Source organism: Helianthus annuus, chromosome 6, assembly GCF_002127325.2.
Source record: "Helianthus annuus cultivar XRQ/B chromosome 6, HanXRQr2.0-SUNRISE, whole genome shotgun sequence".
In the NCBI taxonomy this organism is placed as follows: domain Eukaryota; kingdom Viridiplantae; phylum Streptophyta; class Magnoliopsida; order Asterales; family Asteraceae; genus Helianthus; species Helianthus annuus.
The window spans coordinates 38,852,735-38,924,823 of NC_035438.2; the positions used below are offsets into that span (position 1 = coordinate 38,852,735).

A 72,089-nucleotide genomic window follows, 5' to 3' on the forward strand; every position below is an offset into this window, starting at 1 on the left:
TACTTGAAAAAGGCTTTATTCGCCCGAGCACCTCTCCTTGGGGCGCGCCAGTCCTTTTCGTTAAAAAGAAGGATGGGTCGTTCAGGATGTGTATCGACTACCGAGAATTGAATAAGCTAACCATCAAGAACCGTTATCCCCTACCTCGCATCGACGATTTATTTGACCAACTGCAAGGTGCTACGTGTTTCTCGAAGATCGATCTACGCTCAGGCTGTCACCAGCTACGCATTCAGGAAGAAGATATACCCAAAACCGCTTTTCGCACTTGCTACGGCCACTATGAGTTCGTTGTTATGCCTTTTGGTTTAACTAACGCACCCGCGGTTTTCATGGATCTGATGAATCGTGTGTGTAAGCCCTATCGGGACCGTTTCGTCATCGTGTTCATCGACGATGTCTTGATCTATTACAAGTCGAAGGTCGAACACGCGCAACATCTACGTTTGGTTCTCAAGTTACTCCAGGGGAACCGACTCTATGCCAAGTTCTCCAAGTGCAAATTCTGGTTAGAAGAGGTTCAGTTTCTGGGTCACATCGTGAATAGTCAAGGTATCCATGTCGATCCTACGAAGATTGAAGCAGTTAAGAGCTGGGTTACGCAAAAGAACCCGTCTGAAGTCCGTTCTTTTCTCGGATTAGCGGGCTATTATCGACGATTTATCAAAGGATTCTCCAAGATCGTTGTGTCGCTTACCGCTCTTACGCATAAAGACAGATCTTTTGTTTGAGGAACTGAGCAAGAGTCTGCTTTCCAAACCCTCAAGCATAAGCTTTGCAATGCTCCTGTTCTCACACTGCCCAATGGGAACGATGGTTTCATTGTCTATTGTGATGCTTCCAACCTTGGTCTTGGTTGTGTTCTCATGAAACGGGACAAGGTTATAGCTTACGTATCTCGTCAGCTCAAAATCCACGAGAAGAACTATACAACCCATGATCTCGAGCTAGGCGCGGTTGTTTTTGCATTAAAGATTTGGCGACACTACCTGTATGGTACCAAGTGTACGATCTTCACTGATCACAGGAGTTTACAACACATCTTTGATCAAAAAGAACTCAATATGCGTCAACGCCGATGGGTAGAACTCCTCAACGATTACGACTGTGAGATTCGTTATCACCCAAGCAAGGCAAATGACGTTGCCGACGCGCTCAGCAGGCGGAGTTATTTGCTCAGCATTCGTAATACCCAAGCCCAACACAATCTCGAAACCCTCATCCGCGAAGCCCAACATGCTTGCTTTAATGAACGCACTTTGAAGAAAGAGAGAATCTATCACGATGGAGCTCAGCTTGTAGGCAAATCGAATGGGATCTTCTATTTTCTGGACCGAATTTGGATCCCTAAGCGGACCGAATTGCGAAAGATTTTAATGGACGAAGCCCACAAATCCCGGTATTCTATCCATCCCGGTGCCGACAAAATGTACCAGGATCTTCGCTACAAGTATTGGTGGCCGAGCATGAAAAGGGATATCGCTCTTTATGTCGGAAGATGCCTGACTTGTGCAAGGGTCAAGGCTAAACATCAAAGACCCTCTAGCTTACTCGAATAACCACCAATTCCTATATGGAAATGGGAGAGTATAGCTATGGATTTCATAACAAAGCTTCCGCCCACGTCATCAGGTCACGACAGCATTTGGGTTGTCGTTGATCGTTTGACCAAATCAGCCCACTTTTTGCCAATACGGGAGGACTACAAGGTAGAACGATTAGCCCGAATCTACACCGACGAGATCATTTGTAATCATGGTATGCCTCGTGACATCATCTCTGACCGTGATGCTCGGTTTACCTCGCGATTGTGGGAAACGTTTCAAGCAGCTCTCGGGAAGTCACTTAACTTAAGTACCGCATTCCATCCTCAAACCGACGGACAGACTGAAAGAACAATCCGTACTCTTGAAGACATGCTCCGTGCGTGTGTCATAGACTTCGGTGGCAATTGGAATAAATACCTGCCGCTAGTCGAATTCTCGTACAATAACAGTTATCATACCAGCATCCAAATGGCACCATTTGAGGCCCTATATGGAAGGAGATGTCGATCGCCTATTGTGTGGCACGAGATCGGTCACTCGCAATTAACCAGTCCTGAGCTATTGCAAGAAACGACTGACAAAGTCCTACAAATTCGAGACAACTTGTTGAAACCTCGAAGTACACAGAATAGTTACGCCGATAGAAGACGCAAGCCCCTGGAATTTAACGTTGGCGACTACGTACTCCTAAAGGTATCACCTTGGAAGGGTGTGGTCAGATTCGGCAAGAAAGGGAAACTAGTGCCTCGATATGTTGGACCTTTTAAGATTCTGGAAAGGATCAGAAAAGTCGCCTACAGACTCGAACTACCGGAGGAACTTAGTAATGTCCACCCAACTTTCCATGTGTCAAACCTTCGAAAGAGCCTGGCTGAGCAAGATCTAATTGTACCTCTCGACGACCTTCAAATAAAAGAAACGCTACACTTCGTGGAGAAGCCTGTCGAAATCATGAATCGCCAGACCAAGCAACTCAGACGCTCGCGCATTCCTATTGTGAAAGTCCGATGGGAAGGCAAACGAGGCACAGAGTTCACTTGGGAACTCGAAAGCGACATGAAGGCGAAGTACCCGCAGTTGTTTAAATAAAAGTCTAGAGAGAGAAAGTAGCAAAAGGTGATTCACGGTGTTGTGCAGCTTTCAGCCTAATATCGGGACGAAATTCCCTAAACAAGGGGTCGTGTTACCGAAAGTCAAAGTCAAAGTCAAAGTCAAGACTGACACCTTTGACCGTAGTTAGTCTATTTTATGTTTATGTTTAGGTTAGTTGTATTATGTGGAGTAATTAAAGTGCAATCGAATTTATCGAAGTTTATTTATCGATGCGAACCGCTTTACGACTGTGAATAATAGGAAGTAACAATGCGATAAAGTCAATTAATCAGTAATCGAACTAATCTAATCATCATCGAACTCGAGACTCGAATTACGCGAATTTTGGTTGTTATTATACGTGTGTGTGCGCCTTATGTGTTACTTGTGCGTGTCTATTTTATGTTATGTGTGGTAATCAATCGAAACTCGACTCGAAATCGAAACTCAATCGAAATCGAATCATGATAATAGGTGGAGAAGAGATAGCGCGAGATATAAATGACTGTATGTTAGATATAGTGGTTGGGATTAAAAGTAATTTGAATAGGAAACTCTATCGTACTCGCATCGTCCTCAATCGAAATCGAAATATCAAAAATCGTCACACCGAACACTCGAATCGTGCAGCTGAACGATCAGGCTACCAGCCGATCGAACAGCCAGCCGATCAGACTGCTGTCCGATCAGACAGGCTGTCCGATCGTGCTGCATGACCGATCGGCCAGCACTTTCCTCTTAAGGCATCCTATAAATACCCCTTGTCACTCTCAAACTTTCTACTTTTGGAAACCTCTCTCCGACCAGCTCGTGCTCCCCTCTTTTTCTCAGATTTCTCTCGATTCTGGTAAGATTTCATCCTAAATCTTGTACTTTCTTGATCTACACGCACTCCTACACCTTTCTATCTTTCAAATCTTGACTTCTAACCGTGAAATCATCAAGATTCAAGTGTTCTAGGATGATGTCATCATGGTGTTCTTGAAGAACTTCATGTTTTGGCTTCAATCCACCAAGAACCACTTGGATCTAGCCGATTTCCACATAAACAAACAAGGATCTTTCATAGATCTAAACATTTATGCGGTGAAAAGGATTGAAAGATGGTTTTCCAACTTTCTTTCAACTCTTTTACACTCAATGCCTTCAAAACCGATAGAAACGGAGCTTGTGCCGACTTGCAAATCATTCCGGTGGTTACATGACTCAAGATCCGGATTCTATCCATGAGGTTCACCGATTTCGGGTTAAACGTTAAACTCCGTTTCGAACAGTTCACCGGCCGGATTTGGGTGATTCCTGTCCGAGCAGGAGAAACAAGTAAGAACGAGGGTTCTATAGTTCAACTTGTTGTCAAAACACCTCGATATAACAACAAACAATCAGAACAGCCAAGTGTTAGACGAACAGGCTGATCAGGTCAGGACGCTGACCGACCGGATTGCTATCCGAATGGACAGCCAGCCGATCGGACAGTCAGCCGATCGACCAGGCCAGCCGATCGGCTAGCACATGGTCCCACACTTGAGCAATTTATTGAAGTGTAGTATTGAACGAACTGCTGTTCGATCGGACTACTGTCCGACTGGATTACTCTTCGGATCATGAGATACTATGCTTCAACACTTAATCGATTTTCAACATGTTCAACGCGCTTGGAGTGCCACCCGATCGAACAGCCGTCCGATCAGGTGACACCCTGCTAAGGACTTGTCTGCTGAAGTACCTAACCGATCGGTTAGCCGGCCAATCGAACGACCGTCCGATTGACTGACCTGAAAGGTAAAGATACTTCAATGTTTTCAAATGCTACAATGAAAACTTCAAAAGTCAAACCATCATACACAAACACATCCTTCTCAAAGGAAGAAACAATCCACTCGAACAGCCATCCGACCGGCCTACCGACCGACCGGACAGCTGTCCGAACGGACTGCAAACTGAACGGTCAGCCGTCCGATCGGACTACCGTCCGATCGACCAGCCGTCCGACCCTCCAACAGTTGTTTTTCGTTTTACGAGTTACTTATCGTTATGCTATCGAACTATTTAGGCTAACACTACTCTCAAGTGCTCCCTTCAATCCATCAATCACTGTGAGTATACTCAAACCCTTTTTGCTTTAGCACTTTTGGGTGTTACATACGTTACTTATTCTAAATCACAATCGAACACACTACTCAATTACTTTAAACGCTAACCGTTACCGCATGTATTACGTGACTAAATGAATGCTTGTTGTTATGTTTACACGTGGAATGCTGTCTACCTGCCTTAGTGACGATAGTACTATAGTTTGGACTCAGCACCCGTTCACACGGGGGTTGTTAAGGACAATTACTTGCATGGATTACGGTGGTAATCATGTATTGCGAACTGCCACGGGTTGTCAACCATCAGTCATTGATATCGATAGATCCATATCGATAATTAACATGCTTCGTTTTCCTCTGTGTACGTGCTGGTTATGCTTAAACTATTTCGAACTCTATATGCTATTATCAAACTTATATGCTCACCTTTACATTTTATGTATTGACTTTATTTTAACGTATGTGACAGGTGTTTAAGATGTTTATCTGCTAGGAAAGCGAGGCTAGAATAAATCTCTTGAGCCCAACAAATAGTTGTCTGTAGTGGTCTAATTATGGGTCGCTAGAAGCAGATAAACAATTACTGTATTTATATTTAAATCTGAGTTGTCGGAACAGAATATTTGGCTAGATTCTATCTGTAATAATTTGTTTGCTATTTGAGGTACGGTATGGGACGTATTACATAAATTGAATAGTAATGAAAGTTGTTATGGAAACTTCTGGACAATCTGTTTCGCTCAGTGCCATGCCCCGATGATTCCGCCATTGGTTGGGGTGTGACAAGTGTGTTGATGGTTATGATCCTTCTTATAATTCCTAATCTCTATTACCCAAAGGTTATAATGTCTCTCCAAGTACAAGCATAATCAAATCAAAATCCAAGAAGATCCATAGAAGATTTAGAGAAGATTTAGTAGAATCTTGAGGTGTGGGGCCACTTAGGCCGTAAATAAGGAAGGGGGGAGGGGTTAAAATGTAACTTGATGGTAAAAGTAGGTAATTAGTGGGAAGTTAAATGTAAAGTTTAGTGTTTTAAGTGTTTCTTGCATTATGTAGTATGTTAGGGTGTTCGGGAACCATAACTAGCTCAGAAAAATAAAAACAATGCTTCTAGCAATATTTTGGTGTTCCGGGTAATGTCTGGTTGTTCGGTTAGATACTGATTCGTTAAAGTGTCAAGTTATTCCGTATAGTGTCCTTTATGTAACTTTTTGTGACACTTTTAATTCCCGACACTTAGGAAAGCATACAGGACTATTTTGCCATATTTTTGCATGTTACTAGCTTATTAAAAAGCTGATTTTTGCTGATTAATGCAGAATTCTGCACTTTAAGTAGGTTTTAGGCACTTTCTGGCACTTAAACTATCACCTACTGATGCAGTTTTATGGTCCTTACTTCCCTACACCACATATTAGTGTAGTACCTTGTCCCTGGCCCTTACGGGGTCTCAAAACACTGTCTGTCTATGTACTGGCACTGTCAGTATATTTCTGAGTTATCTGCTAACTGTGCTCTGTGCATCGTTTACGTCACTAAAGTTTGTATGTAATAAATGGTGTGACAGTATGAAATGTGATGCACATGTATGTATGATACAGAAATCATAAAGCAGTTTATATCATCAGTTGTAATTAAGCACAGTCATTAAGCACAAACTAATATTAATTAGTTGTACGGATACTTGTAATTATGAGGGTTGTCACACGGTAATCAATGCACATACGCATTGACCCGTCTTTCTTTTTGACGAATAGGATCGGTGCTCCCCATGGTGATGAACTTGGATGTATGAATCCTTTCTCCAAAAGTTCGTCCATTTGATTATTTAATTCTTGCATTTCTACTGGTGCCAAACGGTAAGGTGCTTTGGCAATTGGGGCTATCCCTGGTAGCAAATGAATTCTGAATTCAACTTCCCTGTCTGGTGGTAGTCCTGGTAATTCTTCTGGGAACACATCTGGAAACTGAGATACTATTGGAATATCTTTCAATTCCTTTCCTTTAGTGTTAATGATTATAGAAATCAAATACACTAATGATCCCTTTCTTGCATAACTGGTTGTTTTCATTACAGAGATGAATTTCGTGGATCTAGATGGCTTATCTCCTTTATTTTGATCTTTTCACCTTTTGGTGAATTTACTTGTATTAATTTTGATCACATAGAATACTGGCTTTATTGGCTATTAACCAATCCATTCCTAATACAACATCAAATCCTGCCAGATTCATTGGATAAAGATTTGCAATAAACTTTTGATATAAAAATTCTATTCTTGCTCCCTGCAAGATTTCGGAAATCTTAACAGATTCTCCATTTGTTGTCTCTACTAGACATTCTTGTGAGAGTTTAATTAATGGTTGATTGAGAAGTTTGCAAAATGAAGTATTAATAAAACTTTGGTTCGCACCAGAGTCAAATAATACTTTAGCAAAACCATCATTAACTAAAAACGTACCGACAATCACGTCCGGGATCATTTTGGCTTCTTATGCAGTCAGAACAAATGCTCTAGCATTTTTAGTAGTCTTATTGTTCATGGCTGGAGCTAGTTTCGGACAGTTTGGCTTGATATGCCCTTTTTCTCTACAGTTGAAGCACACTCCATTACTGGGTTTCTTCCTACAATCTTTTTCCTTGTGTCCTGGTATCTTGCAGTAACTACAGTAAGTGGAGCATCTTCCTGAATGCTTTTTCTTACAGGCTTTGCAGTAAGGTGCGGAGGTAGAACCTATATTTTTCCCACGGTTGGAATTCCATAACAAAATTCTTTGGTAAGCCTTTGAGCTAGGTTCCTCCTCTGGTTCTCTTCTTGTGTACGTACTAATTCATCAGTCAAGGTGTTTGCTAGTTCTACAGCTTCTTCTATAGTTTGTGGTCTAGCTGCCTTGACTTCATGTCTAATCTCACTGATTAATCTCCAGATGCAAGGGTTGGCACTATTCTAGCATATTCGAAGAATAAAGTAGTGTAACCCTTACTATCTACTCCAGTCATTCTTAGGTTTAAGAATTTATTTGCTATCTGTTCTTTTTCATTGGGAGGACAGAATTTCCTTTCAACCATATTCTTAAACTCATCCCATTCTATATTATAGACCCTGTCACTTCCCCTAGATTGGAGGATAGTGTTCCACCATTATAAAGCTGAGTTCTTAAACAGATTGGAGGCAAACATTATCTTGTCTTCTTCTGCATACTTGCTTATTTTTAAGACTTCCTCAGTCTTTTCTATCCAGCGTAGAGCTGCAATGGCTCCTTCGTTTCCCGAGAATTCCATTGGTTTACAAGACCAGAATTCTTTATAAGAACAACCATAAGACATGGTTCTTCTTCGTTTTGGAATGGGCACTTGAAGTATAGGTCCATTGTTTACGCTATGTTCTGGTTCAGTAGGTGGTCGTTTACTGCCATTATTACTTTTATTATCCGCTTCCTTAACTGTTTTGATAATATATGGCATTGTGTCTATAATCCCTTGTGCCACTATGTGTTGGATGGCACTATTATCTATCTGGTTTCCGTTATTATCATTATTCTGGTTTTCTTGATTCACTTCGTTGTCCATTTGGATTTTAAATGTTTACCAAGTATTAATATCACGAAACAATATTTAATGCGAGTAATCACACAACAACACATTGATCCAAAATCGTCATCATTGCGACCTTCACTCTATTTTATATATACATCTATATCTATTACAATTATAACTGGAATTTAAAATTACAATACTAGTATGCATCAGTAGATATAGATTTATCTATTTTATATATGTATATTTTTTTCAAACATACATACATATATTATTATTATTATTATTATTATTTTATTATGATTATTACTCTCCCTGATAGGGGTTCATCTAGTATTGCATGTTGCGCTGGTCATATTTCCAGACGAGTCTCTCCCCTATCTGTCTCATCCTCTCACTTCCTTCTAATATCTCCTCACCAAAGGTGCGGAGTTCTTGCACATTCTCAGTGCTCATGGGTGGTGCAGGTGCTGGTATCGGGTCTGGGTATTGTGGCATGGGTTCTTCGTAAGGGTATGGGTTCTCTAGAATCTCCCTGATATATTGGTCATTGTCCCAGTAGGGATCTAGAGGGTCAAGGTCTGGGTAGGGTGCTAGGTTTTGCATGGGTTCGTCTTGTGGGTGGAGTTCTGGGTAGCTCCTATGGTCGTCAAACCATGGGTCATAGTCTGGGGGATGGGGTGCTGGTACTCTAGGGATTTCAGCTGGGTCGAAAGAGGTGCTGGGATTTGGTTTTCTAGGTTGGCTTCGATGTCCATAGGTTATGTGGGAAACAATGGTAATGGCTGGGGTGCTATGAGTTATTCTAGGTTCGGGTCGGCGGCTGTGGTTGCTAGTATGTGGAAGTTTGCCAGTCTCCTATTGATTATATCCTGTGTTTGAGCATTCATTTCTCTATTAGCGGCTGCTAAAGCTCGCTGCTGCTGTAGTTTTCTCATCCTTTTTCTACGCTCGTGAGCTCCTCTGTTGAACCATCCTCTCTTCATGGGAGGGAATGGATGTTCAGATTGTGCTTTGAACACGAAAATCCCTTCTTCAGTATCAGCCGAATACCCTGAGGGGGTAGGCTGTGAAGAGGTTCCTTCATCCCTAGGAGAGTTGGACAACTGACGATAAGCGTCTGAAGGTCCTTGATCACTAATACTGTAAACTAACAAATTGTCAAATAACACAAATCAATAATATACAGATATGCACGTAACCACGTAGATTATTTCCTAACATAATGGATAAAATTTTGGTATCAGCAGAACACTTATGTGGCTGAATCAGTGGCTGTAGCTCTGATACCACCTTCTGTCGCAACCCCCGACCCCTGCCCCGGGAGGCGGGCGGTCGCGGCCTACTCAGAGATGGTGGTATCGGTGTTTATCATTATTTGGCAGCGGAAATTTTATCAGGAACATAGTTAGAAAATATTTTATTAGAGTCAAACACCACATTTTATAATAATAAACATATTAGGATAAAACCCAAGTTTTGTTACAAACAGATTTATAGGGATAAACCCTATTTTATTGAAATAAAACATCTTCTTTATTTAGGTAACTTTTATAACCACTTTTCCAAGCCTTCAGTGCTGTCCAGCTGGCTTCTAATTGGGCTTTCACATTTGTTACTTAAAACGCGTTTAAAAACATTTTGTCAGTGGGAAATATGGTGAGTGAATCCCAATTTAATCAAGACAGATTTTATCAGTTTACAGTTATTGAGGGCGATCTCGCAATTACATTTGTTTATTTTCTACTTTAATTACCACCCACGGTACTGTCAACCCGACTTGTGGTCATGTTACTACTCACAGTGTAGTAACAAATTTTGTATACAAAACCCCAACATACCGACAATAATTGTAGAATACAAATACTCAATCACTGTTAAATATAATGTAAAACATTTGAGGTTTTGTAAAAACAGTTTGCAAAAAGGTTCACAAAAAGGAGATTACTCACATTGCTACTTTAGGTAATTTCTTGTGGATTCCTGGCTATAATCTATAAATTTTAAATAATGCACACGCGTTAGTATAATAACCCAATATTTACATTAGTTATACCCTCCCGAGACAGAACTCCAACGACTACGTCGGGCAGAGCCTCGACAGTTATTACGGAGCACTAGATCAATTGGGCAGCGTATCTAATATGTAACCGGGGTTATGATACTTACAACAAGGCATAACTTCGTTAATTAGGGGGGTATAATGCCCGGGTATTACCTCTACACTTTAGAATTTGAGAGAGAAAGTTGTGTGATGAACAAAGGAAATGAACTGCCTGAACTCCCAATTTATAAGGTTGTTCGGCCAGTCTCTCGCGACCCGCGTAAGATGAAGGCTAAGCTTCCGCGGCCCGCGATCTAGGGTACCTAGGCTGTAGCCTTGACCAATCATCGACCTAGCTCTGACACGCCTATGACACATGGCACCTTAGGGTGCGACCTGATCTCCTAGCTGTCGCGCCTCGCGAACGAGACCTAAAGGGTCTTCGCGGCCCGCGAGCGACACCAAGATTTTGATTTTTATTTAATTTTTAATTATATAAAGGTATTTTAGGCCATTTTACGTATACGGGGTGTATTTTAGGGCGTATAGGGATGTTCTAAATATAATAGGGGTGTCGGAATATTTTAGGAGGGTTGTTATAGTAAGAGTTTAGCCAAGCATGGCCTTTGTTTGACAAGGACTCTTACGATCGATCTTGGATCCCGAGACTACACCACACTCTAAACGATGGAAGATGGATGATGGTGTTGTGGTGGTGGTGGAGTGGTGGCAAGTGAGAGAGAAGTGGTTTGCCAATGGATGGATTGGAATGGACCCAAGCACCTCTATTTATAGCTGAAGACAGACGTTCACCACGGCCCGTGCCCACCTTGCACGACCCCGTGGTCATCTCTCTCTCTTCCTCATTAACTGCAGTGTCAGGTCTTGTACTAACACGGCTTCGTGTGTCAACGGCACGACCAAGGCCAATGTACTTGCTGTACTATCTCAGATTTTACAAATCTTAGAGTTGACTACGCCTCGTGTTGCCTTAGCATGGCCCCGTGTTGGTTGTCTATTTTGTCCTTTGTTGTTGTCTTTTCTTCTACAGAGAATCCAGTCTTGGACACGGCCCATGCCTGGTGGGCACGGCCCCGTGTCAAGTCTTCTGATCTTGCCATTTTCTTGATTTGGATGTGGATTGGGGCTTGGCGAGTTGTGTCAATCCTCCTTTTTTGTTATGTTGGTTTTTGCTGTTATTTTGCTCCTTTTCCGATTTTAAGCTCTTTTAACCCTGTAGATTAAAAAGGAACAAAGCAACAAGCTTTTTCCAACATTAGTACCGAAAAAGGGTTGAGTTTACGCCGTATTTGATATAATTTATATGTTGTATTTTGCGCACATCATGAGCCTTATCATGTGTTATTGAGCTGTTATTTGTTAAATAAAGTCAAATTAGGTCATAAAATGTTAATTTAGTGTTCATGACATGTGTATGACGATTAATACATTCCTAGGCCTTGTTATGTGTTACTAAGTTAGTTTAGGTTATGCAAAGTCACCTTAGACCATAAAAGGTCATTTTAGGGTTAATTTAAATTTCCACATCCTACAAATGTATTCTGCATGCTTTACTATGTGTATTAAATTGCATATCCAGATCTTATAGATTGTGTCTTGCCACATGCATCTCATTTTCCATATCCTGACGTTGTGAGTATATGCGCATCATTGGTTTCCATATACACCATAATGCAATCCTAAAAGTGTGTAAACTCTATGACATATGTGGTATATTCCTAGCTTTATTTCACTTGGTGGCCTCTTTAACAACTTTGTAGCCTCGTTAACAGTCCAAAATGTCAAAAAGCATGTGACTTTCGAAACCATCACACATGTAGAAACCCATCTCACAAAGCATATGCACACATGTAAAAGTTTGGAGAAGCATACACGAGCCCATACAAAACTATTTTGGGTATTTGTAGACCACCAATTCCAAAAAAACTATTTACCACCATAGTAACTAAAAAGTTTGTATAATACACATTACAGGTGAAAACCAGATGGTTTGTTGGGACGAAGAATTAAACATAATTTACAAGTATCTAACGAAACATTCATTTATCGTTTATACCTATTTTTCCAATGGAACACTTGTCAAAAGATGATTCCCACTGACAAACCCCTGAAAGCTTCGTCGTGAATCTTTTTGAAATCTTGTCTTTAAATTTTGGAACGATTATCACTGAAATGTCTTTTGAAAAACACTTCCAACCTACAATGTGTCACGGCCCTCGACCCGGTTTGACCCGTTTCAGGGGCCGCGGGACAGGAAATCCCGTGGTATTTAATTTAGGCGATAGCGGAAGCCTTTTCTAAAACAGGATCTTTTAAATACTTAAATGCCCGTTAAGTTTATTACATAAACTTTAGGGATAAAACCCTGTAATTTACAGTAAGATGATTTCCCGGGGAAATCTTTATTTCTCAAAACATGTTTATTTATTCACATTGAGCCACTTTTCTAAGCTTGTAGTGCTTCACGGCACTTTTCTTGGATCACAACAGATCACCTGAAACATGTTTGAAAAAGGTTTTGTCAACAGGGAAATACTGAGTGAATCATTCAGTTTTACTAAAATGACACATTGTTATAATCTACAGTATTAAGAGCGATTAAAGTGTTTTCATATCAACCAACTACCCACAGTACTTGTCACTCGACCGGATCTGTGACTGTGGTCATATCACTGTTGGGTCCGTTCACCCACAAGTGACGTAAATCACTAATTAGGTCCGACTACCTAATAATGTATATCATGGTTTAGGCTCGCTCACCTAAAATGATACAAACAATAGTAATGTGCACAATACCCCACATACCGGCTGTAATTTGGTGATTACAAAGACTTAATCCCTGTAATTATAACTTTGGAAAATAATTTGGAGTATTGAAAAACAGTTGATAAAAAGAGAATGACTCACTTTGCAGATTTAATGAGCAGAGTATAAGCTTTACTGATTAGCCTTTTTTTAACCTAATTTAGATAATAATGCACACACAAACAGGATTAGTAACTAATTCAGCAGTTACGTCAATTCACGAGATTAAACCCTCACAACTATTATCAAGTGCGATACTTAACAATCCAATGGATTCACAACGAATGACAGAGCATAGTCCGAATTCGAACAGCACTCAAACATTCAAGTCGAAATCACAATGAATAACAAAGTATAAGCTCAATTTGAGCAGCACTCGGACAATCGTTGGATAGTTATAATCGATCGGACGTTGAATCGTAATAGCGATCGAGTTATTACCCTGATTGCGGCAGCGATTCGTGAATTGTGTGTGTTTGTGCAGTATTCAGATGATATCTCTGTGTGTATTTTGAGTTTTGAAGTCGAATGAACAGAAAACTTCAAGTGCCAACCCCGCCTATTTATACTGAAATTTTGTCTTTCTCGCGTGTCGCGACAGGGACATATGTACCTGTCGCGTGGCGCGACGGGTAGCAATTCTAGGGTAGGGTAGGTTCGTGTCCAGATAGCTTGGATGAGTTGACACTGAAACGAAATTTTACTTCTACAGCAAGAATTTAAGATAATTATCAGCTAGGGTTTACCCCCCCTGAGTTTTAGGGGCCCTGATCCTGATTCCGATTGTTATGAAAATTTTAGGGTATATGCAGAATTGCTTGGGTTTCTTAATTAGGGTTTCCTTAATAGTTAATTACCATACTAAATATTAATTTTAGTGAGAGTTGTTACATCCTCCCCACCTTAAGAAAAATCTCGTCCTCGAGATTTCACTGAAATAGATGAGGGTATTTCCGCTTCATTTCTGATTCCAGCTCCAAAGTGTATTTTGGTCCTCTCTTCGAATCCCATTTGACTTTGACTAACACTAGTCGCTTGTGTTTGAGAAACTTGACTTTCTTGTCCTCTATCTGCAGTGGTTTCTCTACGAATTTTAACTTTTCATTTACCTCCACATCTTGAAGAGGTACTACCAGGGATTCGTCTGATAAACATTTCTTGAGATTGGATACATGAAATACATCATGTACTCCAGCTAGTTCTTCTGGTAGTTGTAGGCGATAAGCAACTGGTCCGATTCGTTGCATTACTGAAAATGGTCCTACGTATCTTGGACTCAACTTTCCTTTCTTACCGAATCGTACTACTCCTTTCCAAGGAGAGACTTTCAAAAGTACTTTGTCTCCTATCTGAAATTCTAGTGGCTTGTGGCGATTGTCTGCATAGCTTTTCTGGCGATCTCTAGCCGTCTTCGATCTTTCCTTGATTTGGGTTATCTTGTCAGTAGTTTCTTGTACAATCTCTGGACCTGATAATTGACTTTCTCCTATTTCTGCCCAACAAACTGGGGTTCTGCACTTGCGTCCATACAGTGCTTCGAATGGAGCAGCTTCGATGCTTGAATAATAACTATTATTATAGGAGAATTCAATTAAGGGTAAGTGGTTATCCCAATTACCACCAAAATCAATGACACACGCTCGAAGCATGTCTTCCAGGGTTTGTATTGTCCTTTCACTTTGTCCGTCTGTTTGAGGATGATATGCAGTACTTAAATTTAGTCGGGTTCCCATTGCTTCCTGGAAACTAGTCCAGAAATGGGAAGTGAAACGACTATCTCTATCTGATACAATGGAGAGTGGGACTCCATGTAAAGATACTACTTCATCTACGTACAACTTGGCTAACCTTTCCATGCTAAAGGTTTCCTTTTTTGGTAGAAAATGGGCTGATTTGGTTAATCGATCCACAATTACCCAAATAGCATCGTTACCTTTTCTAGTTTTTGGTAACTTAGTAACAAAATCCATTGTTATGAGTTCCCATTTCCATAGTGGCATTTCTAACTGTTGTAGTAATCCTGAAGGTTTTTGGTGTTCTGCCTTAACTTGTGAACAAGTAAGACACTTGGATACATAACTGGCTATGTCCTTTTTCATTCCTATCCACCAGAAATTGTTTCTTAAATCTTGGTACATCTTATTGTTTCCTGGATGTATGGTATACCTAGACTTATGAGCTTCTTCTAAAATCTTATTTCTTAATTCTCCTTGCTTAGGTACCCAAATTCTCTTCTTGTGGAATCTCCAAATTCCATCATTTCCTTGCTCTAATTCCTTTAGGTAACCTTTTATTCCTTCAGAATCGTCCTTGATTGCCGTTTCCTGAACGTTCCTCAATTGCTTCATTAAATCTATTTGTAGATTTAATCTAAGAGCACGGACTCGCTTTTTCTTTTCATGATACTTACGACTTAAGGCGTCTGCGACTACATTCGCCTTACCTTCGTGATATTGAATATCACAGTCGTAATCATTTAGGATTTCCATCCATCTTCTTTGCCTCATATTTAACTCTTTTTGCCCAAATATATACCTTAAACTTTTATGATCTGTGTAGATAGTAAACTTACTTCCATACAGATAATGTCTCCAGATTTTAAGGGCAAAGATTATGGCTCCTAATTCTAGGTCGTGAGTCGTGTAATTTTCCTCATGCTTCTTCAATTGCCTAGAGGCATACGCAATTACCTTCTTGCGTTGCATTAATACACATCCAAATCCTAATTTTGAAGCATCACAATATACTTCAAAATCTTCTGTTCCTTCAGGTAAAGCTAAAATTGGAGCATTCGTCAATCGGTGCTTTAAAATCTTAAAAGCTTCTTCCTGTCTATGTCCCCATTCAAACTTAACTGTTTTACAAGTTAGCTTAGTTAAAGGCACAACTATCTTAGAGAAATCCTTAATAAATCGTCTATAGTATCCAGCTAAGCCTAGAAAACTTCTAATTTCCATAGCCGTTCGTGGGACCTTCCATTTGGTGATTGCTTCTATCTTGGAGGGATCTACGTGAATACCTTCGTGATTCACCATGTGACCTAAAAATTGCACTTCTTGTAGCCAGAATTCACACTTCGAGAATTTGGCGTAAAGTTTCTCTTTTCTTAACAAAGTTAAGAGTGTATGTAGATGCTCGCAATGTTCTTCCTAACTTTTGGAATAAATAAGTATATCGTCGATGAATACGATTACAAATTTATCCAAGTATGGTTTACAGACCCTATTCATCATGTCCATGAATGCTGCGGGTGCATTCGTTAATCCAAAGGGCATGACTGTAAACTCATAATGACCATACCTAGTTCTGAAAGCAGTTTTAGGTATGTCTTCTTCTTGTACTTTCAGCTGGTGATATCCAGATCTTAAGTCTATTTTAGAGAAATACCTAGCTCCTTGAAGTTGATCAAAAAGATCATCAATCCTAGGTAATGGGTATCGATTCGTAATTGTAATCTTATTTAATTCTCTATAATCGATATACATTCTCATCGATCCATCCTTCTTTTTCACAAACAACACTAGTGCTCCCCAAGGGGATGAACTAGGTTGTATAAATCCCTTGCTTAGTAATTCGTCTAATTGCTTTTTCAATTCTAGCATTTCGGTGGGTGCTAATCGATAAGGTGCTTTAGCTATTGGTGTAGTACCCGGAATTAGATGAATTCTAAATTCTACTTCTCTATCGGGTGGTAACCCAGGTAGTTCTTCTGGAAAAATGTCTGGGTATTTTGCGACTACAGGGATATCCTGAAGTTCCTTGCTTTTAGTGTTACTGATTACAGAAATCATATACACCATTTCTTGTTTTCTTGAATAACTGGCTAATTTCATTACTGAAATGAACTTTAGTGGCTTTCGAGGTCTATCTCCTGTAATTAAAATTACATCTCCTGTGGGAGTACGAATTTCTACGGAATTCTTATCACACAGGATCCGAGCATGGTTGGCTATTAACCAATCCATTCCTAACACTACATCGAATCCGGCTAATTTCATAGGTAACAGGTTTGCAGAAAATTTATGGCCTAAAAGTTCTATCTTTCCTTCTTGCAATACCTTATCTATGTTAACAGAATTTCCATCTGTCGTTTCGACTGTAAAGATCTGCCTAAGGGTGGTTAAGGGTAAGTTAAGAGCTTGGCAGAATGAAGTATTGATAAAACTTTGGTTTGCACCAGAGTCAAATAATACTTTTGCATAGACGTTATGAACTAAGAATATACCGGCTATCACGTCTGGAATGAGCTCCGCTTCCTGCGTAGTCAACTGGAAGGCTCGTGCATTCTTCTTGGTAGCTCCGTCGGCCGTCTTAGTTTTATTATCTGCTGGTTTTGCTAGCTTAGGGCATTTTGTTTGAAAATGTCCAGGTTCTCCACAGTTGTAGCAAATTATTGTTTTCCTTCTACATTCTTCTTCCTGGTGTCCTATAGCTTTGCAGAAGTTACAGGTCACATTACACCTTCCAAAGTGATTCTTTTTGCAATTTCTGCAAAAAGGCGGATTTGCAGCTTGCCTCGTTCCTTTCTTCTTGAATCTACTGCTATTATTACCCACACGAAATCCTTGGGTAATCTTTTGTGCCAATTCCTTCTTTCGATCTTCTTCTCTTGCACGTACCAGTTCATCAGTTAGGGTATTAGCTAATTCCACAACATCGTCAATAGTGCGAGGTCTCGCAGCTTTAACGATGTTACGGATTTCACTAATTAATCCCCAAATGTAGCGGGAAATGAGTACCGGTTCTGGCGAAGCCAGGGTAGGTACCACTCCCGCATATTCGAAGAATGTCGAAGTATATCCCCGACAATCTACGCCAATCATATGATGGCTCATGAACTTGTTGGCCATTTGTTCCTTTTCGTATTCGGGACAGAATTTTCTTTCTACAAGACTCTTAAATTCTTCCCAGGTCATCGCATAAGCCACTCTTCTTCCTTTTGCTTGTAGCACCGTGTTCCACCATTCTAGCGCCCCTTCTTTGAATAGATTCGAAGCATACATCACTTGATCTTCTTCAGTACATTTACTTATTGCAATTACTGCCTCGGTTTTCTCTAACCAACGCAGTGTTGCAGTTTCCCCTTCATTACCTGCAAATTCTGCGGGTTTACAGGCAAGAAATTCTTTGTAAGTGCAACCAGGTGTTGCAGCTTTCATTCTTTTTGGAAGTGGGGCCTGTTGCGGATCATGATTGTCATGATTGCCGCCTCCATTTATGCTGTTACTGCCGTTATCTTCCGGAGTACGTTTACTAGGAATTAATTGTTGTGGTTCGGCAGGTTTTTGAACAGCAGCCACAATTTCTGGAATAGCATTGGCTATCCCTTGAGCAATAAAGTGCTCAATATCTTGTCTAGTTATATATTGATCTTCCTGATTTTGCTTAGACTGATTAATTGGTTCACTATTAGCGTTTTCCATATGCTAATTAGTAGGAATTATTAGTGTCTAATTAAAAATCACAGATAAACACATAAATCATTATAACATGTAAGCATAGCCAAAATTGTCGATGCCTCGACTTTTGTTTTGTTTTATATATTATATCTGCTTCAATACACACTATTTATCTTACATTGTTTTATTGCCCATTTTACAAAGTCAGTTTTACTATATTAGTTATAATACAAACAAACTTCTCCAAACCCCTCCTATCTTTTGGTTCACTGGCAGTTTCAGTAACGACGCTCCCTCTCGTCGTACTTCCAGGAGATTTGTTCCCCCATTTCCCGGATCGTATTCCCGGTGCCTATCAGTTCTTCACCAAACTGACGCAGTTCAGCTAAATTTTCATAGCTCATTGGCGGATTAGGGATAGGTTCTGGATCAAATTGTGGGAGAAAACTATAGGGACTATTGACCATATTTTGGAATTGCCAGTCATTGGTCCACCATTCCTCCATTTGACCTAACGGTCGTGTGTGGACTAGTGGGTCTGGAATAGCTGGTTCTAGGTTTATTGGGAATTGGGTTGTAACGGGGTAAGAGAAGAGATTATCGTTGATAGGCTCTAGTATATCACAATTATCCAGTAGACGGTCTATTTCGTCCTGGAATGTGATTTCCTCAGGCTGTTAGGGCTCTCTCCGATCTCGATTCCCTTTTGCTTAATATCTTCCCTTATTTCTATTTCTGCTGGTTTGGAACTCTCTCCGGTTTCTATTTCTTTCCCTTTGCTCACCGAGTTTTCTATTTTACGGAGTTTCCTAGTGGCTGGCTTTCTTCTGCGCACTTTCCTCCATCCTACATATCTTCTTTTCTTTTTAGGTTTTGCTTTTTCGGCGGTGGAGCTTGGAATTCCAGAGGTTCCTCTATGTCAGCAATATATCCAGTAAAGTCGTGGGAGACTTCAATTGGTACTGGGTAGAGGTTGAGATTCTGAAATGCTTCCGATATTTCATTCATGCTGGATAGCATATATGCAAAATGCACAAAAATGCTTAAGTTAAAACTTTGGAACAAAGTTTAACAAATAAACATTGAAGTTTTATTGCACACTAATTTGTACAAAGGACAACAAGAAAACACATTTGAATTTATTTATTTACTGGGTAGGAATTTTCTACTAGACCAAGTTTATTAATAGTTTAGAGGTTTGCATTTTCTGCTACGGTAGCTAGCATATAAAGATTTGCCCATTTTTCATCTAATTGGTCTTCCCAAGGTGGATTATTGCCTAATTCCTGGATTTCTGGGTTAAATCTCACTTTCTTGGCTTGGGTTTTCTTTTTCTCCTGACCCTTCCTAAGAATTGAATTTCTTTTCTCTGGGGTAAGAGGATTTTCATAATTTGCCTTACGGACAAAAATCCCTTCTTCCCGGTCTGCTAGGTATTTGGAGGAAGAGGTTCCTTTTTCTGCGGGTGCAGTATCTAATTTGTGGTAGATAGCAGAAAGCTTTTGTTTACCCATACTGTAACTAGCAAATAATCAGTTAATAAAACACGTAATCACAGAATGGCAATTAGTAACTTTTAAGTATTTTGCTAAATACTTAATTTATTTAAATCAGTAGTAGGCTTAAATCAGTAAGCTTAAAACAGTGGCTCTGATACCACCTTTTCCTGTCACGGCCCTCGACCCGGTTTGACCCGTTTCAGGGGCCGCGGGACAGGAAATCCCGTGCTATTTAATTTAGGCGACAGCGGAAGTCTTTTCTAAAACAGGATCTTTTAAATACTTAAATGCCCGTTAAGTTTATTACATAAACTTTAGGGATAAAACCCTATAATTTACAGTAAGATGATTTCCCGGGGAAATCTTTATTTCTCAAAACATGTTTATTTATTCACATTGAGCCACTTTTCTAAGCTTGTAGTGCTTCACGGCACTTTTCTTGGATCACAACAGATCACCTGAAACATGTTTGAAAAAGGTTTTGTCAGCAGGGAAATACTGAGTGAATCATTCAGTTTTACTAAAATGACACATTGTTATAATCTACAGTATTAAGAGCGATTACAGTGTTTTCATATCACTGTTGGGTCCGTTCACCCACAAGTGACGTAAATCACTAATTAGGTCCGACTACCTAATAGTGTATATCATGGTTTAGGCTCGCTCACCTAAAATGATACAAACAATAGTAATGTGCACAATACCCCACATACCGGCTGTAATTTGGTGATTACAAAGACTTAATCCTTGTAATTATAACTTTGGAAAATAATTTGGAGTATTGAAAAACAGTTGATAAAAAGAGAATGACTCACTTTGCAGATTTAATGAGCAGAGTATAAGCTTTACTAATTAGCCTTTTTTTAACCTAATTTAGATAATAATGCACACACAAACAGGATTAGTAACTAATTCAGCAGTTACGTCAATTCACGAGATTAAACCCTCACAACTATTATCAAGTGCGATACTTAACAATCCAATGGATTCACAACGAATGACAGAGCATAGTCCGAATTCGAACAGCACTCAAACATTCAAGTCGAAATCACAATGAATAACAAAGTATAAGCTCAATTTGAGCAGCACTCGGACAATCGTTGGATAGTTATAATCGATCGGACGTTGAATCGTAATAGCGATCGAGTTATTACCCTGATTGCGGCAGCGATTCGTGAATTGTGTGTGTTTGTGCAGTATTCAGACGATATCTCTGTGTGTATTTTGAGTTTTGAAGTCGAATGAACAGAAAACTTCAAGTGCCAACCCCATCTATTTATACTGAAATTTTGTCTTTCTCGCGTGTCGCGACAGGGACATATGTACCTGTCGCGTGGCGCGACGGGTAGCAATTCTAGGGTAGGGTAGGTTCGTGTCCAGATAGCTTGGATGAGTTGACACTGAAACGAAATTTTACTTCTACAGCAAGAATTTAAGATAATTATCAGCTAGGGTTTACCCCCCCCTGAGTTTTAGGGGCCCTGATCCTGATTCCGATTGTTATGAAAATTTTAGGGTATATGCAGAATTGCTTGGGTTTCTTAATTAGGGTTTCCTTAATAATTAATTACTATACTAAATATTAATTTTAGTGAGAGTTGTTACACAATGCATGTATAGCATGGGTTAGAATCTTATCTAAAGTTCTATTTCAATTAGCATTAGAAACATACTACCGGAGGAATCTCCACGAGAAAATGATTCCCACTGACAATGATAGAGCAATCTGCCCAGAGAACCTAACCGCATTTGTGGTCCCTCGGTAATCAGTTGGTAAAGTACTATTATTCTTGTTTAGGTTGTCCATAGATAAATTGATTGGTCAAGGTGTTCAAAATTGGATTTCCGGGTCCGTATCCGAAAAATTCAGATATGGCCAATAAATAAGGGTGTTCAAAATTAGATATCAGAAAATTTTGGTCTGTATCCGAAAATCCAGATAAGGAACTGGATAATAAAACCGATGTCCGAAATTCTTCAAAAAAATGTTCCAAATAAAACTAAACTACAAATTCTTGTTGTTTTATAATAGAATAACCAAAATTTCATTTGCTTCAAACCTCACATAATACATATAACAAAATTTAAGCAATTCGTATGATTTCTTTGGAATCTATAAAATTTCAAAAGCAAATCATCATAAAATGAACTACCTAAGTTACTTTTTGATTTAAGCACAACGAATTGATTGAATCTTGATTTCTTGAACGAAGAATAGGCTTGAATTAAAGCAATGAAGAACTAGTTAAACAAACTAAACAGACTGAATCTTGTTTCTTGAACCAAGTGAAAAATATGTGTACTCACATACTTAATATTAGAGGCGTCGATGATGTTGTATTCCCGAGTTTAATAAACGAAAGAAAAGAAGAGAAAATGAATTAAGGAGAGAAAATAAAGAAAGTAAAAAGAAAATGTTTAATTAATTATCGTGTTCCTGAGTTCGAAGGAAATGAAAAGAAAAGTTAAAATTTTATGTATTAAAATACTTTCCTTCCCAATCTATCCAATTTGTAAGGACTTACAAAGAAGGAAATTAAGATAAGTTCTTCCTTAAAAAAACTCTGGAACATGGATTTTTTTTACATTTTTCCAAATATTTTCTTCTCCTTCGTAAATAAAACTTAGGAACATAGTGTAGGAGGGGGGTGAAGAAAGAAAAGGGGTTAGGGTTTTCAAGGATGCATTGGTATATGTATTTAATTTTTAGTAAAACTAAAAAAAGGTGTTATTTAATATTTTGAATTTCATATATTTAAAATATTCGTAAATTTCTAAAAATCGTTATCTGAATCCAAATTTTTAGATATCCGCAATTAATTTCGGATATCCGCATTTTTAGATACTTCTGATTCGGAATTTCGGATATTCGGATAATTCGGATTTGGATTCGGATTCAGAGTTTTTTTAACACTCTTATCAATAAATACAAGGGATTACCATAGATAGGTATATGTTTTTCTTTTTACTATTTGCTTTCAGTTTTTTGGGATCCATATGTAGAAAACCATAGGCAAATAAATGTATTCGGTGATGATGCGTCATTATACCGACTTTTCTGGTAGTGTAAATAAAAGTGAATTAATATTTTTTTAAAGATATAAGTGAAATTTTAATTTACATAAACTTATAAACTTAAAAGTAAATTGTATAAAATGTTGATTAAAATATAATTTCTCATCAAGTTAAGTTCGCTTTTCGTCCTAAAGGTTTGGTAATACTAACTTGTTGAGCTCGAAATCTCAAAATATAACATATCATCCGTTGACCGTTTCCATTCATTTACCAATTTTACCCAATGTGCAAACCCTGTAAGACTTTTAGTTAAATGTGAGAGCATTTAAGTCATTTTGAAAATGAGATATTAAATATAAAGTGGTTCCACAACAAATTTTAAAAGGGTCGTATTATTGGCACACCTTGGAATATTAAATCGACACCTTCAATACGCATCGTATAGGCCAATATGATGCGTATTAGGGTTGACTCAAACGTTAAGGTCAGCCAAAGGCTGACAATGACTGTGCATCGTATAGGCCTATACGATGCGTATTAGTATTAGGTTGTACGTCAAAGCTGACATCTAGGGTTCACATGCAATCCTTATACGCATCGTATAGGCTTAAACGATGCATATTACTTTTTAAAGAAGGTATGAGGTAGTTTTCTGTCACTCAAAAGTGAAATAAATTGATTGACATAAGCCCTATACGGGTCGTATCGGCCTATACGACCCGTATTGAATTCTGAATTTGCATTCTCCTTCCCCTATTTAAACAATGAAGAAGACGATGATATATATCGTCTTCGTTATATATTCACATTCGCTAACAAACATGTCTTGGTTCAACCACATTTTCGGTGAGTCGTCTGACTCAAACACGAGCACGTTTATTCCGGAAAGCAGTGTGGTATAGCATTTTTTTTAACTTGTTCTGTTTTTAATGAAATACTTAGCACACCGTTTGTATTAAGAGGGGTCTAATGTCCCTGATTCTTACGATGGGAGAGGAAATGATGATCGCGCAGAAGAGGTCGTGTCCGGCTTTCGTCCCCATCATAATGAATCATTGTTGCCAAATCTCAACGAGGTAAGTATATATTTACTTTTTTCTATTCGGTGTTAAACTTACCATTACCTTTTACTAGTTGGTTTTTTTAGTTTGTTGTGCCTCGCCAACCGTTGTTACCAGATTTGAACGATGTAAAAATAAATTTACTTATTATTATGAAGGCTTTTAGATGTGGCGTTATGATTTAACCGTTTTTTTTTCAGTTAGTCGTGTCTAGCTATGATCATGGTTATGGGTCTCCGTATTATGAAGACGGTTACGGTGCCTCGTACGGACAGGAAGAATATGGCAATAACTTTTTCGTTAGTGGTGCCTCGAGAGTATAAGAAGACATTGGTGATCCTTCTTACGCACAAGAGTCATTGGGTGACGGGCAACTCGCTACACGAGTTTCGTACAAAACTAATCAGGTACGAATGATATATATTTTTGTTAAATTTATTTTTTCTGTTAAAAAATTATTATAAAATTGTTAATAAAAAATATAGTAAAAATTGTTATATTTTTCAAATAGGATAAAAATTAATTAAAAAATATTATACTTTTTATAAAATTAATTAAAAATGTTATATTTTTTAAATATAATAAAAATACATTAAAAATTGTTATATTTTTTTAAATTATTTGTTATATTTTTCGATTGACATGGATGACGTTGTTGTATATTTTGTAAATGAATTATAAATGTTATATGTAATATTTTTATAAAATTAATTAAAATGGTTATATTTTTAAAATATTATAAAAATACATTAAAATTGTTATATTTTTTTAAATATTTGTTAGATTATTAGATTTGTATGAATGACGTTGTTATATATTTTTAAAAGAATTATAAAATGTTATATTTTGTTGGTTAAAAAATTATTTTTTTGTTAAATGTTAAACTATTATAAAATTGTAAAGAAAAAATACATTCAAAATAGTTATATTTTGTAAATAGGATAAAAAAATTAATTAAAAAATGTTATTTTTTATAAAATTAATTAAAATTGTTTTATTTTTTTAAACATAATAAAAAATACATTAAAATTGTTATATTTTTTTTAAATTATTTGTTATATTTTTAGGATTTTATATCCCGCGATGATTTGGAAGGTTGGGTAAAATGAAGGGGTTTAGCCAACGGATATGTTATTGTTACCAGACGGTCCAAGAATTACTGGATATGGCTGCAATGTTGTCATAGTGGCGAGCATGAGAGTAAGGACACGGTTAGGAAAACCGACCGCAAAAAATGTGCGTGGCCTTTTATGGTGATAGGTCATCTCGACCAAAGTCGTCGAGCTTGGCGGATAGATTATCTACACAAAAATTTTAACGAGACCCATAAGCACGGCCCTCCTGAACATCTGGAGGGTTACGCGTATGCTAGAAGACTTACTCCTAATGAGTTTAGGCTGGTGCAAGAGCTGACAGATCAAGACATACAGCCCCATACAATCTGGAAGGTCGTAATCGAACAGAACCCTGAAAACAAATGTGTTCTGAAAGACATCCACAACACTCGCCAAAAGATCAGGCCCACAAAGTTTGAGAAAAAAAAGACTCCCATGCAGAGGCTGGAATAAATCCTCCAGAAAAAAAAAAGATGACCTATTACATACAGGCAGAACCTTCCACCAATGTCGTTCAGAATGTATTTTTCTTTCAGGACAAGTCCTTTGAAATGTGGAGGGCATTCCCGCAGGTCGACGCTACCTACAAGATTAACATGTACAATCTTCCATTTTTGCAAGTTGTGGGTATGACGTCGACAAACCAAACCTTCTGTGTTGAGCAAGCATTTCTTTCAAACGAGCAGGAGGTAACGTACATCTGGGTCATGGAGAGGGTCAGGTCCATGCTATACGAGTGCATGGAGCCACGTGTAATTCTAATAGACAGGGACCAGGCACTGATAAACGCGTGTAGAAAAATATTCCCTGGCGCACATAGATATCTCTACAGGTTTCACATCTTACAAAATATTGTGAAGCACTACAAGAATTCGTTTACTCAACCAGATTGGTAAGACTTTGTTCGTCAGTGGAAAACAGTGTGATTTCGCTACCGAGGAGTTATACGATTATAACCTCGTCAACCTTCAAAGACACCTTCTCAATCAATAACGTAAACGCATGTTTTCTCTTAAGTTAACACGTTCATTTAAGTCCAGTTCATGGCAACCGCACTGGTAACAAACCGGTACTGTTGGTGGTCTTCTTTCATGTTTCCAAAAATAATTTGAAGGCTCATAAATTTCAATATCATTTTGGTGATTTTTTGAGTGTTTGTAATCTTCGTCTGATTCTGAAGACGATAACCCCTTATATGTATTTTTATGTATCAGCCTGCGATTTCTTCTGGAAACCGCCATTTGCATAAACTGTGGAGAACTTGTTTGTGTTATCCTTCTTGGTGAAAGATGGTTGGTTTTTAATATTATTATTCAACACCTGACCCAAATCGATTTCGGAGAACGTGTAATCCAAAGGTCGGTCTCGGGTGGGCATAAGATCTGTGGGCCCTATTATCGGATCTGTGACTCTATGGAAGATGTGATTAAGGTAAGCGTGCTGTAAAGTTGCATCTTTTAGAGAGAGACCTTTAAGTATGGATCCTATAGCTGCATTTGGAACCAGAAGTCCAACAATTCGTTCATTATCTGTTGTTGTCTCAACAATATGAATGCACGCAATGAATTTGACAACTGTGACAGCTTATTAAAAGTTCCTTTGGCTCACGACAACCACACTGGTAACAAACTAGTACTGCTAGTGGTTGTTCTGGAAATTGAAGGAAAAGGACTATGATTCTGTTTTTCAACGGGGATGTAATGCAATGATTCCTCTCAATTGAATAGACAGACCCTTGCTTCATAGGAGTCACTTGAATCGTCTCGGATGTAATAACAGTACGGTTAGTGGATGTAAATTGCTGGGGTGTGACTGTTCAAACAATATGAATGCATGCAATGAATTTGCCAACTGTGACAGCTTATTAAAAGTTCCTTAGGCTCACGGCAACCGCACTGGTAGTGTTTTTCCTCTTCTGGAGGGTTGTCGTCGTCGAGAACGATAACGCAGGTGTACCACGCCCATTGTTGGATCAATGACTCCATGGAAGATGTGATTAAGGTAAGCGTGTCGTAAAGTTGCATCTTTTAGAAGGAGACCTTAAAGTACGAATCCTACAGCTGCATTTGGAACAAGAAGTCCTTTATGTTGGATTCGTTCATTATCTGTTGTTATCTTAATGCCCACAACACGCAGTCATTGATGGGCTTTGCGGGCTTGTATTCAATATAAAGTTTAAACTTATTGTTATATAACTACCGAATCACACCAATTCGTTAAAACCACATATTCATGTGTTGTAGTTTGGAAAGATGACTGAATAGAGATCTGAATAACCGATACATAAACTGCTTCGTAATTTTAATGAAGCAATGGAGATTGAAGGTGCAAAACAGAAACTAAATGAATTATGCAACGTTCTCGCATTTTTTGCACTGGCTTTCATTGCAAGATCTTTATCTATCATGTCATCGACCAACTACTCGAAATCCCTTTCGTTTCTCGGGCCCGCATTTGAAGATCCTTGCATTGGACACAACCCCATGGAATTTGTGGATTTCGGTTGGTTCAGGTTTCTATTCGGTCATCTTTCCAATGCTTCTCCTTACATTACTCATCATTTCCTGAATACGAGTTCATTAAGAACTAATGACTGTTGAATAATTGCTGCCTTGGTAGTTGTTACCATAGTTGAATAATTGCCGCCTTCGTAGTTGTTACCAAAGTTATAATTCCCCTAATATCAGGCCCATCGTTTACGTGGAATGCATCTTTAAACTTGATAACAACAATATGGTGATATTAGAACACTGTACACTGCATGTAAACACATCGATGTCCACATGGCAGAACTCCTCTAGTTGAACTATATTCCGTCTAACATATGACACATGATAAAAGCGCTTCTCTAGACAATCTGGGATTATGTTCCATTTTATTACAGTCGTCATGATCAACTACTGCAGAGTGATCTTCGTGAATTGAAATTGTACCCAAATCTCCGATCTCTTCCAAGATCAAATTTCCTCGTTTCCCATGATTATGAAACCTCGTTTCGTGAGGTGCTCTTTTTTCATGTTTCCCAAGATAATTTGAAGGCTCACAAATTTCAATATCATTTTGGTGATTTTCTGAGTGTTTGTAACCTTCGTCTGATTCTGAAGACGATAACTCGTTATATGTATTTTTATGTAACAGCCTGCGATTTCTTCTGGAGGGTTCACCTAATGCAAAATACATTTCACTGTTGAATATTAGTTAAACATAAGGTTCCTCTTGTCTAAAATTAGGACACTAAAAAGTAAATGACGCATATAATCTATAATCGTATGATGATTTTATAAAATAGCCCTAAATTAGAGATAAAATACATACAGCGTCAACAACGGCATCAAAATACAGAACTTCATCCTTATTTCTGTAAATCGCACAAACAAGCATGCCTTGAACGAGTTTAGAACACTCATAATCCTCAACCGTCTTTGAAACCGGACGGAATCAATGAATAAACTGTTCGATTTCGCGGTGAGTGGAGAAATTGGCGACGGAGAAAACTTCGTCGTAGAAACTTTGAACAAAATCGCGGAACTTGACACGGAGGTGGTGGTTGCCGTCGTCGAGAACGACGGGGCAGGTGTACCATGCGTCGTCTGTCAGGCACCGGTACTCCAGGTTATAGTCGGTGATGGAAACCGCCATTCAAGGTCCAGGTGATGAATGATTTGAAATATTAAGTAGTTCATGCTTTTAAAAGTTTTTGTAGGTTTTGGTTATTTATGAGTTGATTTTATTGTGAAATAGATAAGAAGGATGAGATATCGGCAGTTAGCTCGAAGAAGTTTCTCTCGATCATTCAACACGTGACTCAAATCGATTTCGGAGAACGTGTAATCCAAAGGTCGGTCTCGGGTGGGCATAAGATCCGTGGGCCCTATTGTCGGATTTGTGACTCCATGGAAGATGTGATTAAGGTAACTACCGAATCACACCAATTCCTTGAAACCACATATTCGTGTGTTGCAGTTTGGAATGATGACCGAATAGAAACTAAATGAATTATGCAACATTTCCACATTTTTGCACTATCTTTCATTGCAAGATCTTTATCTATCATGTCATCGACCAACTGCTCAAAATCCCTTTCGTTTCTCGGGCCCGCATTCGAAGATCCTTGCATTTGACACAACGCACCAAAAAATAAACTTCAAAAATTTTAAAAATAACACGATACGCCCCGATACGCTATAATACGATACTTAACGATAAAAAAAAATATTAAAATTTTAAAACTCATTAAAACAAAAATAACCAATAATAAACATTAATAACAAACCCAAAACACCAAAAACCGAGCACAACACACCAAAAAATAAACTTCAAAAATTTAGTGCCTTAATACGCATCGTATAGGCCTATACGATGCGTATTAGGCCAGCCGCCAGACAACACCTGCACCTGTCAATCTGCCATGTCTTTTACTTTATTCAATATGCATCGTATAGGCCTATACGATGCGTATTGAATTGGAAATGTGTGCGGATAGACAGGGCCGATGTGTCAATAGAATTTCCCTTTTAAAAATAACAATACTATAAAAAAAATTGTGGGCCCTAGCCCTTGTCTTTTTTGTTCCCTCTTATAAAGCCATGGTCATTGATTACGAATTATATTAGAACAAAAAACCTACCCACCCCTCACCCCGCAACATACATCTAGCTTTTTTTATTTTTCTTCCCTTCCTCCAACCATTGCCGGCAAGAAAACATGACCTCCACAGTCAGAAAACTAGACAGGAAGAAACTCTAGTTCCAAACCTAACACTGGAACTTGAAGACCAATTGGTCGTCGTTCTAAACAAGAAGAAAAGGAGACAAATGGGAAAGAGATAAAATAGATATCGCCGATGGGAATGATGAGAGAGAGAGCTTCTGGGAATTGTGAGAGAGAGAAAGTATGCGAAAATGAGGTCTATGGCAGTGGAATTTCATATTTCCGGCTACTTAACACAATACACGTACAATATGAAATTTCACACATTTTGGAAATGTCAAAAATAAATTTTATTTTTAACAACAATTTTTACTCCCTGAAAAAATAAACAACTGTATTTTTAAGACAAACACCCATATAACTAAAAAAAGTAATAAAATCAACTTCATCCATTAAAAAAGTGACACAACATGTGTTTATTGAAAATAATATATCTTCTCAAATTTTTAAAAGAATTTGTTTAAGAAAAAACTAATATATAAATAATATAAGATTAGATCAGAAGGGTCAATATATAATTAAATCTATATACAATTATTTTTTGTTTATGTGACGTAGTATTCACGATTCACATGTGTAGTAGCAAGAATTGACTAAAAAAATTCATGTTTTCTTGGAATTTTGAATAGGAGAAACTTCAAACATATTCTAAGGACATTGTCAAATACGGCAATTGTCAATGGTCAATATATTAAATTTATGTGGTGTTCTTTATTAGTTCCATTTGCATAAATATTTATTAAAGGAATAACCATCCTTGCATATATAACAACATATAACACATCTTAAAACAAGGATTGAGTTAATTTTGATGTTAATACAACATGTTATGATATGGTCTTTTCTAATTTTGGAAAGGAGGTTATGAATGTATTCCTTAACATAAGGCTAGTCGGTATGGGGTTCGGCCCCGGTGCGTCGCGGTCCGGCGCCGGAGCCAACACCGTGCCGCCCCCTCCGTCCTGAGCTCCGTCCCCGTCGCCAACGTCCCTTCTTCGCCGTTCGGGACGATCCTCCAGGTGGGCCCCACCCCCGTCGCCGGAGCCAACACCGTGCCGCCCACCCCCGTCGAGCTCCGTCCTCCGTCGCCGGTCCGTCTGCATACCGTGTAGTCTAAGCAGAACTTTGTATGATAGTTGAAATATTAATTAATCAAACTAGAAGATTGATCTGTGTGCGTTGTGCCGCAGCCAATGAAATTGACAAGTTGTTGATCAGATTCACATTTACAATGTATTAAATATGTTTTTGTCAGTTAAGTCTGTATTACTATCTTATACAAATAAGTAATTCGCCAAATAAGCTCAATACACTTAATAATTAATGGTGTCATAATAACTACGTTACATGACTTGTATCCATATAAATAACCTATCATATTAAGCCTCCCGTATTGCGGCGGGTGCATAAAACCGTGACAAATAGCACCAATGCCACACTATAGCCAACGGCCACCAACATTGAAGTTGCGGCGTCTTAACGTGGAGAAATTAGACCGACATACAAAACATAGAAAATAATAACTAACTCGATTTAGGACTCGCGCGTTGTGACGAACTTATTAAACGGAAAAAATAGCCGACGTAACTAACTAAACCACATACGTACGTTGCACCTTGTTAACTCGCAAAATTTAGAACGAAGCGTATAACAAAACGTAAAATCGTTGAACCACACACACACATTGTGCTGTGTTAACTCGCCAAATTTAGAACTAAATGTAAAACGAAAAATTTTGCAAAATATGAAAAACATAGGGAAAGTAAAAAAGTTGTGAGGCTAAATTGGAAAAACTAAAGCTTTTGGGTTAAAACTACAAAATCAAGTAGTTTTTGATTTAAATGAAATATCATTTTTTTTTTTTTTGAAAAAACACCCAAAATATATGGTACAACACCTCAATGCCTTAACTTGTTGCAAATTTATATCATGTAAATAATATGTGGCACTTGGTAGAAAAACAATGTCTACAATAATGGTCACCCTATCTATCCCTTTCAATAATATTAAAAGAGAGAGATGCACTTAGGGATGAATAGAGATTATTCCGCAAATGATTCTAGCCCAGCTGGTTGATGCATTGGAAATGATGGGGAAGGACTCAGGTTCGACTCTTGATCTCATCCGAGTTTTCTACTACAGTGCATTTACTCCAGAGGGTCGGCTCTTGTGGATGGTGCAACTCCTGTCATGTGGCAGGAGGCTGAAAATTTTCTCGGGGACAGCGTAACGCCCCTCTCGACCAGGCGTGGGCCCGGTTAAGACAACATAGTCGTGGTAATGAGTGGTGGCGGACCTGCGTCTTACGGGTATGAATTAGCCGTCTGTTGTGAAGTTATGTAGAAAAAAAAGGGGGATTATTCCACAATGGCACTGAAGACAAGACGATATATTTATTAAAATAAGATTATTCTTTTTCTTACAAATATAACGTTTCATATTATTACTATAAATTACTCTTCGTTAAACCTGTCTGACTTAACTGGTTTTTAATTTTTATACTGAAATGGCACGTTTCCAGTATGTCACGGAGGAAACTGGCGCATTTTTGAAAATTGGACTGAAATGACAAAAGTGAACAAACCACATGGACGAAAATAGCAGTTAACTCTTTACATAATTAATCAATCTATACCTTCATACAAAATCGGTTTAATCAGCTACATACATATAACTTTAATCTTTTAATTGTTAAAGCGATTGTTGGTATTGTAACGAAACAAATCGGCATCGATACATTTAAGTTTAATCTTTCAATTGTTATGGTATTATAACGAATCAAATCAACACCGATACATACACGTTTAATCTTTCCATTGTTAAGTCCATTGTTGGTATTGTAACGAGTTAATTGTTAAAGTGATTGTTGGTATTGTAAAAAAACATGCCGCAACGTCGAGTACTTTTATTTTGTTTAATTTGTAAGCCTGGCCGCAACGCAGCGGAGGATTAACCCCAGTTACTTTAAAAAGAGAAAGATTTTTTAAATCAACTTAGACTTTTTAATTAATATGTTATGTTTTTTTAGAAAAGATAGCATATGTGTTTAATCAATATATATTTATTAGTAAAATATAAGGTTCCATATTAATTGACTTTTTTAAATCAACTTAGGCGTCTGGAACTTTTGTGAGCCGACATACGTAGGTGCTGACGTACTCAGATCCATATGGACGTGGTACCGACTCCGATTGCTATAAATAGGATTGAGTGATGCGTTCATTTCATCAATCACCAATCAATCAAGTTGTACTGTAGAAACTAAATTTAAAACCAAAAATGGCAAGCAGAGTACCAAGAAGGCAATTGGGTTCACAGGGTTTAGAGGTCTCAGCTCTGGGTTTAGGATGCATGGGCATGTCCGATCTGTACGGTGCTCCCAAACCTGAACCTGACATGATCAAGCTCATCCACCACGCCATCAACGCCGGTGTCACCCTCCTCGACACCTCCGATGTCTACGGCCCCAAAACCAACGAGATCCTTCTCGGCAAGGCTTTGAAAGGGGGGATGAGGGACAAAGTGCAGTTGGCTACCAAATTTGGGATCAAGCTCGATGGTTCCTGGGAGGTCCAAGGCGATCCCGCCTATGTCAGGGCTGCCTGTGAAGCCAGCCTCAAGCGACTTGAGGTCGACTGCATTGATCTCTATTATCAGCACAGGATTGATACTAGCGTGCCAATCGAAATCACGGTTAGTTAGTTAGTTAGTTTTACATCATCCATCCTTGTTTTTCTTACATAAACTTTCCCAGAAAAAACAACTACATGTATGTTATTTAGTGTTTTTGGCGTACAACTTGTGCTAGCTTTTGATGTTTTGTTTTCCTTAATAGATGGGGGAACTAAAGAAGCTAGTGGAAGAAGGTAAAATTAAATACGTTGGATTATCAGAGGCATCAGCATCCACCATTAGAAGAGCTCACGCCGTGCATCCAATTACTGCGGTACAACTGGAATGGTCCTTGCAGTCAAGAGATGTAGAAGAAGAAATTATTCCCACTTGCAGGTGTAATATCGTCTTTCCTCCTTTTCTTTTCTATATTATAAATTACCAAGTATCCAATCTTCTTCGGAAGTTTTTTTAACGCTTATCATACTCTTTCAGAGAACTTGGGATAGGGATTGTTGCATATAGTCCTCTAGGACGTGGTTTTTTCTCACATGGTCCAAATATGTTGGAGAAGTTGGAAGAAAGTGATGCCCGTAAGGTATGTTGTCTACATCTTTTTTTGTTTTATTTTCCAATTATCGTCCGGTCACTTCCATCTCTGACCGTTTCAATAAAAAGACGTTAAACACTACAATCCACTATTTTCTAATATCGTTCTGTTCGGTTCCTTCCAACTCTCCAAAGATGTTGGAGAAGTTGGAAGAAAGTGGTGTAAGCTCTATGTGTTTTTGTTTAAATGCCTTAAAGTGTCGAAACTAACATTAAATTTGAATCTTTTAATGTTTTGTAGTACTTGCCAAGGTTGCAACCTGAAAATCTCGAACACAACAAGATCATGTATGAGAGGATTAATGACCTAGCGACAAAGAGAGGTTGCACAACCTCTCAGATAGCATTAGCATGGGTTCTCCACCAAGGAAATGATGTTGTGCCCATTCCAGGTACCACCAAGATTCAAAATTTTGAACACAACATTGGAGCTTTATCTGTTAAGCTAACACCAGAAGATATGGCTGAACTTGAGTCTATTGCATCACCTGATTCAATCAAGGGGGATCGATATGGTGCTGGTTTTAAAACATATAAGGACTCGGAGACTCTTCCATTATCGGCCTGGAAAGCTTAATCAACTATACGAGTGTTTTGTTTATTCGTGTGCTCCTGTACACATAATACATATTCGTTTTCTTTTAAGAAATGTCTTTTAGTTTTTAAAGCTTCGTTGCACTTGATCAGCGTTTACTTTACTATTGCATGTAATTTTGAGAAGAATAAATAAAGTCACTTTTTTGTTTAAAGGGCATGCTTGAGCGGGTTTTTTGATATAGGGTCCCACATGGCTGGTACCATTTTTTAGGGTTGCTTAAACACTCGTCGTACTTGATTTTTGCGAAAGAAATATTTAAAAGACAGACTTAGAAAATGTAGTTTTCCAATAAAAGAGTTAACACATGCAGTTTTCCTCTAAAATTAACCACTAATTTAGCGATTCTTTTTAAATAAACGACCATATTAGCAACCCGTTTAGGGACAATGCATTTTCTTTTATTTAAGAGAACTTTTGGGTCACAAACACTACAAGAGAACTAGGCTATCGTCGACAGAAAATTTCAATCAAAAAGCCGCCAAAGAGTTACCAACATATATGGACCCATGTAATTTGAATAAAAATAATACCTTAAAAGAACTGTTAGTGATTTGTGAATGTCTAAGCATCAATTGGTAATAAGAGACCAATAATTATATGAGTTACCTTTTTATGTTTGATTCCTGATCAGTTGTCCTGTAATGCATTCCGACAGCTAATCCATCATAAAACAGACAATTTTCACAAAATAAGTCACATGATCAATCACTGCATATTAGGTCAAACATGGTCATATTAGGTAAAAAAAATGGTCATGTCATATGATGGTTACCAACTAATTCAAATCAGAGCAAAGTACATACATACAAGTCTTAAAAGTCCTAAATACAACAAGTTTGAATCTTTAACTATAACAAATACAACAACATTTTATATGAACAAATGAACACCCTAAATGGCAAGAAAGTGTAGCCCAGCCAATAGCAAGTGAATTCGAAGAGCTCTTTTGTGTATAGTATAAAAGGCCTCTTTTCGACGTGCATCAGATCCGGGCAGCTAGGAAGGAAAACTCTGAAGCCAACAGGTTGTTTTCAAATGTGCACATGAAGAAGAAATGTTGGGGAGATTAAGTGCCTAGCCCTAGCCTTAGATGGAGCAAAGCAGACTGAGGGCATTAACTGAGATCCGATTCCATTCCTTCTCTTTCTGTGGCATTTGTCCTGTCTTCCAAAAAAAGGAAATTTTCTATCAATCTTCAGAATAATGAACCTATCACGTTTCACTGTTTTGTGCTTAGTCCTTCTCAAAAGCCTAATTCGTTCGCCAGTTGCCGGCTGTTCTATCATTCAAATCTTCCTTCCTCGCGTCTTGAAGGATCATGTACCTGCTCTTGGTAAGGGAGGCTTTAGTCTTGGAAGTTTCCTGGCATTGGAGTTGGATCGAATCTTCGTTCATTTTGAAGGCATAATCTTTCGTGACAAACGGAGGTGAAAGGTCAATCTCCCTATAGGTCAACACCAAGGCAAGATCGATTCAAGTACAAGCAATTGCAGTTATGCCTTTTCAAAACGGACTCCAAGAAATTCAATAGCAGCTCTTCCTCCAACTGCATCGGAGTCGTTGGCAGCCACTTTATGGCTTACATATCCTTCTTTTTCTTCCTTGTTCGTAGCTACCTATGAGTGAGATGAGGATTCGTTTCACTATGTTCAACTCATACGGTCAATTCAACTAGAGTTCTGGCATTCTATTGATTGATGCCCTCCCTTTCATAGCTTTCGGGAAGACTGAACTAAGAATTGGTTCTAAAGGTTGTGGTGCTTTTGAGGAGCAAAGAGGAATCTGATCAGAGCTTAGCTAAAGGTTCACTTCACTAGGATAAATAGACCCTTCCAGTCCTTTTCAGATTGTAGGACTGTAGAACAAGATAAACAAGTCAGCACAAACATGCACTACCACTATGATTCAGAGCTCTATTGATCTAGTCCCTTTGGTCTTTAAATAACCATATAATCAAAATGGGAAATTAGGTTAGACTTGAACACAATCAGTTACCTAATACACTGGGTTCAAATGGCGAAGTGGTGGCATCAAGTGGTGAGAGCCAACTTGAATGTAGTTAAGCAGTGTGGTCGGGGTTTGATTGGCAAGTTTATAGTGAGGCAGGGAAAGGGGTACGTGTGCAATGGTACTGTGGTGGTAGAGTGATGGTTAGAATGGTGGTGCGACGGTTGGGAGGGGTAGGTGCAACTGCACAAGAGGGAAATGAGAAGGGGCGGGAGAGAGGGAAATTAAAATGAGTGTGTGGTCAAAATGTTTTAACTCAAACCTTTTGATGACATTGTGGAAAATAGTTTGTCACTATTTTGGGTAATTTAGAAAAAAAATGAAGTTTATTCCCAATACATTATAATATATATAATTTTTGTAATAAGTCATACAAGTGTTAATGGCAAGTGTATGATGAACGTTGATGGGTTTTTCTTGTGTTAGTGAGTTGGTTTAGGTTACACAAAGTCACATTTGGTTATACAAAGTCATTATGTTTTTAATGACATGTATGTATAAATGATTTGTATGTTGATGAGCCTTATCATGTGTTATTGAGATGTCATTTGTTACATAAATTCAAATTAGGTCATAAAATGTTAATTTAGTGTTCATGACATGTGTATGACGATTAATACATTCATAGGTCTTGTTATGTGTTACTAAGTTGGTTTAGGTTATGCAAAGTCACCTTAGATCATAAAAGGTCATTTTAGGGTTAATTTAAATTTCCATATCCTATAAATGTATTCTACTTGCTTTACTATGTGTATTAAATTGCATCTTCGGATCTTATAGATTGTGTCTTGCCACATTCATCTCAGTTTCCATATCTAGACGTTGTGAGTATATGCGCGTCATTGGTTTCCATATACACCATAATGCAATCCTGAAAGTGTGAAAACTCTATGACATATGTGGTATATTCCTAGCTTTATTTCACTTGGTGGCCTCTTTAACAACTTTGTGGCCTTGTTAACAGTCCAAAATGTCAAAAAGCATGTGACTTTCGAAACCATCACACATGTAGAAACCCATCTCACAAAGCATATGCACACATGTAAAAGTTTGGAGAAGCATACACGAGCCCATACACGACCACCAATTCCAACAAACTATTTACCACCATAGTAACTAAAAAGTTTGTATAATACACATTACAAGTGAAAACCAGATGGTTTGTTGGGACGAAGAATTAAAGAGAATTTACAGGTATCTAACGAAACATTCATTTATCGATTATACCTATTTTTCCAATGGAACACTCGTCAAAAGATGAGTCCCACTGACTAACCCCTGAAAGCTTCGTCGTGAATCTTTTTGAAATCTTGTGTTTAAATTTTGGAACGATTATTGCTCAAATGTCTTTTGAAAAACACTTCGAACCTACAATGCATGTATAGCATGGGTTGGAATCTTATCTAAAGTCCTATTTCAGTTAGCAACAGAATCATACTACCGGAGGAATCTCCACGAGAAAATGATTCCCACTGACAATGATAGAGCAAACTGCCTAGAGAACCTAACCGCATTTGTGGTCCCTCGGTAATCAGTTGGTAAAGTACTATTTTTCTTGTTTAGGTTGTCCATAGATAAATTGATTGGGCAAGGTGTTCAAAATTGGATATTCGGGTCCGTATCCGAAAATTCAGATATGGTCAATAAATAAGGGTGTTCAAAATTGGATATCCGAAAATTTTGGTCTGTATCCGAAAATCCGGATAAGGATTTGGATAATAAAACCGATGTTCGAAATTCAAAAAAAATGTTCCAAATAAAACTAAACTACAAATTCTAGTTGCTTTAAAATAGAATAACCCAAATTCCATTTGCTTCAAACCTCACATAATACATATAACAAAATTTTAGCAATTCGTATGATTCCTTTGGAATCTATAAAATTTCAAAAGCAAATCATCATAAAATGAACTACCTAAGTTACTTTTTTATTTAAGCACAACGAATTGATTGAATCTTGATTTCTTGAATGAAGGATAGGCTTGAACTAAAGCAATGAAGAACTAGTCAAACAAACTAAACAAACTGAATCTTGTTTCTTGAACCAAGTGAAAAACATGTGTACTCACTGTAACAACTGCCACTAAAATCAATAATTAGGACAATAATTAGTCAATAAGAAAACCCTAATTAAGACACCCAATTAATTCTGCACTAGCCCTAAAATTTTCAAAACAATCAGAATCAGGATCAGGGCCCCTAAAACTCGAGGGGGGTAAACCCTAGTTGATAATAATCTAAAATAAAACGTTGCACACTTCTGATTGGCCAATTTTATTGATTCACCCAAGCTAGTCCCGAGCCTAGGCAGCCTATATTTAGACTGCTTAGCTTACGGACCGTAAAGGTTCGGGCTTACGGTCCGTAAAGGAGCCTCAAAATTTGCTATAAATAGCCGACATTGGCACTTAACTGTTGAACTTAGAACGACGTAAAATCTCTGTGTATACGTCGAGTTATAAGCAATTCAGTTCACCACACACACACACGATCACGAGGTGCTGCCGCAATCAGGGTAATAACTCGATCGCTATTACGATTCAACGTCCGATCGACTATAACTATCCAACAATTGTCCGAGTGCTGCTCAAATTGAGCTTGTACTTTGTTATTCATTGTGATTTCAACTTGAATGTTTGAGTGCTGTTCGAATTCGGACTATGCTCTGTCATTCGTTGTGAATCCATTGAATTATTAAGTATCGCACTTGATAATAGTTGTGAGGGTTTAATCTCGTGAATTGACGTAACTGCTGAATTAGTTACTAATCCCGTTTGTGTGTGCATTGTTATTTAAATTAGGTTAGAAGGCTAATCAGTAAAGCTTATACTCTGCTCGTAAATCTGCAATGTGAGTCATTCTCTTTTTATCAACTGTTTTACAAAACTCCAAATTATTTTCAAAGTTATAATTACAGTGATTAAGTCTATGTAATCACCAAATTACAGCCGGTATGTGGGATTTTGTATACATTACTTATTTCCCGTCACACTTGGATAAACGGGTGGCCAAGGGGTGATCTGACCACAGTCACAGACACCATTGGACAAATGGGCTAGCCAATGGATGGTCGAGTGAGAAATACTGTGGGTAGTTGGTTTGATATCAGAAACATTGTAATTCCCCTTAATACTGTAGATTATAACAAATGTGTCGTTTTCAGTAAAATGAATGATTCACTCAGTATTTCCCCGCTGACAAAACCTTTTTCAAACATGTTTCAGGTGATATGGTATGAGCAAAGAAAAGAAGTGCCGTGGAGCACTCCCAGCTTAGAAAAGTGGCTCAACGTAAATAAATAAATGAACATGTTTTGAAAATAAAGATTTCCCTGAGAAATCACAGTATTGTAAATTTCGGGAATTTATCCCTAAGTTATGAAACGGGCAGTTTGAATTATTGAAAGATCCTGTTTTAAAAAGACTTCCGCTGTCGCCTAAAATAAATACCACGGGATTCCTGTCCCGCGGCTCCTGAAACGGGTCAAACTAGGTCGGGGGCCGTGACAGGAAAAGGTGGTATCAGAGCCACTGTTTTAAGCTTGCTGATTAAGCTAATTAATTTAAGTTTATTGAAAGTTTTATTTGTCATTCTGTGAATATATGCTTATTAACTGATTAATTGTTAAAATTACAGTATGGGTAAACAAAAGATTTCTGCTATCTATCGCAAATTAGATAGTACACCTAAAGAACAGGAAAACCCACTTACACCGGAGAAAAGGAATTCAATCCTTAGAAAAGGTCAAGAGAAAAAGAAACCCCGAACCAAGAGAGTGAGGTTTAACCCAGAAATTCAGGAAATTAATAATAATCCACCAGGGGAAAATAACTTAGATGAAAAATGGGCAAATCTGTATATGCTCGCTACCGTAGCAGAAAATGCAAATCTTTAAGCTTTAAACCTAGAAATATTTACTTCCTAGTAAATAAATAAATAAACCTGAGTGTGTTCTGTTTGCTGTTATGTTGTACAAATTGGTATGCAATAAAAATGTTTATTTGTTAAGCTTTGTTCCAAAGTTTTAACTTAGCATTTTGTGCATTTTTGCATATATGCCGTACAGCATGAATGAGATGTCGGAAGCATTTCAGAATCTCAACCTCTATCCTGTGCCAATTGAAGTCTCCCACAACTTCACTGGTTACATTGCTGACATAGAGGAACCGCTAGAATTCCAAGCTCCACCGCTGGACAAAGCAAAACCTAAAAAGAAGAGAAGATATGTAGGGTGGCGAAAGGTGCGCCGAAGGAAACCTAGGAGAATCCCTAAAATAGAAAATCCTGTGAGTGTGAGCAAGGGAAAAGAAATAGAAACCGGAGAAAGTTCCAAGCCAGCAGAAATAGGGATAGACCTAAAGCAAAAGGAAATAGAGATCGGAGAAAGCTCTAAACAGTCTGAGGAAATCACATTCCAGGACGAAATAGACCGCCTACTGGATAATTGTGATGTTCTAGAGCCTATCAACGATAATCTCTTCTCTTATCCTGCTACAGCCCAAATCCCAATAAACCTAGGACCAGCTATTCCAGACCCACTAGTTCACACCCGACCATTAGGCCAAATGGGGGAATGGTGGACCAATGACTGGCAATTCCAAAATATAGTTAATAGTCCCTATAGTTTTCTCCCACAGTTTGATCCAGAACCTGTCCCTAATCCGCCAATGAGCTATGAAAATTTAGCTGAACTACGTCAGTTTGGTGAAGAACTGATAGGCACCGGGAATAGGATCCGGGAAATGGGGGAGCAAATTTCTTGGAAGTACGACGAGAGGGAACGTCGTTACTGAAACTGCCAGTGGACCAAAAGATAGGAAGGGTTGGAAAAGTTTGTTTGTACTATAACTAATATAATGAAACTGATTCTGTAAAATGGGCAATAAAACACTGTAAGATAAAAAGTGTGTATTGAAGCAGGTATAATATATAAAACAAAACAGAAGTCGAGGCATCGACAATTTTGACTATGCTTGCATGTTATGCTGATCTATGTGTTTATCTGTGTATTTATCTGTAATTTTGGCATTAATAATTAGACACTACTAATTTCTATTAATACTAATTAGCAGATGGAAAACGCTAATAGTGAACCAGTTAATGAAGTAAATCAGTCTGAGCAAAATCAGGAAGATCAATATATAACTAGACAAGATATTGAACACTTTATTGCTCAAGGGATAGCCAATGCTATTCCAGAAATCCGCAACAAGCCCCACTCCCTAAGAGAATGAAAGCTGCAACGCCTGGTTGCACTTACAAGAAATTTCTTGCCTGTAAAACCACAGAAATTGCAGGTAATGAAGGGGCAACTGCAACACTGCGTTGGTTAGAGAAAACCGAAGCAGTAATTGCAATAAGTAAATGTGCTGAGGAAGATCAAGTGATGTATGCATCAAACTTGTTCAAAGAAGGGGCGTTAGAATGGTGGAACACGGTGCTACAAGCAAAAGGAAGAAGGGTGGCTTATGCAATGAATTGGGAAGAATTTAAGAGTCTTGTCGAAAGAAAATTCTGTCCCGAATACGAGAAGGAACAAATGGCAAACAAGTTCCTGAGTCATCGTATGCTAGGTGTAGACTGTCGAGGATATACTTCGACATTCTTCGAATATGCGAGAGTGGTACCTTCCCTGGCTTCGCCAGAACCGGTACTTATTTCCCGTTTTATTTGGGGATTAATTGGAGAAATCCGTAACATCGTTAAAGCTGCGAGACCACGCACGATTGACGATGCTGTAGAATTAGCTAATACCTTAACCGATGAACTAGTCCGCACCAGAGAAGAAGATCGCAAGAAGGAATTGGCTCAGAAGATTACCCAAGGGTTCCGCGTGGGTAATAATAGCAATAAATTTAAGAAAAGAGGAACCGGGCAATACTCGTCACCTCCTTTCTGTAGAAATCGCAAAAAGAAACACTATGGACAGTGCAATATATTTTGCAACTTCTGCAAGGCGAAAGGACATCGGGAAGAAGACTGCAGAAGGAAAACAAAAGTTTGTTATAACTGCAGAGAAACAGGACATTTCCAGTCTGAATGCCCTAAGTTAGCTAACCCATCAGACAGTAGAGCTAAAACGACTGAAGGAACTACTAAGAAAAATGCACGAGCATTCCAGCTGACCATTCAAGAAGCCGAACTCATTCCAGACGTGATAGCGGGTACGTTCTTAGTGCATAACGTCTATGCAAAAGTATTATTTGATTCTGGTGCAAACCAAAGTTTCATTAATACTGCATTCTGCCAAGCTCTTAACTTACCTCTAACTACTCTTAGGCAGATCTTTTCTGTCGAAACGGCAGATGGAAATTCTGTCAACATAGATAAGGTTTTGCAAGAAGTAAAGATAGAATTGTTAGGTTATAAGTTTTCTGCAAACCTGTTACCTATGAATTTAGCCGGATTCGATGTGGTATTAGGAATGAATTGGTTAATAGCCAACCATGCTCGAATCCTGTGTGATAAGAATTCCGTAGAAATCCGTACTCCCACAGGAGAAGTAATTCTAATTACAGGAGATAGACCTCGGAAGCCACTGAAATTCATTTCAGTAATGAAATTAGCTAGTTATTCAAGGAAACAAGAAATGGTGTATATGATTTCTGTAATCATTAACACTAAAAGTAAGGAACTTCAGGACATCCCTGTAGTTTCAGAATACCCAGATGTTTTTCCAGAAGAATTACCTGGGTTACCACCTGATAGGGAAGTAGAGTTTAGAATTCATTTAATTCCAGGTACTGCAACAATAGCTAAGACACCTTATCGATTAGCACCTACTGAAATGCTAGAATTGAAAAAGCAATTAGATGAATTACTAAGCAAAGGATTCATACAACCTAGTTCATCCCCTTGGGGTGCACCAGTGTTGTTTATGAAAAAGAAAGATGGATCAATGAGAATGTGTATCGATTATAGGGAATTAAATAAAGTCACAATTAAGAACCGATACCCATTACCTAGGATTGATGATCTTTTTGATCAATTGCAAGGAGCTAGGTATTTCTCTAAAATAGATTTAAGATCTGGATATCACCAACTGAAAGTGCAAGAGGAGGACACACCTAAAACTGCTTTCAGAACTAGGTATGGTCATTATGAGTTTACAGTCATGCCCTTTGGATTAACAAATGCTCCAGCTGCATTTATGGACATGATGAATAGGATCTGTAAACCATACTTGGATAAATTTGTGATCGTTTTCATTGACGATATACTCATTTATTCCAAAAGTCAGGAGGAACATTGTGAGCACTTGCATGCACTCTTAACATTGTTAAGAAAGGAAAAGCTTTATGCCAAATTCTCAAAGTGCGAATTCTGGCTACAAGAAGTGCAATTTTTAGGTCATATGGTGAATCACGAAGGAATTCACGTAGATCCTGCTAAAATAGAAGCAATCACGAATTGGAAAGCTCCACGAACGGCTATGGAAGTTAGAAGTTTTCTAGGATTAGCTGGATATTATAGACGATTTATTAAAGATTTCTCTAGAATAGCTGTACCTTTAACTAAGCTAACCTGTAAAGCCGTTAAGTTTGAATGGGGATCTAGACAAGAGGAAAATTTTAGGATTCTAAAGCACAAATTGACAAATGCTCCAATTTTAGCTTTACCCGAAGGAACCAAGGATTTTGAAGTATACTGTGATGCTTCAAAATTAGGATATGGAGGTGTATTAATGCAACGCAAAAAGGTAATTGCGTATGCCTCTAGGCAATTGAAAAAGCACGAAGAAAATTATACAACTCATGATCTAGAGTTAGGAGCCATAATTTTTGCTCTTAAAATTTGGAGACATTATCTGTATGGAAGTAAATTTACTATCTATACGGACCATAAGAGTTTAAGGTATATATTTGGGTAAAAAGAGTTAAATATGAGGCAAAGAAGGTGGATGGAAATCCTAAGTGATTACGACTGTGATATTCAGTATCACGAAGAAAAGGCAAACGTAGTAGCAGACGCCTTAAGTCGTAAATATCATGAAAAGCAAAAGCGAGTCCGTGCTCTTAGGTTAAATCTACAATTAGATTTAATGGAACAAATAAAGGAAATTCAGGGAACGGCAATCAAGGACGATGCCGAAGGAATGAAAGGTTACCTAAAGGAATTAGAACAAGGAAAGATGGAATTTGGAGATTCCACAAGAAACGAATTTGGGTACATAAGCAAGGAGAATTAAGAAATAAGATTTTAGAAGAATCTCATAAATCTAGGTATACTGTACATCCAGGAAATAATAAGATGTACCAGGATTTAAGAAATAATTTTTGGTGGATAGGAATGAAAAAGGATATAGCCGAATACGTATCTAAGTGTTTAACCTGTTCACAAGTTAAAGCCGAACATCAGAAACCTTCAGGACTACTACAACAGTTAGAAATGCCTGTATGGAAATGGGAACTCATAACAATGGATTTTGTTACTAAGTTACCCAAAACCAGAAAAGGCAATGATGCTATTTGAGTAATTGTGGATCGATTAACCAAATCAGCTCATTTTCTACCAATGAAGGAAACCTTTAGCTTGGAAAGGTTAGCCAAGTTGTATGTAGATGAAGTAGTATCCTTACATGGAGTCCCACTCTCCATTGTATCGGATAGAGATAGTCGTTTTACTTCCCGTTTCGGGACAAGTTTCCAAGAAGTAATGGGAACTCGACTTAATTTAAGTACCGCATATCTCCTCAAACAGATGGACAAAGTGAAAGGACGATACAAACCCTGGAAGACATGCTCCGAGCATGTGTAATTGACTTTGGTGGTAATTGGGATAGCCATTTACCATTAATTGAATTCTCCTATAACAATAGTTATCATTCGAGCATCGAAGCTGCTCCATTCGAAGCACTGTATGGACGCAAGTGCAGAACTCCCGTTTGTTGGGCAGAAATAGGAGAAAGTCAGTTATCAGGTCCAGAGATTGTGCAAGAAACTACTGACAAGATATCGCAAATTAAGGAAAGACTGAAGACTGCTAGAGATCGTCAAAAGAGTTATGCGGACAATCGCCGTAAACCATTAGAATTTCAAGTCGGAGACAAAGTACTATTAAAAGTATCTCCTTGGAAAGGAGTAGTACGATTTGGTAAGAAAGGAAAACTGAGTCCCAGATATGTTGGACCATTCCCAGTAATCCAACGAATAGGACCAGTAGCTTATCGTTTACAACTACCAGAAGAGTTAGCTGGAGTACATGATGTGTTTCATGTATCCAATCTCAAGAAATGTTTATCAGACGAATCCCTGGTAGTACCTCTTCAAGATATAGAGGTAAATGAAAAGCTGAAATTCGTAGAGAAACCCCTACAAATAGAAGATCGGAAGATTAAGTTTCTCAAACATAAACGACTGGTGTTGGTAAAAGTCAAATGGGAATCCAAGAGAGGACCAGAATATACTTGGGAACTGGAATCAGAGATGAAGCGAAAGTACCCTCATCTATTTCAGTAAATCTCGAGGACGAGATTTTTCTCAAGGTGGGGAGGATGTAACAACTGCCACTAAAATAAATAATTAGGACAATAATTAGTCAATAAGAAAACCCTAATTAAGACACCCAATTAATTCTGCACTAGCCCTAAAATTTTCAAAACAATCAGAATCAGGATCAGGGCCCCTAAAACTCGAGGGGGGTAAACCCTAGTTGATAATAATCTAAAATAAAACGTTGCACACTTCTGATTGGCCAATTTTATTGATTCACCCAAGCTAGTCCCGAGCCTAGGCAGCCTATATTTAGACTGCTTAGCTTACGGACCGTAAAGGTTCGGGCTTACGGTCCGTAAGGGAGCCTCAAAATTTGCTATAAATAGCCGACATTGGCACTTAACTGTTGAACTTAGAACGACGTAAAATCTCTGTGTATACGTCGAGTTATAAGCAATTCAGTTCACCACACACACACACGATCACGAGGTGCTGCCGCAATCAGGGTAATAACTCGATCGCTATTACGATTCAACGTCCGATCGATTATAACTATCCAACAATTGTCCGAGTGCTGCTCAAATTGAGCTTGTACTTTGTTATTCATTGTGATTTCAACTTGAATGTTTGAGTGTTGTTCGAATTCGGACTATGCTCTGTCATTCGTTGTGAATCCATTGAATTATTAAGTATCGCACTTGATAATAGTTGTGAGGGTTTAATCTCGTGAATTGACGTAACTGCTGAATTAGTTACTAATCCCGTTTGTGTGTGCATTGTTATTTAAATTAGGTTAGAAGGCTAATCAGTAAAGCTTATACTCTGCTCGTAAATCTGCAATGTGAGTCATTCTCTTTTTATCAACTGTTTTACAAAACTCCAAATTATTTTCAAAGTTATAATTACAGTGATTAAGTCTATGTAATCACCAAATTACAGCCGGTATGTGGGGTTTTGTATACATTACTTATTTCCCGTCACACTTGGACAAACGGGTGGCCAAGGGGTGATCTGACCACAGTCACAGACACCATTGGACAAATGGGCTAGCCAATGGATGGTCGAGTGAGAAATACTGTGGGTAGTTGGTTTGATATCAAAAACATTGTAATTCCCCTTAATACTGTAGATTATAACAAATGTGTCGTTTTCAGTAAAATGAATGATTCACTCAGTATTTCCCCGCTGACAAAACCTTTTTCAAACATGTTTCAGGTGATATGGTATGAGCAAAGAAAAGAAGTGCCGTGGAGCACTCCCAGCTTAGAAAAGTGGCTCAACGTAAATAAATAAATGAACATGTTTTGAAAATAAAGATTTCCCTGAGAAATCACAGTATTGTAAATTTCGGGAATTTATCCCTAAGTTATGAAACGGGCAGTTTGAATTATTGAAAGATCCTGTTTTAAAAAGACTTCCGCTGTCGCCTAAAATAAATACCACGGGATTCCTGTCCCGCGGCTCCTGAAACGGGTCAAACCGGGTCGGGGGCCGTGACAGGAAAAGGTGGTATCAGAGCCACTGTTTTAAGCTTGCTGATTATGCTAATTAATTTAAGTTTATTGAAAGTTTTATTTGTCATTCTGTGAATATATGCTTATTAACTGATTAATTGTTAAAATTACAGTATGGGTAAACAAAAGATTTCTGCTATCTATCGCAAATTAGATAGTACACCTAAAGAACAGGGAACCTCTTCCTCCAAATCTCCCACCAATTTAGAAGAGGGAATCTTTGTCCGTAAGGCAAATTATGAAAACCCACTTACACCGGAGAAAAGGAATTCAATCCTTAGAAAAGGTCAAGAGAAAAAGAAACCCCGAACCAAGAGAGTGAGGTTTAACCCAGAAATTCAGGAAATTAATAATAATCCACCAGGGGAAAATAACTTAGATGAAAAATGGGCAAATCTGTATCTGCTCGCTACCGTAGCAGAAAATGCAAATCTTTAAGCTTTAAACCTAGAAATATTTACTTCCTAGTAAATAAATAAATAAACCTGAGTGTGTTCTGTTTGCTGTTATGTTGTACAAATTGGTATGCAATAAAAATGTTTATTTGTTAAGCTTTGTTCCAAAGTTTTAACTTAGCATTTTGTGCATTTTTGCATATATGCCGTACAGCATGAATGAGATGTCGGAAGCATTTCAGAATCTCAACCTCTATCCTGTGCCAATTGAAGTCTCCCACAACTTCACTGGTTACATTGCTGACATAGAGGAACCGCTAGAATTCCAAGCTCCACCGCTGGACAAAGCAAAACCTAAAAAGAAGAGAAGATATGTAGGGTGGCGAAAGGTGCGCCGAAGGAAACCTAGGAGAATCCCTAAAATAGAAAATCCTGTGAGTGTGAGCAAGGGAAAAGAAATAGAAACCGGAAAAAGTTCCAAGCCAGCAGAAATAGGGATAGACCTAAAGCAAAAGGGAATAGAGATCGGAGAAAGCTCTAAACAGTCTGAGGAAATCACATTCCAGGACGAAATAGACCGCCTACTGGATAATTGTGATGTTCTAGAGCCTATCAACGATAATCTCTTCTCTTATCCTGCTACAGCCCAAATCCCAATAAACCTAGGACCAGCTATTCCAGGCCCACTAGTTCACACCCGACCATTAGGCCAAATGGAGGAATGGTGGACCAATGACTGGCAATTCCAAAATATAGTTAATAGTCCCTATAGTTTTCTCCCACAGTTTGATCCAGAACCTGTCCCTAATCCGCCAATGAGCTATGAAAATTTAGCTGAACTACGTCAGTTTGGTGAAGAACTGATAGGCACCGGGAATAGGATCCGGGAAATGGGGGAGCAAATTTCTTGGAAGTACGACGAGAGGGAACGTCGTTACTGAAACTGCCAGTGGACCAAAAGATAGGAAGGGTTGGAAAAGTTTGTTTGTACTATAACTAATATAATGAAACTGATTCTGTAAAATGGGCAATAAAACACTGTAAGATAAAAAGTGTGTATTGAAGCAGGTATAATATATAAAACAAAACAGAAGTCGAGGCATCGACAATTTTGACTATGCTTGCATGTTATGCTGATCTATGTGTTTATCTGTGTATTTATCTGTAATTTTGGCATTAATAATTAGACACTACTAATTTCTATTAATACTAATTAGCAGATGGAAAACGCTAATAGTGAACCAGTTAATGAAGTAAATCAGTCTGAGCAAAATCAGGAAGATCAATATATAACTAGACAAGATATTGAACACTTTATTGCTCAAGGGATAGCCAATGCTATTCCAGAAATCGTGGCTGCTGTTCAGAAACCTGCCGAACCACAATTAATTCCTAGTAAACGTATTCCGGAAGATAACGGCAGTAACAGCATAAATGGAGGCGGCAATCATGACGATCATGATCCGCAACAGGCCCCAATCCCTAAGAGAATGAAAGCTGCAACGCCTGGTTGCACTTACAAGGAATTTCTTGCCTGTAAACCCACAGAAATTGCAGGTAATGAAGGGGCAACTGCAACACTGCGTTGGTTAGAGAAAACCGAAGCAGTAATTGCAATAAGTAAATGTGCTGAGGAAGATCAAGTGATGTATGCATCAAACTTGTTCAAAGAAGGGGCGTTAGAATGGTGGAACACGGTGCTACAAGCAAAAGGAAGAAGGGTGGCTTATGCAATGAATTGGGAAGAATTTAAGAGTCTTGTCGAAAGAAAATTCTGTCCCGAATACGAGAAGGAACAAATGGCAAACAAGTTCCTGAGTCATCGTATGCTAGGTGTAGACTGTCGAGGATATACTTCGACATTCTTCGAATATGCGAGAGTGGTACCTTCCCTGGCTTCGCCAGAACCGGTACTTATTTCCCGTTATATTTGGGGATTAATTGGAGAAATCCGTAACATCGTTAAAGCTGCGAGACCACGCACGATTGACGATGCTGTAGAATTAGCTAATACCTTAACCGATGAACTAGTCCGCACCAGAGAAGAAGATCGCAAGAAGGAATTGGCTCAGAAGATTACCCGAGGGTTCCGCGTGGGTAATAATAGCAATAAATTTAAGAAAAGAGGAACCGGGCAATACTCGTCACCTCCTTTCTGTAGAAATTGCAAAAAGAAACACTATGGACAGTGCAATATATTTTGCAACTTCTGCAAGGCGAAAGGACATCGGGAAGAAGACTGCAGAAGGAAAACAAAAGTTTGTTATAACTGCAGAGAAACAGGACATTTCCAGTCTGAATGCCCTAAGTTAGCTAACCCAGCAGACAGTAGAGCTAAAACGACTGAAGGAACTACTAAGAAAAATGCACGAGCATTCCAGCTGACCACTCAAGAAGCCGAACTCATTCCAGACGTGATAGCAGGTACGTTCTTAGTGCATAACGTCTATGCAAAAGTATTATTTGATTCTGGTGCAAACCAAAGATTCATTAATACTGCATTCTGCCAAGCTCTTAACTTACCTCTAACTACTCTTAGGCAGATCTTTTCTGTCGAAACGGCAGATGGAAATTCTGTCAACAGAGATAAGGTTTTGCAAGAAGTAAAGATAGAATTGTTAGGTTATAAGTTTTCTGCAAACCTGTTACCTATGAATTTAGCCGGATTCGATGTGGTATTAGGAATGAATTGGTTAATAGCCAACCATGCTCGAATCCTGTGTGATAAGAATTCCGTAGAAATCCGTACTCCCACAGGAGAAGTAATTCTAATTACAGGAGATAGACCTCGGAAGCCACTGAAATTCATTTCAGTAATGAAATTAGCTAGTTATTCAAGGAAACAAGAAATGGTGTATATGATTTCTGTAATCATTAACACTAAAAGTAAGGAACTTCAGGACATCCCTGTAGTTTCAGAATACCCAGATGTTTTTCCAGAAGAATTACCTGGGTTACCACCTGATAGGGAAGTAGAGTTTAGAATTCATTTAATTCCAGGTACTGCAACAATAGCTAAGACACCTTATCGATTAGCACCTACTGAAATGCTAGAATTGAAAAAGCAATTAGATGAATTACTAAGCAAAGGATTCATACAACCTAGTTCATCCCCTTGGAGTGCACCAGTGTTGTTTATGAAAAAGAAAGATGGATCAATGAGAATGTGTATCGATTATAGGGAATTAAATAAAGTCACAATTAAGAACCGATACCCATTACCTAGGATTGATGATCTTTTTGATCAATTGCAAGGAGCTAGGTATTTCTCTAAAATAGATTTAAGATCTGGATATCACCAACTGAAAGTGCAAGAGGAGGACACACCTAAAACTGCTTTCAGAACTAGGTATGGTCATTATGAGTTTACAGTCATGCCCTTTGGATTAACAAATGCTCCAGCTGCATTTATGGACATGATGAATAGGATCTGTAAACCATACTTGGATAAATTTGTGATCGTTTTCATTGACGATATACTCATTTATTCCAAAAGTCAGGAGGAACATTGTGAGCACTTGCATGCACTCTTAACATTGTTAAGAAAGGAAAAGCTTTATGCCAAATTCTCAAAGTGCGAATTCTGGCTACAAGAAGTGCAATTTTTAGGTCATATGGTGAATCACGAAGGAATTCACGTAGATCCTGCTAAAATAGAAGCAATCACGAATTGGAAAGCTCCACGAACGGCTATGGAAGTTAGAAGTTTTCTAGGATTAGCTGGATATTATAGACGATTTATTAAAGATTTCTCTAGAATAGCTGTACCTTTAACTAAGCTAACCTGTAAAGCCGTTAAGTTTGAATGGGGATCTAGACAAGAGGAAATTTTAGGATTCTAAAGCACAAATTGACAAATGCTCCAATTTTAGCTTTACCCGAAGGAACCAAGGATTTTGAAGTATACTGTGATGCTTCAAAATTAGGATATGGAGGTGTATTAATGCAACGCAAAAAGGTAATTGCGTATGCCTCTAGGCAATTGAAAAAGCACGAAGAAAATTATACAACTCATGATCTAGAGTTAGGAGCCATAATTTTTGCTCTTAAAATTTGGAGACATTATCTGTATGGAAGTAAATTTACTATCTATACGGACCATAAGAGTTTAAGGTATATATTTGGGTAAAAAGAGTTAAATATGAGGCAAAGAAGGTGGATGGAAATCCTAAGTGATTACGACTGTGATATTCAGTATCACGAAGAAAAGGCAAACGTAGTAGCAGACGCCTTAAGTCGTAAATATCATGAAAAGCAAAAGCGAGTCCGTGCTCTTAGGTTAAATCTACAATTAGATTTAATGGAACAAATAAAGGAAATTCAGGGAACGGCAATCAAGGACGATGCCGAAGGAATGAAAGGTTACCTAAAGGAATTAGAACAAGGAAAAGATGGAATTTGGAGATTCCACAAGAAACGAATTTGGGTACCTAAGCAAGGAGAATTAAGAAATAAGATTTTAGAAGAATCTCATAAATCTAGGTATACTGTACATCCAGGAAATAATAAGATGTACCAGGATTTAAGAAATAATTTTTGGTGGATAGGAATGAAAAAGGATATAGCCGAATACGTATCTAAGTGTTTAACCTGTTCACAAGTTAAAGCCGAACATCAGAAACCTTCAGGACTACTACAACAGTTAGAAATGCCTGTATGGAAATGGGAACTCATAACAATGGATTTTGTTACTAAGTTACCCAAAACCAGAAAAGGCAATGATGCTATTTGAGTAATTGTGGATCGATTAACCAAATCAGCTCATTTTCTACCAATGAAGGAAACCTTTAGCATGGAAAGGTTAGCCAAGTTGTATGTAGATGAAGTAGTATCCTTACATGGAGTCCCACTCTCCATTGTATTGGATAGAGATAGTCGTTTTACTTCCCGTTTCTGGACAAGTTTCCAAGAAGCAATGGGAACTCGACTTAATTTAAGTACCGCATATCTCCTCAAACAGATGGACAAAGTGAAAGGACGATACAAACCCTGGAAGACATGCTCCGAGCATGTGTAATTGACTTTGGTTGTAATTGGGATAGCCATTTACCATTAATTGAATTCTCCTATAACAATAGTTATCATTCGAGCATCGAAGCTGCTCCATTCGAAGCACTGTATGGACGCAAGTGCAGAACTCCCGTTTGTTGGGCAGAAATAGGAGAAAGTCAGTTATCAGGTCCAGAGATTGTGCAAGAAACTACTGACAAGATATCGCAAATTAAGGAAAGACTGAAGACTGCTAGAGATCGTCAAAAGAGTTATGCGGACAATCGCCGTAAACCATTAGAATTTCAAGTCGGAGACAAAGTACTATTAAAAGTATCTCCTTGGAAAGGAGTAGTACGATTTGGTAAGAAAGGAAAACTGAGTCCCAGATATGTTGGACCATTCCCAGTAATCCAACGAATAGGACCAGTAGCTTATCGTTTACAACTACCAGAAGAGTTAGCTGGAGTACATGATGTGTTTCATGTATCCAATCTCAAGAAATGTTTATCAGACGAATCCCTGGTAGTACCTCTTCAAGATATAGAGGTAAATGAAAAGCTGAAATTCGTAGAGAAACCCCTACAAATAGAAGATCGGAAGATTAAGTTTCTCAAACATAAACGACTGGTGTTGGTAAAAGTCAAATGGGAATCCAAGAGAGGACCAGAATATACTTGGGAACTGGAATCAGAGATGAAGCGAAAGTACCCTCATCTATTTCAGTAAATCTCGAGGACGAGATTTTTCTCAAGGTGGGGAGGATGTAACAACTGCCACTAAAATCAATAATTAGGACAATAATTAGTCAATAAGAAAACCTTAATTAAGACACCCAATTAATTCTGCACTAGCCCTAAAATTTTCAAAACAATCAGAATCAGGATCAGGGCCCCTAAAACTCGAGGGGGGTAAACCCTAGTTGATAATAATCTAAAATAAAACGTTGCACACTTCTGATTGGCCAATTTTATTGATTCACCCAAGCTAGTCCCGAGCCTAGGCAGCCTATATTTAGACTGCTTAGCTTACGGACCGTAAAGGTTCGGGCTTACGGTCCGTAAGGGAGCCTCAAAATTTGCTATAAATAGCCGACATTGGCACTTAACTGTTGAACTTAGAACGACGTAAAATCCCTGTGTATACGTCGAGTTATAAGCAATTCAGTTCACCACACACACACACGATCACGAGGTGCTGCCGCAATCAGGGTAATAACTCGATCGCTATTACGATTCAACGTCCGATCGATTATAACTATCCAACAATTGTCCGAGTGCTGCTCAAATTGAGCTTGTACTTTGTTATTCATTGTGATTTCAACTTGAATGTTTGAGTGTTGTTCGAATTCGGACTATGCTCTGTCATTCGTTGTGAATCCATTGAATTATTAAGTATCGCACTTGATAATAGTTGTGAGGGTTTAATCTCGTGAATTGACGTAACTGCTGAATTAGTTACTAATCCCTTTTGTGTGTGCATTGTTATTTAAATTAGGTTAGAAGGCTAATCAGTAAAGCTTATACTCTGCTCGTAAATCTGCAATGTGAGTCATTCTCTTTTTATCAACTGTTTTACAAAAATCCAAATTATTTTCAAAGTTATAATTACAGTGATTAAGTCTATGTAATCACCAAATTACAGCCGGTATGTGGGGTTTTGTATACATTACTTATTTCCCGTCACACTTGGACAAACGGGTGGCCAAGGGGTGATCTGACCACAGTCACAGACACCATTGGACAAATGGGCTAGCCAATGGATGGTCGAGTGACAAATACTGTGGGTAGTTGGTTTGATATCAGAAACATTGTAATTCCCCTTAATACTGTAGATTATAACAAATGTGTCGTTTTCAGTAAAATGAATGATTCACTCAGTATTTCCCCGCTGACAAAACCTTTTTCAAACATGTTTCAGGTGATATGGTATGAGCAAAGAAAAGAAGTGCCGTGGAGCACTCCCAGCTTAGAAAAGTGGCTCAACGTAAATAAATAAATGAACATGTTTTGAAAATAAAGATTTCCCTGAGAAATCACAGTATTGTAAATTTCGGGAATTTATCCCTAAGTTATGAAACGGGCAGTTTGAATTATTGAAAGATCCTGTTTTAAAAAGACTTCCGCTGTCGCCTAAAATAAATACCACGGGATTCCTGTCCCGCGGCTCCTGAAACGGGTCAAACCGGGTCGGGGGCCGTAACAGGAAAAGGTGGTATCAGAGCCACTGTTTTAAGCTTGCTGATTAAGCTAATTAATTTAAGTTTATTGAAAGTTTTATTTGTCATTCTGTGAATATATGCTTATTAACTGATTAATTGTTAAAATTACAGTATGGGTAAACAAAAGATTTCTGCTATCTATCGCAAATTAGATAGTACACCTAAAGAACAGGGAACCTCTTCCTCCAAATCTCCCACCAATTTAGAAGAGGGAATCTTTGTCCGTAAGGCAAATTATGAAAACCCACTTACACCGGAGAAAAGGAATTCAATCCTTAGAAAAGGTCAAGAGAAAAAGAAACCCCGAACCAAGAGAGTGAGGTTTAACCCAGAAATTCAGGAAATTAATAATAATCCACCAGGGGAAAATAACTTAGATGAAAAATGGGCAAATCTGTATCTGCTCGCTACCGTAGCAGAAAATGCAAATCTTTAAGCTTTAAACCTAGAAATATTTACTTCCTAGTAAATAAATAAATAAACCTGAGTGTGTTCTGTTTGCTGTTATGTTGTACAAATTGGTATGCAATAAAAATGTTTATTTGTTAAGCTTTGTTCCAAAGTTTTAACTTAGCATTTTGTGCATTTTTGCATATATGCCGTACAGCATGAATGAGATGTCGGAAGCATTTCAGAATCTCAACCTCTATCCTGTGCCAATTGAAGTCTCCCACAACTTCACTGGTTACATTGCTGACATAGAGGAACCGCTAGAATTCCAAGCTCCACCGCTGGACAAAGCAAAACCTAAAAAGAAGAGAAGATACGTAGGGTGGCGAAAGGTGCGCCGAAGGAAACCTAGGAGAATCCCTAAAATAGAAAATCCTGTGAGTGTGAGCAAGGGAAAAGAAATAGAAACCGGAAAAAGTTCCAAGCCAGCAGAAATAGGGATAGACCTAAAGCAAAAGGGAATAGAGATCGGAGAAAGCTCTAAACAGTCTGAGGAAATCACATTCCAGGACGAAATAGACCGCCTACTGGATAATTGTGATGTTCTAGAGCCTATCAACGATAATCTCTTCTCTTATCCTGCTACAGCCCAAATCCCAATAAACCTAGGACCAGCTATTCCAGGCCCACTAGTTCACACCCGACCATTAGGCCAAATGGAGGAATGGTGGACCAATGACTGGCAATTCCAAAATATAGTTAATAGTCCCTATAGTTTTCTCCCACAGTTTGATCCAGAACCTGTCCCTAATCCGCCAATGAGCTATGAAAATTTAGCTGAACTACGTCAGTTTGGTGAAGAACTGATAGGCACCGGGAATAGGATCCGGGAAATGGGGGAGCAAATTTCTTGGAAGTACGACGAGAGGGAACGTCGTTACTGAAACTGCCAGTGGACCAAAAGATAGGAAGGGTTGGAAAAGTTTGTTTGTACTATAACTAATATAATGAAACTGATTCTGTAAAATGGGCAATAAAACACTGTAAGATAAAAAGTGTGTATTGAAGCAGGTATAATATATAAAACAAAACAGAAGTCGAGGCATCGACAATTTTGACTATGCTTGCATGTTATGCTGATCTATGTGTTTATCTGTGTATTTATCTGTAATTTTGGCATTAATAATTAGACACTACTAATTTCTATTAATACTAATTAGCAGATGGAAAACGCTAATAGTGAACCAGTTAATGAAGTAAATCAGTCTGAGCAAAATCAGGAAGATCAATATATAACTAGACAAGATATTGAACACTTTATTGCTCAAGGATAGCCAATGCTATTCCAGAAATCGTGGCTGCTGTTCAGAAACCTGCCGAACCACAATTAATTCCTAGTAAACGTATTCCGGAAGATAACGGCAGTAACAGCATAAATGGAGGCGGCAATCATGACGATCATGATCCGCAACAGGCCCCAATCCCTAAGAGAATGAAAGCTGCAACGCCTGGTTGCACTTACAAGGAATTTCTTGCCTGTAAACCCACAGAAATTGCAGGTAATGAAGGGGCAACTGCAACACTGCGTTGGTTAGAGAAAACCGAAGCAGTAATTGCAATAAGTAAATGTGCTGAGGAAGATCAAGTGATGTATGCATCAAACTTGTTCAAAGAAGGGGCGTTAGAATGGTGGAACACGGTGCTACAAGCAAAAGGAAGAAGGGTGGCTTATGCAATGAATTGGGAAGAATTTAAGAGTCTTGTCGAAAGAAAATTCTGTCCCGAATACGAGAAGGAACAAATGGCAAACAAGTTCCTGAGTCATCGTATGCTAGGTGTAGACTGTCGAGGATATACTTCGACATTCTTCGAATATGCGAGAGTGGTACCTTCCCTGGCTTCGCCAGAACCGGTACTTATTTCCCGTTATATTTGGGGATTAATTGGAGAAATCCGTAACATCGTTAAAGCTGCGAGACCACGCACGATTGACGATGCTGTAGAATTAGCTAATACCTTAACCGATGAACTAGTCCGCACCAGAGAAGAAGATCGCAAGAAGGAATTGGCTCAGAAGATTACCCAAGGGTTCCGCGTGGGTAATAATAGCAATAAATTTAAGAAAAGAGGAACCGGGCAATACTCGTCACCTCCTTTCTGTAGAAATTGCAAAAAGAAACACTATGGACAGTGCAATATATTTTGCAACTTCTGCAAGGCGAAAGGACATCGGGAAGAAGACTGCAGAAGGAAAACAAAAGTTTGTTATAACTGCAGAGAAACAGGACATTTCCATTCTGAATGCCCTAAGTTAGCTAACCCAGCAGACAGTAGAGCTAAAACGACTGAAGGAACTACTAAGAAAAATGCACGAGCATTCCAGCTGACCACTCAAGAAGCCGAACTCATTCCAGACGTGATAGCGGGTACGTTCTTAGTGCATAACGTCTATGCAAAAGTATTATTTGATTCTGGTGCAAACCAAAGTTTCATTAATACTACATTCTGCCAAGCTCTTAACTTACCTCTAACTACTCTTAGGCAGATCTTTTCTGTCAAAACGGCAGATGGAAATTCTGTCAACATAGATAAGGTTTTGCAAGAAGTAAAGATAGAATTGTTAGGTTATAAGTTTTCTGCAAACCTGTTACCTATGAATTTAGCCGGATTCGATGTGGTATTAGGAATGAATTGGTTAATAGCCAACCATGCTCGAATCCTGTGTGATAAGAATTCCGTAGAAATCCGTACTCCCACAGGAGAAGTAATTCTAATTACAGGAGATAGACCTCGGAAGCCACTGAAATTCATTTCAGTAATGAAATTAGCTAGTTATTCAAGGAAACAAGAAATGGTGTATATGATTTCTGTAATCATTAACACTAAAAGTAAGGAACTTCAGGACATCCCTGTAGTTTCAGAATACCCAGATGTTTTTCCAGAAGAATTACCTGGGTTACCACCTGATAGGGAAGTAGAGTTTAGAATTCATTTAATTACAGGTACTGCACCAATAGCTAAGACACCTTATCGATTAGCACCTACTGAAATGCTAGAATTGAAAAAGCAATTAGATGAATTACTAAGCAAAGGATTCATACAACCTAGTTCATCCCCTTGGGGTGCACCAGTGTTGTTTGTGAAAAAGAAAGATGGATCAATGAGAATGTGTATCGATTATAGGGAATTAAATAAAGTCACAATTAAGAACCGATACCCATTACCTAGGATTGATGATCTTTTTGATCAATTGCAAGGAGCTAGGTATTTCTCTAAAATAGATTTAAGATCTGGATATCACCAACTGAAAGTGCAAGAGGAGGACATACATAAAACTGCTTTCAGAACTAGGTATGGTCATTATGAGTTTACAGTCATGCCCTTTGGATTAACAAATGCTCCAGCTGCATTTATGGACATGATGAATAGGATCTGTAAACCATACTTGGATAAATTTGTGATCGTTTTCATTGACGATATACTCATTTATTCCAAAAGTCAGGAGGAACATTGTGAGCACTTGCATGCACTCTTAACATTGTTAAGAAAGGAAAAGCTTTATGCCAAATTCTCAAAGTGCGAATTCTGGCTACAAGAAGTTCAATTTTTAGGTCATATGGTGAATCACGAAGGAATTCACGTAGATCTTGCTAAAATAGAAGCAATCACGAATTGGAAAGCTCCACGAACGGCTATGGAAGTTAGAAGTTTTCTAGGATTAGCTGGATATTATAGACGATTTATTAAAGATTTCTCTAGAATAGCTGTACCTTTAACTAAGCTAACCTGTAAAGCCGTTAAGTTTGAATGGGGATCTAGACAAGAGGAAAATTTTAGGATTCTAAAGCACAAATTGACAAATGCTCCAATTTTAGCTTTACCCGAAGAAACCAAGGATTTTGAAGTATACTGTGATGCTTCAAAATTAGGATATGGAGGTGTATTAATGCAACGCAAAAAGGTAATTGCGTATGCCTCTAGGCAATTGAAAAAGCACGAAGAAAATTATACAACTCATGATCTAGAGTTAGGAGCCATAATTTTTGCTCTTAAAATTTGGAGACATTATCTGTATGGAAGTAAATTTACTATCTATACGGACCATAAGAGTTTAAGGTATATATTTGGGTAAAAAGAGTTAAATATGAGGCAAAGAAGGTGGATGGAAATCCTAAGTAATTACGACTGTGATATTCAGTATCACGAAGAAAAGGCAAACGTAGTAGCAGACGCCTTAAGTCGTAAATATCATGAAAAGCAAAAGCGAGTCCGTGCTCTTAGGTTAAATCTACAATTAGATTTAATGGAACAAATAAAGGAAATTCAGGGAACGGCAATCAAGGACGATGCCGAAGGAATGAAAGGTTACCTAAAGGAATTAGAACAAGGAAAAGATGGAATTTGGAGATTCCACAAGAAACGAATTTGGGTACCTAAGCAAGGAGAATTAAGAAATAATATTTTAGAAGAATCTCATAAATCTAGGTATACTGTACATCCAGGAAATAATAAGATGTACCAGGATTTAAGAAATAATTTTCGGTGGATAGGAATGAAAAAGGATATAGCCGAATACGTATCTAAGTGTTTAACCTGTTCACAAGTTAAAGCCGAACATCAGAAACCTTCAGGACTACTACAACAGTTAGAAATGCCTGTATGGAAATGGGAACTCATAACAATGGATTTTGTTACTAAGTTACCCAAAACCAGAAAAGGCAATGATGCTATTTGAGTAATTGTGGATCGATTAACCAAATCAGCTCATTTTCTACCAATGAAGGAAACCTTTAGCATGGAAAGGTTAGCCAAGTTGTATGTAGATGAAGTAGTATCCTTACATGGAGTCCCACTCTCCATTGTATCGGATAGAGATAGTCGTTTTACTTCCCGTTTCTGGACAAGTTTCCAAGAAGCAATGGGAACTCGACTTAATTTAAGTACCGCATATCATCCTCAAACAGATGGACAAAGTGAAAGGACGATACAAACCCTGGAAGACATGCTCCGAGCATGTGTAATTGACTTTGGTGGTAATTGGGATAGCCATTTACCATTAATTGAATTCTCCTATAACAATAGTTATCATTCGAGCATCGAAGCTGCTCCATTCGAAGCACTGTATGGACGCAAGTGCAGAACTCCCGTTTGTTGGGCAGAAATAGGAGAAAGTCAGTTATCAGGTCCAGAGATTGTGCAAGAAACTACTGACAAGATATCGCAAATTAAGGAAAGACTGAAGACTGCTAGAGATCGTCAAAAGAGTTATGCGGACAATCGCCGTAAACCATTAGAATTTCAAGTCGGAGACAAAGTACTATTAAAAGTATCTCCTTGGAAAGGAGTAGTACGATTTGGTAAGAAAGGAAAACTGAGTCCCAGATATGTTGGACCATTCCCAGTAATCCAACGAATAGGACCAGTAGCTTATCGTTTACAACTACCAGAAGAGTTAGCTGGAGTACATGATGTGTTTCATGTATCCAATCTCAAGAAATGTTTATCAGACGAATCCCTGGTAGTACCTCTTCAAGATATAGAGGTAAATGAAAAGCTGAAATTCGTAGAGAAACCCCTACAAATAGAAGATCGGAAGATTAAGTTTCTCAAACATAAACGACTGGTGTTGGTAAAAGTCAAATGGGAATCCAAGAGAGGACCAGAATATACTTGGGAACTGGAATCAGAGATGAAGCGAAAGTACCCTCATCTATTTCAGTAAATCTCGAGGACGAGATTTTTCTCAAGGTGGGGAGGATGTAACAACTGCCACTAAAATCAATAATTAGGACAATAATTAGTCAATAAGAAAACCCTAATTAAGACACCCAATTAATTCTGCACTAGCCCTAAAATTTTCAAAACAATCAGAATCAGGATCAGGGCCCCTAAAACTCGAGGGGGGTAAACCCTAGTTGATAATAATCTAAAATAAAACGTTGCACACTTCTGATTGGCCAATTTTATTGATTCACCCAAGCTAGTCCCGAGCCTAGGCAGCCTATATTTAGACTGCTTAGCTTACGGACCGTAAAGGTTCGGGCTTACGGTCCGTAAGGGAGCCTCAAAATTTGCTATAAATAGCCGACATTGGCACTTAACTGTTGAACTTAGAACGACGTAAAATCTCTGTGTATACGTCGAGTTATAAGCAATTCAGTTCACCACACACACACACGATCACGAGGTGCTGCCGCAATCAGGGTAATAACTCGATCGCTATTACGATTCAACGTCCAATCGATTATAACTATCCAACAATTGTCCGAGTGCTGCTCAAATTGAGCTTGTACTTTGTTATTCATTGTGATTTCAACTTGAATGTTTGAGTGCTGTTCAAATTCGGACTATGCTCTGTCATTCGTTGTGAATCCATTGAATTATTAAGTATCGCACTTGATAATAGTTGTGAGGGTTTAATCTCGTGAATTGACGTAACTGCTGAATTAGTTACTAATCCCGTTTGTGTGTGCATTGTTATTTAAATTAGGTTAGAAGGCTAATCAGTAAAGCTTATACTCTGCTCGTAAATCTGCAATGTGAGTCATTCTCTTTTATCAACTGTTTTACAAAACTCCAAATTATTTTCAAAGTTATAATTACAGTGATTAAGTCTATGTAATCACCAAATTACAGCCGGTATGTGGGGTTTTGTATACATTACTTATTTCCCGTCACACTTGGACAAACGGGTGGCAAGGGGTGATCTGACCACAGTCACAGACACCATTGGACAAATGGGCTAGCCAATGGATGGTCGAGTGACAAATACTGTGGGTAGTTGGTTTGATATCAGAAACATTGTAATTCCCCTTAATACTGTAGATTATAACAAATGTGTCGTTTTCAGTAAATGAATGATTCACTCAGTATTTCCCCGCTGACAAAACCTTTTTCAAACATGTTTCAGGTGATATGGTATGAGCAAAGAAAGAAGTGCCGTGGAGCACTCCCAGCTTAGAAAAGTGGCTCAACGTAAATAAATAAATGAACATGTTTTGAAAATAAAGATTTCCCTGAGAAATCACATATTGTACATTTCGGGAATTTATCCCTAAGTTATGAAACGGGCAGTTTGAATTATTGAAAGATCCTGTTTTAAAAAGACTTCCGCTGTCGCCTAAAATAAATACCACGGGATTCCTGTCCCGCGGCTCCTGAAACGGGTCAAACCGGGTCGGGGGCCGTGACACTCACATATTTAATATATATGTATACTTATATAGTTATATTAATATCCTACAACTAAGTCCATCATAGATCGTCATGTATTATCATGTAAGTCAAGCATGGAGGATTTATCCTTTTTGTATGATTCACCACTACACAAAATCATCACAAGGATGATTCGGAGGGTCATGAATAGAAAGAAATAAAAGAAACTAACTAATATATGTCAAGTAGCCCAAGTAATCTTTAACCCGGGTGAACCACCACAACATGGAAAGAATTAAGTAAGTGTTGGAGGCTAGACGGGGTTAAGTTACTTTAAAACTAGAAAGCTACTTGGATTAACCAATAAAACATCAAGTGAGGTGTGGAATCAAGTTAGGAATACTAAAGCATCCAATGTTCACACTTGCAATCTAACATAAGTCTCATCATATGAACTATGGCAAACTTATGTGACTTCAACACTTGTGGGTTGTATTTGAACCCTAACAAATCAGAAAGTTTAGGAGGTTTTTTGTACCTCTAAACTTGTAAGAATCGACTCTAACAAAGTTCCACAACCATTGATTGCACACCCCAACCGATGGCGGAACATCGGGGCGTGCACTGGGCGAAACAGATTGTTCAAGAGAATCCATAACAACTATTAATGTCATTATATTTAACGTTTAACGTCCCATACCGTCAAACATATAAAGCAAACAGTCATTACAGATATAGTCTCAAAAAACAAATAAGTTGTTCCCGACCAACTCAGATTTATTTGGTTTGTTTCTAGACTCCCTAGCTTGTTTCGTCCCAGCAAACATAGCATCCTAAACACCTGTCACATACGTTAAAATAAGTCAATACATAGATGTAAAGTGAGTACACAAGTTTAATTACCATATAGATTTAGCGAAAGCGTTTACGCCATAACCAGCATGTATCACGTAACGGCGAACAAAGTAACTATCAAAACTATGTCACACTTAAACCACATGACTGCGTTGTAGAGTATGCGCAACACATGTCCAACGGATGCATGAAGTAAAGAGATGTGATCCCTACCAATCCCTGTCCACGACAGGTGCTGAGTCCAAAACTATAGTACTATCGTTGATAGAGGTGGTACCATGAACACTGTCTAAGCATAAGTAACAAGCATTCAAGTTCACGTATGACATGCGGGACGGTAGCGTTTAAAAGTGTTTGCATTGTGTGTTGGTGTTATGTTTATCGCGAACATATGTGACACCCAAAGTGCTTTAAAAGGGAAATGGTTTGAGTATACTCACAGTGCTTGTTTAGCTAGTAAACACAGTACTTGGATTGAAGGGAGAGCGTGGAGATTAGCCTGAGCATAGAATAGTAGCGTAAGCATTGAACACGTGTAAACAGTGCGTCGGATAAGATAAGTGGCCGGATGGTGAGTCGAACGGATGGTCATCGGACGGATGGTCATCCGGATGGATGACCATTTCGAAACTGCATCATTCGCGGGACATGATCATTCGAATGAGTGAGTGCTGTTGCAAATCGTTTTGAACTTTTTGATGATGTTTTCGTTGTAGTATAAATCCAGTCATTCGATCGGATGGTCATCCAGACGGATGGCCATACGATCGGACTGGCTATTCGACGAGTGAAAATTTGGTAGCTTGAAGTTTTGGTTCAAATTGTTTAAGTGTTGAAAGTTATAAAAGGACAATCACTTTGGTCGAATAGTCATTCGATCGGATGGTCATCCGATCGAATGGCTATTCGATTGGGCAAACTGTTGTTTTGAAAATTTCACAAAGTTTTGCTAAGTTATTAAAAGTTTTGAGTTTTGACAGAGACGGCATACGACGTGTCAAACAACGGGAAACCACACCAAGTCCAGCTCAGTCGATCGGATGGGAATCACCCCATTCGATCAGCCTAACTGTTCTTGAGGAATTTCATGTTCAACCGTGAATCGGTCGTCTCCCCGGTGGAAATCCGTTCTCAGACCGGTTCTCAACTAGAGAAGAGTGGAGAGCCTGAATGAGTCTAGGTTCCATCGGTTTTGTGAAGATTAGTGAAGAAAAAGTATGAAACAGTTGAAAATGTGTGGATCTTGTGGAGATTTGTGTAAAAAATGTGGGAAATCCTTTAGATCTGGACAAATCTTGATGAGATTATGTCACACTACAGTTCTCATAAGGAACCGTGAGGACGTCACTTTAAAGAAGTCCAAATCAGGTGACTATTCATGGTGAAAATCAGTGATTTGATGGAGAAGATGATGAAAGTGTGTAGTGATGATGGAAAGTACAAGATTTAGGGAGAATTACTTACGGAATAGCCTTGGATCGAGTGAAAAGTACTTGAGAGAGAACTGGGAGCCGTCTGGGTTGGATAGAGCTGTCACATCAATGAAAGTGATGTGACAGGCAGGTATTTATAGTGGGTAGAGAAGATAAGGCGGTGGAGAGGTGAGTGGCGATGGTCACGGATAGCCAGTTCGATCGGATGGCCATCGGATCGGATGGTCATCCGGACGGATGTCCATTTGATGGGATGGTCATTCGATCAGACGGCTTGTGCGAGTTGGTTTTCCAACTTTCGTTTCGTGCGTTGAGCGTTGCTTTGCGTTTGAGCGAGTTACGAGTAAGCGTTGCGATGAGATAACCACATGAACATTAAACAAATAATCACACAAATAACACACATACACATAAAATGCATAAAAGTAAATATGCATTTCGAGTTGCGATGAGATTGCGATGCGATAGCCTTTAGTGCATGCATGCGATGCGATATGCGATAAAATGCGTTTAAGTAGTATGTGTTGTAAACAGAGTTAAATGCGATAACTGTGTTTTGAATAAGCGTTGTGAATGCATTGTAAAACATAGTTTAAAATGTAGCGAAAACCCTTGGCGATAATTGGAATCTCGAGGGTACAAGTCAATTGAGTAAGAAATGACAGATCTAATAATGACCCGGAAAGTCGGGTTGTTACAACCTCCCCTACTTTATGGAATTTCGTCCCGAAATTAAGGTGCAGGCGGTAACGAAGAGATGTGGGATATTTAGCTTTCGTATCACTCTCGAGTTCCCAAATGAACTTGGCGCCGCGTTTGCCTTCCCAGCGAACCTTCACTATTGGAATGCATGAGCCTCGGAGTTTCTTGGTCTCTCGGTCCATGATTTCTGCCTGGCTTTTCCACGAAGTGTAGAGTTTTTGTTAACTTGAAATCCTCGAAGAGGGACATGCAGGTTTTCTTCGGCTTGGTATTTATTGAGGTTTGAAACGTGGAAAGGTCGGGTGTACGTTGCTGAGTTCCTCCGGTAATTCGAGTCGGTAGGCCACTTTGCCAAATTCTTTCCAGAATCTTAAAGGGTCCAACCGTATCGAGGCGCTAGCTTTCCTTTCTTGCCGAATCAGATCACCCCCCTTCCAAGGTGAAACCTTTAGGAGTACGTGATCACCAAACTTCGAACTCAAGGAGCTTGCGGCGTTTATCAGCGTAACTCTTTTGACGACTCCGAGCTTTCAAGAGATTGTCTCGTATTTGAGGATCTTGTCAGTCGTTTCTTGTAGTAACTCAGGACTGGTAATTTGCGCATCTCCGATCCTGTGCCATACAATGGGCGATCGACATTTTCTTCCATATAATGCCTCAAAGGGTGCCATTTGAATGCTAGAGTGATAACTATTGTAGTACGAGAATTCGACTAAAGGTAAATGTGAATCCAAATTACCACCAAATTTTATAACGCACAAACGAAGCATGTCTTCAAGGGTGCGAATCGTGCGTTCAGTCTGACCGTCGGTCTGGGGATGGAAGCGTACTTAGATTAAGAGTAGTAACGAGAGCGGATTGAAAAGTTTCCCAAAGGCGCAAAGGTAAATCGACCATCAAAGGTCAGATGATGAATGTCACGAGGTGTCCCATGTCGACAAATGACTTTGTCGGTATAAGGATTCATGCTAATCGTTCAACCTTATACTCTTCTCGTATCGGCAGAAAGTGGGAGGATTTCGTAAGGCGATCAACGATAAACCAAATGCTATCTGTGACCTGATGGTCGTGCGAGGGAGTTTCGTAATGAAGTCCATAGCATACTCTCCTATTTCCACATAGGGATCTCGGGTGTACAAGTAAGGCCAGAGGGTCGTAGTGTTCAGCCTTGACTTTCGAACAAGTCAGGCATTTTCGAAACCATAGAGAGTGATATCCTTCTTCATTCCAGGCCACCAATACCTGGCACGAAGGTTCTGGTACATCTTGTCGGCATCAGGGAATGAATGGAATAATCAAGACTTGTGGGCTACAGTCAGCAATATCTCCGCGAAGGTTATTGCGACTGGGGATCCAAATTCGGTCGAGATAGTAATAGATACCGCTCGATTTGGTGACAAGCTGAGTTTAGGCACCACCCTTCATTTCCTCTTTCAAGGTATTCTCAATGAAGCATGCGTGCTGAGCGTCGCGAATTAGGGCCTCGAGGTTCTGTTGGGCTTGAATGTTACGAATGTCACACCCCAACCGATGGCGGAATCATCGGGGCGCGGCACTGAGCGAAACAGATTGTCCAGAAGTTTCCACAACAACTATTATTACAAATTCAGTTAAATGATACATCCATACCGTATCCCAAACAAATAAACAAGTTATCATAGAAAGCAACTAGGCAAATAAATCCGTTCCGACAACTCAGATTCAATTATTATTACAGACAATTGTTTATTATTTCTAGACTCCCTAGCCTCGATTTCATCACCACACGCCTAAGCATCCTAGCAACTTAAGCACCTGTCACATACGTTAAAATAAAGTCAATACATAAAATGTAAAGGTGAGCACACAAGTTTGATAATAGCATATAGAGTTCGAATAGTTTACGCATAACCAGGCACGTACACAGAGGAAAACGATGCATGTTAATTATCGGCATGGGACCATCGATACCAACGACTGCGGGTTGACCGTCCGAGACGGTTCGCAAACATTATTACCACCGTAATCCATGCAAGTAATTGTCCTTAACAACCCCGTGTGAATGGGTGCTGAGTCCAAACTATAGTACTATGTTGCTAAGGCAGGTAGATAGCACTCCACATGTAAACATAATAAACAGCATTCATTTAGTCAAATAGCACATGCAATCGGTTAGCGTTCAAATAGTTCGTGTTTGATTGTGATTTGATAGGTAACGTATGTAACACCCAGAAGTGCTAAAAGCAAAAGGGATCGAGTATACTCACAGTGATTGATTGTGGATTGAAGGGAGCGCTGAGAGTAGGATTAGCCTGAATAGTTCGATAGCATAACAATAAGTAACGCAGAAAAGTAAACAAGTGTGGATGGATCGAATGGGCTGGTCGATCGAACGGCAAGTTCGATCGAACAGGCTGTTCGGTCGGCTGGTGTGTCCGGTTGGACAGTCCTGTTCGATCGGCCGGTAGGCTCGATCGACTGGGCCATTCGAGTGGATTGTTTCTTCCTCTGGTGTGTTTGTGTTTGAGGATTTGAACTTTTGAAGTTTTCGTTGCAACATTTGAGGACACTGAAGTGTTCCTACCTTTCAAGTCGATCGATCGAACGGTTCGTTCGATCGGCTAGCTCACTCGATCGGCTAGGAACTTCAGAATTAGTCCTCAACTGAATGTCACTCGATCGAACAGTCGTTCGATCGGCTGGCATTCCCTACTACGAACGAGTTGTGAAAACGATTAAGTGTTGAAGCATAGTATCTCATGATCGAACAGTAATGTTCACCAATCGAGTGACATATTCGATCGAACACTACTTCGTCAATACTATACCTCAAAAGTTTGAAAAAGTGAGACGCCATGTGCTAGCCGATCGGCTGGCCCAGTCGATCGGCTGGTGTGTCCGATCGGCTGGGCTGTGTTCGATCAGCCTAGCCGTTCGGCCAGCAGTCTGACTGGTCGGCCTTTCGTCTAACACTTGGTCGTCTGGTTATTGTCATTATATCGAGTAGTTTGATAACGAGTTGAACTATGATACCTTCGTTCTTACCCGTCTCTCCGGCTCGGACAGGAATCACCCAAATCCGTCCGTTGAGTGGCTCGGAACGTTGGCTTAGAGTTTAACCCGAAATCGATGAACCTTGTTCATAGAACCCGAATCTTGAACCTTTTAACTGTTTGAATGATTAGTTAGCCGGTTCAAGCTCCGTTTTTATCGGTTGAAGGCATTGAGTGTAAAAGAGTTGAAAGAAAGTTGGGATTCCTTCCTTCAGTTCTTCACAACATGTGGATGTTTAGATCTTTGATAGATCTTAGCTTGTTTATGTGGAAATCGGTTAGATCTAAGCTAATCATAGTTGAATGAGGCCAAAACATGATGTTCTTCAAGAACACCATGATGACATCACCCAAGAACACTTAGATCTTGGTGATTTCACGGTTAGAATCCAAGTTTTGAAAGACAGAAAGGTGTAGAATCAAGTAATGATCAAAAACATACAAGAATTAGAGTGAGAACTTACCGGGATTGAGAGAAATCTGAGAAAAGATGAAGAATAGGAGCTGGTCGGACAGAACTTTCCAAAAGTGGAAATGAAGACAAGGACAGCCCTATTTATAGGCTTCCAAAAAGGGAAAGTGGCAGCCGATCGGCCAGGAGTTACGATCGAGTGGGCTGCTCGATCGGCTGGCAAGATGCTAGCCGATCGGCTGGCCTGTTCGATCCGGATGCTTCCTGTTCGATCGAGACCCACTTCGAGTATTTCGCGACGATTTTCGACGTTTCGATTTCGATGGACGATGACACGAATATGATAGAGTTCCTAGTCAAATTACTTTCAGTCCCAACTACTATATCTAACATACAATCTTCTATAAGTCACGTTTCGATGTCGGTTTCGATTGAGTTCGATTGCCTTTCGAGTTTCGATTCGATTTTCGATTGATTTGCTTGAATACCACACCAAACATAAAGCAAACACGCACAAGTAAACATAAGGCACACACACACACGTATAACAATACCACAATTCGCATAATTCGAGTCTCGAGTTCGATGATTGTTAGATCGGTTTGATTACTGATTAGTTAACTTATCGCATTGTTACTTCCTATCATTCATAGTCGTAGATCGGTTCGCGTTTAAAAACACATTCGATTACTTCGATTCTTGCTGATTACAACGCTTACTCCACATAATACAACTAAAACACAAAATCGACTATTTACAGTCAAAGGAAGTCAAAGTTGACTTGGACTTTGACTTTGACTTTGACATTCGAAACACGGGGTGTTACAACGAACACTATGTAAATAGCTTCGTCGGCTAAGAGCATTGGCAACGACATTTGCTTTGCCTTGGTGGTAGCGAATCTCACAGTCGTAGTCGTTGAGAAGTTTAACCCATTTGCGTTGGCGCATATTCAGTTCCTTCTGGTTCAAGATATGTTGTAGGCTCTTTTGGTCGGTGAAGACCATACACTTGGTACCATAAAGGTAGTGACGCTAAATCTTTAACACAAAAACAACTGCACCGAGTTCAAGATCATGGGTTGTGTAGTTCGTCTCGGATCTTGAGCTGACGAGACGCGTACGCGATAACCTTGTCTCGTTGCATAAGGACACAACCAAGACCTAGGTTAAAGCCATCGCAATTGTGACAACTGGCACCAAACCGGTAATTTCCGTACATTTTAATTATTATTTAATGACTGCTATTATGTGCTTAAATGTCATCATTTACTGATTAGATGCTAAGCAAGTGAATTCATGCACGTTGTATACTACAAAATATTGCTTTATGCAAAACGAGAGCGTTGCGTCAGAAATATTAGTAAACTCACCGGTAAGACACACTGTGTCAACGGAACTGCAGAAAGCAGTCAGACATTAGAATGAGGCCTAGTGTAAGTCCTACGACAAAGGTACATTAAAACCCAAGAGTACATATCAGGGTTTAATTTATGGTCGTTACGAAAGCTAAAACACGCACTAAAAGGCACCCGAAACACACTTTAAGAGCAGAACTAATTACGACAAAACTGCGAAACGAACGTTGATGGCCGCCCGGATAATATTTAATCCCACAAATATTCTGTTATGATTAAAATTTAATTTTAATCAGGTTCGTGTTGAAAAAAATAAGTTAAAACGCTTAAAAACGTTATTTTTTTTTCATGTTTAAGCGCGTACCGTGTGTTCCTACGCGACACAGTGCTTACACTGCAAAACGCAGACAACGCAGAAAACCTAGGAATATGCTAGGAATATTCCAGAATATGCTAGGAATATGCTAGGAATATTCCAGGAATATGCAGGAATATCCAGGAATATGCTAGGAATATGCTAGGAATATTCCAGGAATATGCCAGGAATATGCTAGGAATATTCCAGGAATATGCCAGGAATATGCTAGGAATATTCCAGGAATATGCCAGGAATATGCTAGGAATATTCCAGGAATATGCCAGGAATATGCTAGGAATATGCCATATGGAATGTCTATAAATACCTTGAGATGGCACATTAGACAATTCACCACCCAACACCATAAAACTACTCTCTCCTCTCCCTCAAAAACTTTCGGCCGAACACCCCTTGATCATCCATCATATTTTTCGATTTTGTTCTTCACATTCCAACATCATACAAGTGTCAAGTGTCACGCATAAGAAGGCTTGGTACACTCGGAGATCGAAGGACCTCATCCTCTAGCTTTTATCCACTTCATTTGCGCTTAGATTCCTCCCTAGCCTCGAGCTAGTGGTATGTTACTTAATACACCTTCTTGAACTATTTTGAAGTGGTTAATGTGATGTGTAATGATTAAAACTCGAAATCTTACAAAATGGTTCATTAAAGTCTACTAAAAACATGAAAAACGATGGTTAAAAGCTCACTAGTTGTGTAAATGTTGTAGTAATTGAAATTTGTGATTATTTAGACCCGATCTATGTTGTGGTAGCTCGGATCATCGTTTAACCCGGTTTGGTCGTGATCATGAATCATGACATAAGGTTGTTTTGAATGAAACAAGGGTTAAAGGGTGAAGCTCTACCACATACGAATCATGAACTTGTGTAAAAGCGTTTTACTTGTGAAATAGTGTTTAAAACTAGCCGATCTATGTATCTACAAGTGGTATTTTCAAAAGACCAAGCGTCAAAAGAAATCACATGTTCTAAACCGGATCTTACACAAACAAAAGTGATTTTTGTGAACAAACAAGTGTGTGGACACTTGTGTAACAAAAGTTTTTAG

General features: G+C 38.7%; 1 protein-coding gene across 1 annotated transcript; it reads left to right on the forward strand.

Annotated features, from left to right (window-relative positions):
• Window positions 1-33,163: 33,163 nt before the first annotated feature.
• On the forward strand, window positions 33,164-34,910 carry LOC110865246 (probable aldo-keto reductase 4). The gene is made up of 4 exons (XM_022114481.2): window positions 33,164-33,635; window positions 33,778-33,950; window positions 34,050-34,152; window positions 34,405-34,910. Exons 1-4 carry the CDS (start codon window positions 33,222-33,224, stop codon window positions 34,738-34,740), a joined length of 1,026 nt encoding a protein of 341 aa, XP_021970173.1. The 5' UTR covers window positions 33,164-33,221; the 3' UTR covers window positions 34,741-34,910.
• Window positions 34,911-72,089: the final 37,179 nt, after the last annotated feature.

Coding starts and splice junctions, on each gene's coding strand:
- LOC110865246 (XM_022114481.2), top strand. CDS start 33,222: ATGGCAAGCAGAGTACCAAGAAGGCAATTGGGTTCACAGGGTTTAGAG. Junction 33,951..34,049: donor GAAATTATTCCCACTTGCAG/GTGTAATATCGT, acceptor ATACTCTTTCAG/AGAACTTGGGATAGGGATTG. Junction 34,153..34,404: donor AAGAAAGTGATGCCCGTAAG/GTATGTTGTCTA, acceptor AATGTTTTGTAG/TACTTGCCAAGGTTGCAACC.